Source organism: Balaenoptera musculus, chromosome 2 (genome assembly GCF_009873245.2).
Source record: "Balaenoptera musculus isolate JJ_BM4_2016_0621 chromosome 2, mBalMus1.pri.v3, whole genome shotgun sequence".
NCBI classification, from domain to species: domain Eukaryota; kingdom Metazoa; phylum Chordata; class Mammalia; order Artiodactyla; family Balaenopteridae; genus Balaenoptera; species Balaenoptera musculus.
In genome coordinates this window covers 38395850-38466121 of record NC_045786.1, presented here as the reverse complement: position 1 = coordinate 38466121, position 70272 = coordinate 38395850, and the positions used below count along the sequence as shown (strand labels likewise).

Genomic DNA, 70272 nt, shown 5'->3' with positions numbered 1-70272 from the left:
TGACCAAAAAGCTGAGTGCCAAGGCCTGGCCAAGTCAACACACAAAATTAACCATCACAGGGCAGTTCCGGCTTCTGGATGCATCCCATGCCGTTCTGCCTGCTCTTTCACAGTCTTGCCTTTCAGTGGATGGCATCCCCTTGGTCTCCTCTTTCTAGGCCAACCCCCAGCCTCTGCTATTTACACAGCTTGAGGACCAAAGTCCCTAAGGCCCTGATCACTCTGTCAGTCCCTTTTAAGTTAAGAAGCCATCTTTGGTCAGCTTCCCCCAAAGCAGACCCCAAGGCAAGGATCTGCAGGCTAATGAAGTGCTCCAGGAGAACTGGGAAGGGAGTGGCGGAAGCAGGACAGGGGAGGGGCAGAAGCCCAGCAAAGATGGGATTTCCAGCAAAGTCCCAGCCTCAGTGTATTTCTGCAGAAGGCCCTGGGATGTGAGTCACACCTCAGAGTTTGTCCTTGAGGGAGCTGGGCTTTCGTACTTCTGCACAAGATATCATCGGTTACAGGCTGCTCTGGGGCTGAAGTCGAGGCATAAACTCCCAGGCACTTCAGCCCTTCAGTATGCAGCTGATGAAGCTCCAGTCTTCTGAAGGAGCTTGCAGTGCTTGGCCTGGAACGTCAGATGCTATGAGAGGAATGGGAGGGGAGCTGGATGGGGACCCAACAGTGTCCACTACAGCGCCCACCTGAACACAGTGCCCCAGGGTGGTGTGACCACACAGCTCTGGGAGACTAGCACGAGGCTGGGCCTCCTTGAGGGCAGGAGCCGTTTCTTTACCACAGCACTTCCTGGTCTGTGTCTCCTTTTCAAGCAACATTTGGGAAATTAACAGAGGAAGGAACAAAAGTTATATCAATCAGGCATCTGCACAAGAACCAGAAACCACTCTGATATGTTAAGCGGAAAGGAATTTCAAAGAATTTAATGTAGAGAATTAGGCAATTATAAAACTGTTGGAAGGACTGGGGAAGCAGTTGGAGGCTAGACTTGTAGGAGTGACTCTCGGAATGCTGCAGAGCTGGCCTGCCAGAGGAGCTACACTTCCACCACTGTCTGGAAGGTAGGAAGTTAAGAGGTGGTCCATGGAACTGTTGACTTTAAGAACACCCTGCTGCGGTTGTGATCCAGGAATCAAATAGTCACCACCCTTAACTATGAAAACGCCTATAGATTCTCAAGAAGCTGAAGACTGTACACTGGAACATCTTGCTGGAAGTCCCACATCTCCACTGCATTGCTCAGAGGCGACCAGAATATGGCCCTGGCCTCACTTCCGCCTTGAAAATTGCTTCTATCCAGAAAACGAGATGCCAGGGAGTCTGGATAAAGTCGTTTTAGCTTTCCAGTTTGTGCAGTACCACCTGACAGTTCATGACCTTTGTTAGCGCCCTTGCCACCAAACCGTTGGTTTATGAGAAGTTTGTGGTCCACAAGGAAGATCCATTTTTTTTCTCCAAAACCTGCTCTAGAGTATACCGTGTGAGGATGTTTATATGCAATAATTCAAAGACTTTTGTTGCTGTCTCTGGAAGAGAGATGTCAGAATTTGCCATGGGAGTAATGAAAATAAGCAGAAATATGCAAAGTATTTCGGCAGCTTCTTGTCTCTAGGAGGGTGCAGCTTCTAGAGACGTTGCCCGTGTCTTCTGAGTTAGGAGCTGAGAATGTGGAGGTGAATAAGACATGATCCCTGGACTTCCCTGGTGGTGCAGTGGTTAAGAATCCACCTGCCAAGGCAGGGGAGACGGGTTTGAGCCCTAGTCCGGGAAGATCCCACATGCCGCGGAGCAACTAAGCCCGTGCGCCACAACTACCAAGCCTGCGCTCTAGAGCTCGCGAGCCACAACTACTGAGCCCACGTGCCACAACTACTGAAGCCCGCCTGCCTAGAGGCCGTGCTCTGCAACAAGAGAAGCCATCGCAATGAGAAGCCCACGCACTGCAATGAAGAGTAGCCCCCGCTCACCACAACTAGAGAAAGCCCGCGCGCAGCAACGAAGACCCAACGCAGCCAAAAATAAATAAATAAAAAATAAACATATTATTCTGAGCTGGCTGTGGAGTGGACTGCAGACTGTGTCACAATTGCCACACAGTGACGTCCTGCAGCTGGCTCAACAGAAGCACTTATATTATGCCAATTGTGAATCACGCCCGGTCCTCAGGAGGCCTGCTTCTGTGAGATGTGCCCACGGCCAGGTGCTGCCCACATGGGAAGGCACACGAGGTAGGAGGGCCAGGCTTGACAGGAGGGGTTTGGGTCAGGGAGCTGGCAGGGGCAGAGAACAGAATCCTCCTCCAAGCAGGCCAATGGAAAGGGGTTTATTGCAAGACTCTCCTGGGAGGGGAGGGGCAGAAGCCCTCTGAGAAAGTCTCAGGCACTCTCTCCCTGGAGCCCCAGGGCCTTTTCTCTGCTGACCTCTTTACCCATCTGCTCCATTCTCCTCTCAGCTTCTCCGCTCCCTCATCACCTGGGCTGACACAGCACCGACTCCGTCAGGCTCATGCAGACCTTCTCAGCCTGGTCTCACTTCAGTGCTCAGGAGAGACTCAGGTTGGGCCAGGGATTAGTCCCGGTGAGCCAGTGGCCATGCCTGACAAAATCAATGGATCGTCAAGGGGAGGAGAGAATGCAGGAGGTGCAAACATGGCCACTTAGGCCCATCTGGTCTTTTATCTGAAGGAAGATATGTCTGGGTAAGGTTTTATGGAGGAGGTGACATTTGCCTAGAATCTAAAAGATACTCCAGAGGGACTTCCCTGGTGGTCCAGTGGCTAAGACTCCATGCTCCCAATGCAGGGGGCCTGGGTTTGATCCCTAGTCTGGGAACTAGATCCCACATGCTGCAACTAAGAGTTTGCATGCCACAACTAAGACCTGGCGCAGCCAAATAAATAAATAAATATAAAATACACTAAGTGTATAAAAAACAGAATTACAAAAAAATTTTTTTAAATAAAAGATACTACAGATTCAATGCAATCCCTATCAAATTACCAATGGCATTTTTTACGGAACTAGAACAAAAAATCTTAAAATTTGTATGGAGACACAAAAGACCCCGAATAGCCAAAGCAGTCTTGAGGGAAAAAAACGGAGCTGGAGGAATCAGATTCCCTGACTTCAGACTATACTACAAAGCTACAGTAATCAAGACAATATGGTACTGGCACAAAAACAGAAACATAGATCAATGGAACAAGATAGAAAGCCCAGAGATAAACCCATGCACATATGGTCAACTAATCTATGACAAAGGAGGCAAGCATATACAATGGAGAAAAGACAGTCTCTTCAATAAGTGGTGCTGGGAAAACTGGACAGCTACATTTAAAAGAATGAAGTTAGAACACTCCCTAACACCATACACAAAAATAAACTCAAAATGGATTAGAGACCTAAATGTAAGACCAGGCACTATAAAACTCTTAGAGGAAAACATAGGAAGAACACTCTTTGACATAAATCACAGCAAGATCTTTTTTGATCCACCTCCTAGAGTAATGGAAAAAAAACCAAAAATAAACAAATGGGACCTAATGAAACTTCAAAGCTTTTGCACAGCAAAGGAAACCATAAACAAGATGAAAAGACAACCCTCAGAATGGGAGAAAATATTTGTAAACGAATCAACGGACAAAGGATTAATCTCCAAAATATATAAACAGCTCATGCAGCTCAATATTAAAAAAACAAACAACCCAATCCAAAAATGGGTTGTGTCTCCATACAAATTTTAAGAATTTTTGTTCTAGTTCCGTAAAAAATGCCATTGGTAATTTGATAGGGATTGCATTGAATCTGTAGTATCTTTTATTTAAAAAAATTTTTTGTAATTCTGTAGAAGCACCTAAATAGAAGATGGCCAAGAAGCACATGAAAAGCTGCTCAACATCACTAATTATTAGAGAAATGCAAATCAAAACTACAATGAGGTATCACCTCACACCAGTTAGAATGGGCATCATCAGAAAATCTACAAACAACAAATGCTGGAGAGGGTGTGGAGAAAAGGGAACCCTCTTGCACTGTTGGTGGGAATGTAAATTGATACAACCACTATGGAGAACAGTATGAAGGTTCCTTAAAAAACTAAAAATAGAATTACCATATGACCCAGCAATTCCAGTACTGGGCATATACCCAGAGAAAACCATAATTCAAAAAGACACATGCACCCCAATGTTCACTGCAGCACTATTTACAATAGCCAGGTCATGGAAGCAACCTAAATGCCCATGGACAGACGAATGGATAAAGAAGATGCAGTACATATATACAATGGAATATTACTCAGCCATAAAAAGGAACGAATTTGGGTCATTTGTTGAGACGTGGATGGATCTAGAGACTGTCATACAGAGTGAAGTAAGTCAGAAAGAGAAAAACAAATATCGTATATTAACGCATATATGTGGAACCTAGAAAAATGGTACAGATGAACCGGTTTGCAGGGCAGAAATTGAGACAGATGTAGAGAACAAACATATGAACACCAAGGGGGGAAGTGGCAGGGGGTGGTAGTGGTGGTGGTGTGATGAATTGGGCAATTGGGATTGACATGTATACACTGATGTGTATAAAATTGATGACTAATAAGAACCTGCTGTATAAAAAAATAAATAAAATTAAATTTAAAAATTTTAAAAAATCAGAAGGAAATACACCCAAAAAATTAAATAAATAAATAAATAAATAAAAGATACTTGAGAGAGGAGTATTACAGGCAGAAAAATGGTAGGTGCACACAGAGGCAGGGAGTGAGTGGTGCTAGAGTCTGGGCCTTGGGAAAATGAAGACATCTGGGGTGGTGGGAGTGTCGGGGACACAGAGAAGGGGACACAGAGAAGGGGACACAGGTCAGGTCACAGGGGGAGTTTGTATGCCTCTGAGAAACATAGGCTTTTATCCTGAAAATAGTAGAACCCCACTGAAGGATTTTAAGCAAGGAGGAGATATGATCAGACTGGCATTTTAGAAGAGTCCTCGTCCAGAAGCGTGGATGACACATTGGAGGGGGCTGAGTTCTGAAGTGGAGCCCCAGACAGAAGACCTCTGAAATCATTCAGGTGAAAGAGGAGAGTTGGAAGTAGGGTGGCACACATCCAAAGCTGAATCCTGGCTCCAGCAATTTTTAGCTGTGTGACTTTCAGCAAGTTACCTACCCTCTCTGAGTTTTGTCCCCAGAGGCATATAGTAGGAGGTCAGCACAGACTTGTTGAATGAATGCCAAGAACCTATCAAAATGTATGACCAGAGAGAAAGCAGAACACCATGCTGGGGCGGGCAGAGATGCTCCTACCACTGGAGGTGTGAGGGGAATCTCAAGACTCTCCAAACCCCAGGGTTTGCCCACAGATCCCACCATTTCCTTTGCCCATCTCTCATTCCCCTCTGAAACAAGAGGTCCTTAGGCCTAATGAGAAGTTTTTTGTTTTTGTTTTGTTTTGTTTTTTAAGTTTTCTGAGGTCCTACAGGTATAAAAGGGACTCTGCCTGAAAGGGAAGCTGCAGAGGTGGGAAGGGCGAGGCTGGGAAGTGACTGACACTGCCATGGAGACAAGGGGCACAGCTTGCCTGGTTACAAGAACCCTGGGGAAGGTCCTGAGCCTGCCCTGTCCACCTCAGTCTCCATGGGACCTTCCTAAAGAAGGCCAAGGTAGCAGAGGCCCTAGTCCTAGGTAGGAGAGGAGGTGAACTTTAGGCTTGCTGACTGGCTGCCTCACTGGTGTCCCCATTACCTAAGTGCCTGTTTCCTGACAGGTGAGAGGACCCCATACACATGAGCAGCTGATCTGCATTGAGAGGCCTAGAGGAGCTAGCAGTGAAAATAGATGCCCGGTTCTCTTTAGGCTACTGCATCTTTGTCCCCTCTACCGAGACCCCAAACCATCAGGCAGGCGCCCTGCGGGTCCGGAGGCTTCTCTGCTCGGGCGGCAGTGCACCCGTACCTTCCGGAAATGCCCGCCAGAGGGCGCTGTTGGACAGCGCGCGGAGCCGCGCTCCCGAGGGCGGCGAGGTCAGAACAGTTAACAGAAGGACCCCGGACGCATGGAAAGGACGAAAGGAGGAGGACTTAGGGTAGGAGGCTGGACTATCCTCAGTAAGTCCTGTGTCCTGTAAGAGTCCTGTCGTTGTACGGCCAGGTCTTAGGGGTGCGCGGGCTTCAGCCTCCCCAGCTTCAGGTCTGGAACCCACGGGTAAGGGGGATGGCCGGGCAGCATTGTGCAAGCTTCAGCAGAGACGCCAGGGGGCGCTAGTCTGGCCTCCTCCTCTATCCATCTAGGCAACAATTCGTTCCTGGAAGTCTCCGCTCTCTGTTCCCCGGCGGTCCCAGCCCAGAGGTCCGAGTCGTGGGGCTTCGGGGACGGCGATCGTGCAGAGGAGGTCGTCCTCCCTCCCTTCCTCCCTCCCTCCTTCCTCAGCCTGCATGGCTCACCACCCAGCGCTCTTCCTCTGCGCCCTGCGCCCTTATACACTGTCTTTCTCTGGCGAGGGGCCCGGCCTTCCTACCCCGCCCCGCCCATGGGCTCATCTACCACTTTCCCCTCGAGTTTTGCTCCTGGGAAGGGCGTGCCGATCCTCGAACTGGACAGGGCAGGTCGAAGCAGAGGTTTGAGTGACCTCTGGGGCTGGGCGTCGATATTCACCCGGGACTCAGTGACCCCATAATCCCGCAGTAGGGGAGCAGGATGGGGGCGGTGCGAAGAGAACCTTCGGGAGCCGGGGAAAGATATGCTAACAGCAACTGACCCTTTCCTGGGCACTCGTTCTGGGACCTCGAGGTTTTTCCGTGGGTTCAAGCTGAATGCTCGGTCTCTCCTAGGCTCTTCGGGGCTTAGAGAGAGAACACCTCCTTACAGGACCCGAGGGACACTCGCTAGAGCGCTCGGCAGGGCATAGGCGTCGGAACCCGATCCCCAGGCTCGCACCACCAAGCTGAGTTCCCGGAGGGGTTCACACGCTCTCCGTCTCCTCGGGTCCTGAGGCAGGAGAGGTGAGGTCGCTGGGGAGCCAGCCCTGGCACCCTGGGAGCCTGGAAGTCATGACTAAGACCAGAGCATCTCTTGTCCTTTTCCCAGTGAGCTGGGAGAAGAGTTGTCACGCTGAGGAGACCAGCCTTTGAGGGCAACATGGTGCTCTCACGCTGGGCGCAGGACGGGGATGGCGCGCCCTTCTGTGCTTCTCCCCGAAAACTGGACCGCCTTTTTTCACGCCCTTAACTCAGGAAAGGCTTGATCTGACTGGAAGCTGGGGGTCTGGGCCCCGAGGAAAGAGAGGAAGGGGAAATTCAGGCTGCAGGAGTGCAGCGGGGAGGGTGGGGAAGTCGAGGAGGTGCGCTACTGGCTGTTTCCCCTTCCCCCATTCCTGAGGCCGCGGCTACTGCCCCCTCAAAAGCTGCACAGCCGGCAAACAACAGGGTTTGGGCAAGCCCCCGGGTGAGAGCGTGCAGGCGTGAGAGAGTGGGCGAGAATTATACTAGGCCTGCACCTGTGCTCATTCCCTCCAGACCCGGCGAGACCCAGATAACCCCGTGCGGACTCCGCCGCGGCCTCCGAAAAGGGCAGCTGAGAGCGGGAGTGGAGAGGACGGGAGGGGGCCGCCAGGGCCCGGGTTTGGCGGGCGCGTCAATGGGCGGCAGGGGTCAGAGCAGCGGCCTAATGGATTCAGGCCTGCTCGGCTGAGGCACACCCGCCCGCCCGCCCTGAGCTCTCAATAGCGGACAATGGAGTCCCGGGGTGACCTGAACAAAGAATTTGGAAGTAGTTAAACTGCAGAACACGTTCTGGGCCTGGGTGCCTCCTTTCAAAAAGAGCACAGGGAGAAGAAAAGAAAGCACTGGGGGGTGGAGGGGGTGAGAAAATGCCCAGGGGAAAAGTTGGTAGGTCGCCCTAGTTGCCGCCAGCCACCAGACACCAGGAATTCAATGGGAAATGGGGGGAGGGGGGGGAGAGTGGCCCAAGTCGGCCGGACCGCAGGGAGAGGCTGAGAAAGTTCTCCCAGAGATGGCTAGGGTTCCCGAGCAGGGCCGAGTCTTTGCTCAGGGTAGGAATCCTGACCCCAGGCTTCCACTCTGGGCCAGGCTCAGGAGCTGGGCTGCCCAGGGAGACTAGGAGAAGCTTCTCTTGGGCTTTGGATGCTAGAATGGAGGCCAAAGGGGGGGAGGGGGGAGGAGGAGGGAGTGACTGGGCCTTGCCCTTGTTATCAGGTGGAGATTCTAAACGCACTCTCTCTCTCTCTCTCTTCTGGGTCCCTGTGTCTAGCCCTCCACCTCACTGGGTCTCTCCGAAACTCCTCTAGCAGGATCTCTCTGGACAGGTCTCCCTCTCTGATCCTTTCCTCAGAGCTTGATTTTGTTTTTCTCTCTCCATCCATTTCAGGAAGGCTAGGTGCCCTCCCCACCTCGGCTCACCCTACCCCACACAACCAGCAATCGAGATTCTTCCAGTGAGAATATTCTCTCTCTCTTTTTCTTTTAAAGTCAGGCCTCTGGGTGTAGAAATTGAGGCCAATTATTATTTTTATCTCATATTTTTCTGATCTTTCTCAATTTTTCCACAATGAACTGTCACAAAGCAGAAGAAGGGGAAGTCAATTAGAAAAGCAGTCAGTTTCACTGTTGTCAAAGTAATTTAGAAGAGGAGAAACAGGAGAGGTTATAGAGACCAAAAGAGTAAATAAAATGACAGAAAAAAAAATGATCAAGAAATGCGTTGGGGTGGTGGGGTGGCGAAATAAATCATCTTTCCCTCTTCTAGCCCTTTCCTCAAGTTGTTTAGGAAAGATAGAAGTAGGAAAGAAGAAAGGCGCTGTGGCGGCCACAGCTTTTAGGAGGCAATGCCTCTAGAATCGGAAAGAGCGCGCCCCAGCCAGGCGGCTCCCTCCTATGGGAGGCGCTCAGTTTGCAAGGGGTTAACAGCCTTGCTCGTGAACTTGGCCTGTCTGTCTGGCTCGTGATGGATGGTGAAACCCGCTGACAAGTTCAGCCGGAGGGACCTCCCCTGCTGTGGCGGCGGGAGAAACACACAAGCAGAGGGGACCCGGGACGAGCGGCCAGGGCGCGCGGGGGAAGACGGTGGTTAGGCGACAAGGCAGGGCGACTGACAAGGCGCGCTGCTCTTCCTGCCCTCTCGGCTCCCGCCTCTCCTTGACCGCTCGCCTCCTTCCCTGAAGCTTTCCGGCATCACCGTGGAGCACCAAAGTTTCCCGGGGTTCCGCGCTGGGTGTCCCAGAACCCCCTGCCGGCCCCTGTGAGCAAGGCTGGGCGAAGGGAGCGGGGCGTCGGGAGCTAGCCTCTCAGGAGGCCGAGTTCAGCATTTGGACAGCGGCTCCGGGGCGCCGTCGGCCAAGAGCGTGGAGTTTGCAGGTGCACAGCCCAGGACAGGGCGGGGAGAGGGGAGGCGGAGGCACTGGGCTTTGAAGAGGCAGGACCCAGACTGGAGGGCACCCTCCGCTCCGCACGCGACACGTTCCCCCGACCTAAAATATCCCTTCTGAGCACACACTGGGGCTCCGGGACCGGCCAATCCGGCGTGGATACCCTCAGCCTAACCAACGCTTGCGTAGGGGAAAAGGTCAAACGTCCCCTTTCAGCCCAGAGAGTAGACGCCCCCATCCTCCCAGCTCTCCATTCTCCCCAAAGCATTCTCCCCGGATCCCTTAGCTTAGAGCTGCCAGCGAGGCTTCCAACCCGCTGCTCCCAGGTTGTTGTTAGCTCTGGAAGAGTCTGGCGGCGCAAGGGGAATGGAGGGCTCGAATGGCGCCGCGACTCCCCGGGAAAACCTGGGAGGCAAGTGGGGCGGGGGAAGGAAGCGCCGGGGCGCGGGGATGGGAGCCCCTAGCAGCTTGCCTCCGCCCCCTCCATTCCGCACTGGTCGGGGTGAGGGGAGGGGGGGCGGGGGGGCCGCGCTGACGTCACTGCGGGCCGTGCCCGCCCGAGAAGGCGGCGCTGAGAGCTGCTCAGAGCCCGGAGAAGCCGCGTACCGCCAGGAGCCCCCGAACCACCGCTGCTTTGCTCGCCTCCCGCGGCTCTCGGCCGTGCGTCCGCCGGGGCAGGGGTGCCTGGAGAGCGGCCGGAGCCGGGCCTGAGCCCGGGAGCGCGCCAGATCAGGGGCCGCGGAGCCGCTGTCCCCGCAGCCGCCCCACCCCCGCCGCTGCCTCGCTGGCCCCCGGCCCCCTTCCCGGTCCGTAAGTGCCGCTGTCTGCTGTGTCTCAGTGAGGCTGGGGAGAGGGGGCTAGGGCGCCAGGGCGGTAGTCTCGCCTAGGGCAGCATCAGGGAGCTGGTATGGACTGGGAGAGGGGGCTGGGGCATCCCTGCTCAGCCCCCATGGGCAGCACGGGCGGCTCTGGGCTTCCCGTTGCCGCCGGGCAGGGTGCGGGGTGCGCTCTGACTGCGGGTGGAAGGTGGGATCAGCTTCTGGATCCTGACCCATCATCCCCAACAAATCATCAAGGCCAAGGTCAAGGGTCGTGGGGCAGTGGGAAGCGCCCTGCGGTAAGGACTTTGGGTGTGCAGAGAGGGGAGGGCGCAGGGCCGATGGAAGTTGTGGGATGGCAGACAGGTTTAGCAGAAAGGAGGGAATGTTTCCGAAGTGAGGTTTCCTGGAGTCCTCCGATCTCCCCCTTCCTCCCCTCTGCCCCTAACTCTCCTCTTCCTTCGTATCCCCTCCCCCACGAAAACAACCCTGAAAGTGGCTTCCTGAAAAAATATTTTAAGAAATCATGCAACACACAGTACCCACTCTAGACAAGATTTATGGCACGCTTTCCCCTTCTGTATTGGGAAGTTGTTGGAAAATCCTTTCTGCTCTACTCCCCTCTCCATGCCCCAGAACAGGCCTCTTGGATCTGAGGGTGTCTCTTCTGCCTCCTCCATCCCAGGCTCCAGTGAGCTTGGAAAGAATGAGGGTGGCAGTGGAGGTTGAGGCTTTGGTGAGAGGCTTCTCTGGGAGAAGTCTGAGGTGGGGGGTGTCCAGGCTGGCCCACAGCAAGGCAGGGAGGTAACAGAAGCTGGGAGTGGCTCCAGGTCAGATCGTGGTGGCTGTGCATGCACCCAGAAATACACAGTCTGATTCTTTGTGGCTGAGGAGAAATAGAGATGCTGGGGCTGAAAGGGAGCCCCTTTTTGAGCCCCTCATACCCTGAAAAAGGTGGTTTCTCCAGCTATATATAGAGAGAGAATGGAGTTTGACGGTCTGGCTTTCAATCAAGGAAAAGAGGCCAGAAGGTAGGATAGGTGGGCACGGAGGTAGGGGTATCATGCAAAGCTCCACCGCAGGAGCCTCTATCAGCAATGCTAGCTGCTGGGGACCCCAGGGGAGGAGTGCTGCTCTGCCCATGCCTTTTCAGGACAGGTGCTTCCCAGTTCCTGCCCAGCCTGGGTCTCCCCAGAGCCCACACCCTGGATGCCTAAGTCTTAGCTTCTGAGGAAAGGGAGCCATAGAGGGCACCACAGCCCAGCTGACCAGGTGTACATGAAGGTGGATGTGGAGGCCCCTGGGGCCCTGGGTGCAGGAAGCTGGGTCCGTCTGAGTTAGTCCAGTGCTGGACTTTCAGACTCCAGACAATAGGAAGATCAGCTTAATCAAAGCTTGAGCCTGATGAAGGAGCAAGGGAGGGAGGGAGCAGTGCGGAAACGGCACTGTGGACTTGGCCTAGGTTGTGACCTGAGATACTGTCTCCTAATTAAGGCCCAGAGGGGCCCAGGAAAGGAAGGCTAGATCCAGGCTGAATGTCAGGTCCCATGGCTGATGGAGCTTGGGGAGCTCCATCGGTCTCAGGTTCTCAGTCTCTGGATAAAGGCAAGTCTGGTAGCAGGATAATGGGTCCCTGCACAGGGCTGTTGGCTAGGGACAGAACTGACTACTCTCGTTCCATTTAACCCGTTAACTCACTGTGTCCTAAAATGGAGGGGGGAGTGCACCTTCCTGCGGGTAGTTAGGGCCCTCGCACTGAGTTGTGTAACCACCAAGAGGAAACAGGAACTTGGGCCAAAGCCATCTCGGAGCCCAAGCAGCTGAGGTTGCCAATGGGTATGAGAGCGCTTGTGGACACGTGTGCCTGCACGGGCAAGGTATCTGCCACCTGCCTTAGGCCGGCTGCTAGATGGGTGTTTGGGCCAAGTGTGGGAGGAGGGATTTTTCAGGTTGTGTGAATCTGAAGGGGTACAGGGCACATGTGTGACTGCAGCAAGAATGGGCATTTCTGTAGATACAGGAGTGGGGGGCCCAGGAGCCCCTCTGTCCTTTGGTGGAGATTCAAGGATGAAAAATGAAGTCTCTGGCCCTCGGTGGAGGTGCCTAGGAGGGAAGCCTCCTCATGAGGAGCCACCTGCCAACGGGACTCTCTTTAGCTGTCATTCTTTTCCTCTGGTAGCTGCTGGCACCCCTGGAGCTTGGTTTGGGACTATGGGGAGGAAGCCAAGGGTGATCGGGGCAAAGGGAGTGGTGGCAAGAGAGGTCCAGTGGGAGGCTCTCAGCACCATGGCCAGGGCTCAGCCACCACCGCTGGCGCTTTAGTCTCAACGCCCAGCACTCAGTCAGACCCAGTGCCTGCTTTCCCATCACCTTAGGGCCTGTGCTGGGCCCACGGGCCAAGGCCAGGGGATTGGCGTGGGACAAAGCGCACAGATCCCAGACCCAGTCCAATGTGCAGACAAGAGAGTGGTCGGGGCCAGGGCTGATCAGGTTCTCCCCACTCGGGCTTGGAATCAGCCTGCTCGACAGCCTGACACCTCAGCTGGCGGTGCCAGGCCCACACAATGCACCTCCACTTGGCATCAACCTGGATCATTTCCTGGGCCCCTGTCTAATCTGTGCACGGAGGCCGGCCACCAGACCAAGGAGACTACGGTCAGCCCTGCCCCACCAGAGCAGCCTCCTCCCCGATGCCTATGCCCTCAAGGTCGGATTTTTCTGTGGCCTCCTTCCTGGGAGTAGTGCTATAACGGCCAGGTGCTGGAGGGGGAGAGGGAGGGGGAGAGGGAGGGGGAGAGGGAGGGGGAGGGGTCGCTCATCTGGGACAGTCCCACTCAAGCAGGGCATGGGACCTTTGCTGGCTGGCCTCACCTGCTCCCTGCCAAGGGACTCAGTTTCCCATAAAGGGTAGCAGAAATGTGGCCCTGATAACAGTGGCCTCTCACGTCTGAACTCAATCCAAATCAGGCTTTTAATTCTTCCTCCCAGAGCCCCCACCCGCCCTCAGCTTGCCAGTCGGGCCTCCGGCGCCGTTGTGTTACCGTGAGCCTCGCTGAGGAGCCATTTTGTGCAGCATCCTGCTTAAATCACACTCCGAGGGGCTTCTTCCTCGCTTTCTCTTCCCCCACGCTCCCTCTCTCCCCTTCCTCTCTCGCAGGTGAGCAGTGCTTCTCCGCCTCTTCCAGCCTCCGCAGCCCCACCCTTCCCACCCGGGGTGGCCCAGAAGGACTAGGGCTCTGGAGGCCACCCACACACACACCAAGAAGGGGAGACAGTGCAGGTTCCTGGAGCTGCAGGAGGAGGGGAAGTAAGGGGCGCCTCCCAATTATGGTAATCCTTTGGAATTAACTGTCTCGGGCCCAAATTCGGGTGGTTCCTTCCCCAGGGCTGCTGTCAGCCTCTCTCTGTTCCTCCCCCGTTGTGGCTCTCTCTAGTTCTTGTTCGCCTTCTGGAAAAAGGGATGTGTGTGCAAAATGGGATTTGGAGGGAGATGTGTAAATGCTAGGTCTGGTCTGGCATAAGCTGACTAGGGTGGGAGTGGGATGCAGGCTGCCTTGGATTTAGGGTCAGGATGAAAATAGAACAAACCTGAGACAAGCGGTGGGGCTACAGGCACTTGACAAAACTGAGACCTTGGCAAAATGGAGATGTGTCATTTTCAGGAGAGAATAGGAGAGAAAAGCGTATTTAGAAAAATAATGAAATCCTTTCCAAGCCACCCTCTTTTGCCCACTTGTTTGGAACACATCCTGCGGAGATTTGCCTGGCTGTGAGTGGCTCAGTGCCCCAGGGCCCACTAAAATGGATCCTCAAAGGTACCTCTGCCCAACCTCTCAGGTGCTCTGTGCAGCAGAGTCTCTGATCGGAAAAAACTGGTGTGTTGACTGCTGGAAGTCGAGAATCCACCTGCCTGTCCCGCTGCCAAATCTCTCCCTAGCTCTTTGACTAATTTTTTTTTTCCTGGGGGCATCTGGGAGCAAAGATATCACATTTTTCATATTTAATCTTTTGCCTCCCAGGGGCGGCTGGCGTGAGAAGGTGAATCTCAGCACCTAAGGCTGGAGGGTAGCCACACATCAAGGAGGAAAGGGGTGATGGTTGGGGTGAGCAAGAAGGGGCGCCCATGGACCACTCACCTCTGGGAGGCTGCAATGGGGCGTCCAGCTCTGTGTCAGGCTTACTTGGGAGTGATTCTGGTAGGTCCTGGGTGGCAGCCCCTTCCCCTTGTTGAGCTACTTGCAATGAGTAGGCCAGGTGTGTGCTAAGAGCCCTAGAAGGAGGGACGAGGCAAGGGTTTGTGCTTTCATTTTCCGGTGGAACACGAATTTAACCAGCATCTCAGTTAGGGTCTAGGACATCTCCAAGGGGCCGGCCACAGTCGGCTGTACCCTCCTAGACTTGCAGAGAGAGGAGGGACCCAGCAGCCTGGTACTGAGCGCCAGGGCCTGGACCGAGTGTAGCATGGCTCGGGAGCTTCTGCGTGCCAGGCACGCACTAATGGGTGGGAAACCGACCCACGCGCACCAGGACATTTAATTCCTCCTTCCCTCCTCACTCAGTCTCGGCGCGTGGGTTGGGTCGACTGCAAAGTGCTGGGCGTGAGAGAGGGAAAGGGAAGTTAAAGGTTAAACAGCTCCTACTCTTCGGCTCTCGGCCTCCCAAGTGCGCATTTGGCCGCTCTAGAGAGACCTTCACCACGCCCCACCAGCGCGTCCCCAAACCTTGTCACCGTAGCTCCCTAACTCTGATGGTCCGCGGTGGCTGCCAGGCTCCTAGGGTCTTGGGGGAAGGCAAAGGAGTTGGGGGAAAGGCCAGACGGTGCGCACCCTGGCGCGCAGCCCTAATGCTTTCGAGATCAGCGGGGGCACTGTCCTCCCAGAGGGGAAGCTGTGAATGCCGAGGCCATTGTAAGGCTGGGTGGTGCGGAGCGCGGGAAGGGGGCTGGGATTTGAATGAGAGCCTGTGATTGGCCGAGCCCTGGACTGACGTCACTTCCCCGCGGGGCGATTAGCCTGAGAGAGGAGGGCTGGCAGTCCAGTGCGCTGGGGGCGGCCGGGGCGCCCTAGGCTGCAGAAGCGCACCGCGCGGGTGTCCTCAGTGAGCCCCAGGACGCCGTCGGAGCTGGCAGCCGGCGCCGGTGTCCGGACGCACAGAACGGGTAGCCGGGGAGGAACGCGCTAGGAGGGCGGAGGGAGGGGTGGAGGGAACTGGGCGGGGGCTGCCGGCCTTGGTTGTGGAAGTCAGTGTATCTGTGTGTCTGTCGGTCCCGTTTGGCTCTCCGCGTGCGCCCGGGGCTCCGAGAGCGGCGCCCGCTCCGGTTTCCGCGCCCGGTGGGCAGCGGCACGTGGGGCCAACGGCGCGGCAGAGGCGGTGGCGAAGGGAGGCCCGTTTCTCTCTTTGGTTATCTAGCTGTATGAGTGCCACAGAGCCGTCATAAAGCTAGATAACCGAAAGTAGAAATGACTCTCACAACTTCTGCGTGCGAGCGCCCGTCCCGCCGGCCGCCCCGGCCCACACGAGCCTGAGGAACCCAGAGGAGCCCAGTGCCGGCCCAGCGGACTCCAGCCCGGCGGAGCGGCCGCGCCCGGACCAGGTACCTGACCTCGTTTCTCTCTCCGGGGACACTTTCCGAACCCTGGAGGAACTTGCCAGCTTTCCCCTATTCCTCTTTCCCCGCCCCCACCCATCCCCCGGCGCCGAAGTAGGAACCCCAAAGTGGAGCGGCCCGGGGGAAGGGAGGGGGATGGGGTTGCAGAGGGGTCGCTGGCGGGGAAGGCGCCAGCCTTCGCCTTCACCCCATAAATCAGGCTGGAACAATCCTCTCCCGGAGCTGCGGACGGGGATTTTGGGATGCAAATGTGGTCGGAGTGAGACAGCGGCCGGTAGGGGGTGGGAGTGGGGGTAAGTGAAAGGGTGGGCAGGGGTCTGCCCTGCCGCTAACAATGCGCCCTTTATCGAATTATTCGACGAGTCAGCCCCTGAGCGTCATTAGCATACGGCTTGGGGGTTGCCGGAGCCTCGCCCCTCGGTGAGGTCAAGTTCTTGATAATTTGATCACTTTTCACGGGCTCTGGCAGCTGCCTTTGTGTGCAGTTGGGGGGTCTGTGTGCAGCGTGAAGCGGAGCAGAACTGGCGAGGAGTGCGCTCAATGGCTAGGGGCCGGGGCGGGAGGCCTCCCTCCCCGACGGGCCGGCCCTGCCCTGCATACAAACCGAGCGCCAGCGAGCGAGCGGGCGGGCGGAAGGGACCGAGCTCAACCCCGCCAACCTCTGCACCAGCCCTGGCTCGGCCATTCCCGCCCGCGCCTCCCCAACTTCCCGGAGTGGTTAGGGTGCAGGCAGGCTCCCGGCGCCTTCCCACTACTCTCCCGCACCCCGCCTCTCTGCTTGCAACATAAGATGTATTACAATATCTAGCAAATAAAAAAGCAATTGGGGGAAATCTGCATTCCGTTCCCATGGCAACCCAATGCAGCACACCCGGCCACTCAAGCTCCCAGCCCCTCTTAGCTGGGCGTCGGGCTGTGGGACGCGCCCCTGCTCACTGCATGGGCATCAGGATCCCACAGAGCACACAGCGTTGGGGTCCCTCTTGAGGTCCTTATCTGCCTCCAGGTCACTTTCCTCCCTGACACCTTGACTCGTCCTGAAGCTCAGGGCTCCCTGGAAGCTTGGGGAACCTCCTGGGCTCCCAGGGATGAGTGGCTGTAGACCCAGCCCTGGACCCTGCCATGCCTCAGGGAAGAAAGGAGCCAATGTGGGTTCAGACCCCCTGATGGTTTGGGGGGCTTTCTAGGAATGTAGGTGTGTGAGTGCTATGACAGGCAGGCTGGAATGAACTTGAGCCACCATTTAGACACGAACCTCCATCCCATTTCCCTTTTATACAGGAGGAAACAAATCAGGAGGCCTAAAGTGATTCCTCCGGGCTCTCACAGCTCAGAAGTGCAGAGCTGGGCCCAGGTCTTATTCCCATCTCTGCCCACTTCATTCTCCAGAGTCCCTCCCTCACTGTTTTATATGGCCCATCATTCCCATCCTCTTACCCAGAACCTGCCCACTCCCCTTTTAATAATAGAAATCTTTTCCCATTTTTCATTCCTCCGAGCCTTTTTTTTTTTTTTGCCTTTGCTTAACAAAAATTTTTTTGAAAATAGGTTTTATGTGTAAGAAGCAAAAATTCAAATAGTACAAAAGGGACATACATCCATCGGCCCTGGGGAGAGGAACTGTGAGGCTGAGGTGGATGGTAGAGGGAGACTTTTCACTGTATCACCTTTTGAATTTTGAACCACTTGAATGTGTTAGCTATTGAAAATAAAATTAAAATAAGAAGAAAACAAAAGTCCAGGCAGGGAAATTCAGTTGTCCTCCCTCTGTCCCCAGTTATCCCTAGAGATAATCACCAGGTAGAGGGTTTTCATGCATCCTGTGTGACACCCCCTCCCCCATTTTTAAAGGCCAGTCTCCCTTTTCCTGGCAAGAGGCGGGCAAAGGTGGCTATCTTGTTTCAGGCTCCTGGAGGCCATGGGTAGCATCCCCTGGGCTGCCCCTCCCTTCTCAGCACACCTGGGAGCCTGTGCACTGATCGTGACCCCATTTCGGAAAAAACCAGAGCAGCTCTTCCTGCCTCCTCACCCTGTGCTCCCTGCCTTCTTTCCCAGCCAGCTGGCCCTGGGTCCTGGGCTTCCATCTTCCCTTCCCACCATCTCTATCCTTTGCTATTTTGCAAGAACTAGTCCTTCTAGTAACCTGGTGGCTTTGCACCCTCACAGCTGTGTCTATATAATTCAAATGTTTTTTTTTTATTAACAAAAAAATTTTTAACACCAGGGTCCCAACCCATTTCGTCAGTCCTGAAATCTGGGTTGGGGGAGGAGGAGTCTGAGCAGAGGAGCATGCGGTTTTCTTTCCGCTTTTTACGAAAATTCGTTGATGCAAACCTCCGGGTCAGGGAAAGGATCGCAGTAGGGCTTCGGGGGACAGAGAGCGCCTGAACCCTAACCTCCCGGACCCCACCCCACACCCACCAGAAGTGGCCCTCGGAGAGAGGCCAACCAGCCGGATTTGGGCCTCCGGGTATGAATGCCCACCCCTAACATAGCCATGTTCGAATCCCCTCTGGACACTTGAAGCCTGAGGACTCAAAATCGGTGCCTCACCCCATCAAATCTCATCTGGCTTGCCCAGGCCTGGGGGAGGTATGTGGCTCTTCTTCTCATGCTCCAGGGAGGCCTTCCTCCAAGTCTCCTCTGGCCACTAGGCTCCCCATGTTTTGGGCTACATTTTTGCCGCACGTTTCGCTACCCCCACCCCCACTCAAAAGGCTTTAGGGAGCCTGAGAACGCAATTGAAGCTGCAGCTTGGAAGCCGGGATTGGCTGGGATCTCAAAGATGCTCTTCACCTAACCCCTTTCATTTAACATCTAGAAATAGCGAGCTTAGTAAGGCCCGGTGGCTCGCCAAAGGTCGTAGACCAAGCCACTGCTGGGGCAAGAATCAGGGCAGCCACCGTGGTGTGTGAAGCATCAAGGGCTTCCTTCTCACTCGTCCACGAACTCCCAACCGTGAACGACCGTAGGACAACGAGGCGGGCCTCTGCTCGGCGAATGAAAAGCTGGCATCACTGGGCGCCGCCGAAAATCAGGCTGCGGCGCGGCCAGAGGCCTGATCTAGGCCGGTCAGGGAGCTCTCCACGGCCGCCGGCCGACCTCCCGGGAAATGGGACCAGAGCGCGGAGGGAGCGAGGCCAGAAGGCCTCCCAGGGCCCAGCCGCGACGCTGAAAAGCATGAAGGGTCGGAATTAGGCGCTCATTTAGCGAGCGTTACTAATCCGAAGTTACAGCGCTAATTCCCTGATCCGGCCGCTCCCACACGCAGCGCTGGGATTAGAGGCGCGGTCGCCGCCTCGCCCCGCCCTCACACCCCCAAATGCGCCCGCCCCGCGCCCTCGGGTCTGCGGGCTCAGGGCTAATCCGCCGCGCTCGCCCGGCCCGACCGTGCCGCGCGCGGGGCGGGTCCAGCCAGCTGGGGTGTGCAGTCCTGTACGCCTAGGTCGGGGAAAAGCAGGGAGGGGTCGGCCCTGAGCCCCGGGGCAGCCCCAGTGGGACTTATGCGCCCTCCAGGACCCAGGCGACGCGGCGCGGTCAAGAAAACCGCCCGGATTTTTCCAACCCGTGTATGCGCACCCACAGCAGAGGCCCCGTGGAGGCCGCGGCGCCATTTTAATAGTCTTCATTTCCCCCTTGGCATCTCTTTCTCACGTGTGTGTCGGGGTGTCTCGGTCCCCCATCCCGCCTAGACTTTAGACCCCCTCCATCAGCCTGGATAGAGTGACCAATCAGCTCTGGCCTAGGGTGGGATGTGCGTCACCATGGTGACGGCCAGGGCGCCCTGGCAGTGCCGCCCATCACAGAGGGCGAATCTTCACTCCGCTTGGACAGGAAGGTGGTGACTGGTGGGGGGGCTGAAGGAAGGCTGTGGCAGCTCATCCCCACTCCAACCCTATTCTCCCTGGTGTCAGTTCAACTTGGGTCAGGCAGGGGGAGAATGGATGATGTGGGCACGGCCTTGGTAGAGACCTGAGCTTGTGCTGGGAGTTGCGTTCAGGAATCTTCCCATTCCCCCAGGTGGTGTTCCCCTCTTCTTTCTCATCTTGGTCCAAAGCTCCATCTTGGTCAATCTCTCACCCTCTTCTTTGTCTCTTTTCCTAAGAGAGTGGTGCTCAGGGGCTCTCAGAGGTCCCCCCATATTGCCTTGCTCTTAAGGGCTCTGATTTTGGGCAAGTCACTTCCCCTGAGCCTTAGTTTTATCATCCACAAGACGGGCTGGTGTGCATGCTCCTGATGGAAAGCACTGAGTGCACAGTGGGTGCTCTATCAATGTCAGAGCTCCTTCTCCCTTAGCAGGGAGGGCAAGATAATTGGGGACGGAACTCAGAACATAGGGATTTCCTTTCTGTCTGGCGAAGCCAAGTTTGGGTGTCTCATGGCTTCCTAGAGCCAGCTTTTCATTGCTCCCCCAGACAGCTGGGAATCGGAGAGGAAGGGAGGGTTTTTCAAAATAGAGTCAGGGAGGGGGCTGTGGCTGGAACAAAACCTTGGTCAGTGGCTCTGAGAATGGGCCGCTGCAGCTCCTATAGTGCTGGCTCGTTCCTTCCAGGCCGGTCCGGCTTAAGCACCACTTTAAGTGGTCCCGGCATTCACTGGCCAGCCCCCTCACCGCAATTGAGCCGCAGGGGTTTGAAAAGAGGGCCAGGGCCTCAATGACAGGACCTTGGGCCAGGCTAATTGGTTTTGGTTCAAGGGGATACTGGAGTTGTGAAAAGCTCCAAACTGCCTTTCCCACGCCAGAGCCAGGCCACAGTTTTAAGGAGACGGGTTGGAGGAGCTTGGGGGCCAGGCGAGAAAGCTGGGAGCCAGGTGTCTCCGGCTGATGATCTTGCTCTAACTAATGGCCAAGACATTCCTCTGTTTGGAGGGTGGGAAGTTGTTATAAGGCATTTCATGGGTGCAGGCAGGTTCTACTTGCCCTCTCTCACACACATGGCTATGCCAAGAAAGGGGTCTTTGAGCCTTTGGCACACCTTAGTTGGCAAGCAGCCTCGCTTCTTCCCACTGGAATCATCCAGTAAGAGAAACGAGCAATTGCCGAGTTTTAGTTCTTGCCTGCAGAACTGGACCAAATCTAGCCTGTAGACTCTGGGAGAATCCTGCACTCTATCCTGAGGCAGGCGGTGCAGTTGGTCTCATGATAACCCACTTCTGTCTCTTGAAATGTCCCTAAACCACCCTGGGTATGAGCAAACAAGGCAGAGATGGGAAACAGGGAACCTTGAGGTCCTTTTTTTTTTTTTTTACTATTATTTTTAAATAAAGGGTCAACTATTTCTTTACATTCAAAATTAAGCATTAATTATATTATGACAAGTCTATCATTATTGTAGATAATAATGTAAATGCTTTGGAGCTTATGTCTTGAGGTGTACCAGATATCTATGTGTTTGGACCAAATGATTGTGCATTCATATGTATAGTATACCCATTCTTATATATATGTGGTCTATATACCGAATCGTACACTTATGTGACGATCAGTTATGTTAAGGATGGTGGCAGGGTTAAGGAAGAGCTATAAAAAGATCACTCCCATTTAAAATGTTGCATTGATTGAGACCTGTTTTTCATGGTTCACTGTGTGTTGGAGGGAGCATTCTGAAGTAATCACCAGTGAAAGAAACCCCCTACCCTTCTTATTATCTTCCACATTTTGCACCATGTTTGCCCACTTGAGGCATATGATAAGTAGGAGAAAGGTACTTCGAAGAGATATAGAACTCTGTGTATCACATTTTCCATTTTTATTTCAATTTTTAATTGCCCAGGGCCTAATTTCTTTGGGACTCTGCTGATCTGCACATTTGAGATTCATGTGTAAATATGCATGTGGCATGGGTGCACGCCTGGGCTTCCTTATCACAGAGTGTGCTCTCTCGGTGTTTAAATACACACAATCCACACCACACACGATTATGGGCTTGCATATCTGCCTCTTCTCTAGAATCGGGTTAATTTTCCCTTCGTTAATCCTCAAACCCATTAAGTTCCCCCCCACCCCCCGCCCCCACAAAAAACTGCACACCCTACCACAGACCAGTGGTCTCGCCCCACTTCTCCAGCAGGCAGCTCTCCAGGCAGGGTGCTGGAGTGAAGGTTCCTATTAGGCAGACTTCATTAATGTTACCAAATATACCCCAGCACATTTACTCGTCTACTATGAAGTATTATCATAAATGATTAAAATTAAACTGCACTTGTCAAAATAAATGAACAAGGTACAGTTAGTGATGTCTTTGCCTTGATTTGCTTATTCACTAATTTGAAGAAAAGAAGGAAGAGAAAGGGAGAGAAGGGAGGAAAGAAAGGACAGACTGCCGTGGGAAGGGGAGAGGAGATGTTGAGAGAAAGCAGAGGGAGAGAAAGAGAGAGGAAACCCCCTCAGTCATCTGCCCTTGGGTTTCCAGTCATTAGGGCACTCTGGGAGGCTGGAATGCAGTCTCTAACATCAGCTCATAATGAATATTGAGGTGTGGATGTGGAAGGAGGGATTTCTTTGTTTACTGAGGAATGGCCATGGGAATGGGGGAGAGGATTGCCTTTGGGGATTAAGGAGTGGGCTTTGTTTTTATGAAGGGCCTTACTTCTTTTCTGAAGTTTTCTGCAGCTAATTGATTCAATTCAGACATTCCTCCTCCCTACCAGGCCAGGCAAGGCCGCGTGTCTGTGAGATGTGCCCAGCCCCATTTCCCCATCTGCTCTGGCCCCTTTCTCTACTGTGACCCTTGAAAAGGGTGTGAACCTTCACATCAAGGAGATCACAGGCTATGGAGAAATCAGTCAGCGGCTGAGACCTTTGCATGCATGTGTGTGATACACTGCCACATACTTATACACCTACATGTATGTTATTAGAAGTATAATTTACATATAGGAACAGATCATAGGTGTACAATGCATTTACATCCATGTAACCAACACTCAAGATAGCATTTCCCTCACTCCAGAAACTTCCCTCCTGCCTCTTCCCAGTCAATCCCTCCCCAACCCCCTTCAGATATCTCTTACCATGGATCTGTTTGACCTATCTAGAGTGTCAAATACATAGAATGTATGCCAGGACTTCTTAGGAGATTTCGTGTTTGTGGTCACATCGGACTCGCGTTAAATACTTTCTCCTCAGATGGGCCCAGAAGTCAGACCTGTAATTAGATTTTTTTGGTGGGGCAGCTGGTTTGAGGTGGTCTTCCTTCAGGACAGCCCTGGTCTCACCCGAGGTCTGTTAATGATCAGGGGACAGGTGAAGCTCACACATTGCAACTTGCCTCCCATCAGTGGCATCCAGCAGCTGATGGAGAGCTATTAATGGAAGGTGCCAGCTTTGTGCTAATTAGAACTTCCTTTCAGCTTCCATCTGCACAGGCACTGGAGCCCCTCACCGGTCAGCCTCACCTCCCCCCACATCAGCTTGCAACCTAGTTTTTGCTCCCCCCATGAATTAGGAGGTGCTATGAGTGGAGCTGTTCTCCTCTGTCTCTGGCCAAATCCAGGTCCTTTGTGTGTTGCGGGAATGTGCGGGGAGTGGCATTTCTTGAGCCTTCTCTGTCTTGTTAGGGTGGAGATGGACTGCAAATTGGAAAGGGGGTTGGGTACCACGGCCACTCCCCCAGGTTAGGCTGGTCTCACACTCTTCGACTTGGGTTTATTTTGAAAAGGACCTTTCTCCTCTGCCCTCTGGAGAGTGTGGCTTCAGATCCTTGTTCCCTCCATTACCCAAATTCCTGGTGTCTCTCAAGTCTGGTTGTACCCACCCCATCTCAACCTTCAGCTGCCATCATTGCTGTGTCAGGCAGCCTGGGGGTGGCGGCTGTCTCCCTGATCTTCTTTTTCTTCTGAAAAAGCCCAAACTTTTTTTTTTTCATTTTACTTTTTCTTTCTTTCACCTCCGGTCCAATGGACATAATTTTTTAAGTGGAGGTTGTTTTTTATAGAGATTCCGTTAAAAAAGAAAAGAAACATTAACGTCACATTAACGTCATTTAAAGAAAAAGCATCTCTCAGCTTGGACGTTGGGGGAGTTACAGCTTCCTGTGTGATTATCAATTGGGATAAAATCTCTTGCGGGAACCAGAGACAGGGGCATTTCCTAGTAATGCTCCTCTTTTTAGCTCCTGAATCCCCCCAGGTCTCCATTGGGGTTGTGCGTAAAAATATCATGCCCTTCCTGACCCTTCATCTCATTTTCTCCTGCCTGAATTATCTTGATCATAATACAGGTCACCCACTTCTTTGACTGTGTAGACTGGGATTTTAAAAATCAGGAGTGGATTATTAGCCAGCATGAGGCTTTACCAGGTTCCCTCAAGGTTCTGGACCCAGGCTAAAGAGGGTGGAAATGCCTCCGGGGTGCCCAGAGGGCTGCAGAAATTCCCCATCACAGGTCATGGGGAGAGCAGGAGGACGGGCTCTCCTCTGTGGCCTTTTCTGCCCCTAAGGGTGACAATCCTGAGTGGAGGCACTAGAATGGAGAACTCAGGACCATCCTGGACTGGGTTAATAATCCAGCAGTCCAAATTTCAGAAGGGCAGCAGCTGGGGGTGGGGTGGGGAAGGGATGCCCACACCTGTGAGGCAGGATTTAGGGGCATGCTTTCAACATTACAACTCAGTGTATCCTTCACAAATCATATCACCTCTCTGGGCTTCTGTTTCCCCATCTGTGAAATGGGAATAATAGTACCCACACCTCCAGGGGTCATGTGAGAATTAAGTAAAATATACAAATAAAGTCCTGGCATACAGTAGGTGCTGAGTAAATGACAGCTTTCTTCAGGGTCAGACAGGGGGTGCACATGAATGTCTGGATCTGAAATTCAAACCTCCACTTGCTGGAGACAGAATGAAAACACCAATGGATGTCCAAGAATCCCTTGGAAGAACTGACCAGTGCCTGCCATGCCCACTGGGCCCCTGAATTGAGAGGCAAAACAGAACTCCAAGGAGCACCCAGTTGTGGAAGGGGGGGCAGCGCTGGAATGGGTATAAAGGTCCAAGCTTGGCTGGCTGGGGAGAAGGACACACAAATGTCTATAGCCTTGAAGGGAACAGATTAGGAATTGACTTTCGAGGCCAAGAGGGCGTCACCAGCAGGTCCTTGTTAGTTCAGCGGTTGGGGATTTCTAACAGCTGGCGCCTGGGATCCCAGCTCCGGCAGGTTCTGGGTCTCAGGACTCATGAACATTGCTGTCGGGGCTCAGGGTGGGGGGGTAGTCAGGATCGTTCCGGGGCGCTGGCTGGCAGGCTTGCGCGGTGTGCTGGGCCCTAGGTGCACCCAGATGCCCCATCTCACGGTTCTCCATTTCTGGAGCTCCAGCTCCCAGCGAGCAGGGTTTCGCTCCGGAGGGCGGGCCTCCAGCGGCATACTTGCGGGTGGCTAAATGCCTGGCCCGCTGGCCGGTAAGGAGCGCCGGGCCAGAATCCCCCTTAGCCAGTACCCCACCGGGCTTCCCTCCTGCGTCCTAGGCGGGCGAGACTGAGGCGCAGAGAGCTGGGCTGTGGTCATGACGTGGAGGACGCATGTGTCCCCACCCCACCTTCGAGTGGACGCGGGCGCGCTTCTGGGCGGGCATGGGGGGTGCCTGATGTCTCCGCTCTGTTTTACAGCTACTCCCCTGCAAGCGCTTCCCTCTTCGACGCCGTTCCGCCTGCGCTCGGCGCCCTCTTCGCGAGCACGAACTACCTGCGGGCACCGGCTCTCTCGTAGGAGGGCGCACCGGAGGCAAGGTGAGTGGCCAGAGCCAGGGAATGGGAGGAGGAGCTGCCTGCCTGCACCCCAACTCTGCCCTGGGTGTCTCCAAGAGTGGGCTCGCCGACCTGCAGCCCGGAGGTTGGGCGATTCCAAGATCAGGACGGTGGAGCGGCTGTGTTTTAACCTGGGTCACCAGAAAGGCCCTAACCCTCCTCCCTAAGCCCAGATGCAATGTCAAACACACACGCGCAACGCCCCGTGAAATGGCATTAACAATACACTTAACTGGCTTGTGGTGCTTTGTGATACAATTCGGCAGAGCTGGCGCAGAGCGCGATGTATAGCACACAGTAGGCCCCAAGTAAATGGCGGCTGTGACGGTTCTGGCCTCCGACGCGGCTTCTTGGACACCCGGGCTCCCCCCGTCGGCTTTCCGCGGGAATCGGAGGCGCGCAGTAGCCAGCGCCTTGCCCCTCCGCCTGGGGATGCGCGGCCGGCCCCGGAAGGGCTGGGGCCTGTGCCCGCGCCCCCAGTCTCTGGGCTAAAGAAAAGGGAGTCACCGGCACAGACTCGAGTGCCGCAGTGGGGCACGAGCCCAAGCAAAGCAAGAATCCTTTTTAAGCATTCACACCTCGTGTACACCCAGGCACTGCCTGGGCCAACGCCCTTCGTAACCAGGAGCGCCCCCAGGCCCCGCGGCGAGGGGAGGGGGGAGAGGGCGCAAACAGGACGCCCGGGGCTGGCCGAGGTCGGCGTGAAAGACGGCAGGAGGCCCGCGGCCGTGACCCTTGGTCTGCGCTGAGACTCGAGTGGGGCGCGTTGCGGGACCGGGAGGCCATTTTGAGAGCTCGAGGAGCGGCGGCAAGATGGCTGCGTGGGCACGAGGTAGGTCGCGGCGCCGCGGCCCTGCCAACCCCCTCCTCGCGCTCGCCTTGCCGCGGGCCCACAGAAGCGGAACGCGCGTCGAGCGCGCCCGGCCCCGCAGTGTCTCGGCCGCCGTCCGCCCCGGGCAGGCCCTCCGGGTATTAATTACCCCCGGGGGGGGGGTGCCCTGCAAGAGAACGGCCGCCGTCTTCCTTCCCATCTCCCTACCGGACCCTCCGTCGCGGCTGCCCGCGCGCCCCCCAGGCCGCCAAGTGCGCTCCGGGCCGGAGACGAGGAGCCCCGCGGTGCGCGTCGCGGCGGCGGAAAAAGAGACTTCCGGCCCGAGCCCTCCTCACTTACCTGCTTCAGGCAGGGGCGGAGACGGCCTTCCTCTCGGCCCGAGCGGGTGCAGCCGGGCTTGAGCGGGCTGGGCTGGAAAATGTCGTTATTTTGGAGCCCGGAACCGCGGGCGCTTCGCACTCTTTCCTTATTTCCGGGGAATGTCAGGCGCATGGTTAATGCCCGCTTTTTCTTGAAACCGCGAGGCCCGAGTGGCGAGCAGACCGAAGCCACCCTTCCCGGGACTGTGTGTGCTCCGGAGCGCAGTGATAGCGGGGGCCGAGGAACAGAGAGCCCCGTCGATGGGGGCGGCGGTCTAGCGAGGGCCTCCGCGTCGCCGCTGTGGTTGGGGGCAGGCCTAGAGGCTCCGTTCGCATCCTCTGGGGCTGCTTCGGGTCCGTTGCTTCCTCCGCTGGCCCGGTGGAGCAACTTTGAGTTCGCCCCCTCCAGGCCTCCGCCCAAAGGTCAGAGCTGTGGCTCTTCTGTGCCCTCCGCCCCGCCCCGCCCCGCCCCCTCCACCAGGTTGAATAATTTAAGCCCAGTCGCTGTTGTTCTAACTGCCCCAGTTGACTCACCGCTACCCTAAAGCAGGTTCCACGCGTGTGCATTTGTACAGACCGACCAAGGAGCTCCAGTAACGTTAGTTGTGTTTGAGTCCTGCTTTGTGCCTGGCCCGCTGCTAAGCACTTCATGTGCATTAGGGCCTCAGCTTGATAAGTAGGGTGATGATTCCCTCTTTGTGATTTTGGCCGTAGCTAGGATGCGGCAGAGCCAGGGCCGGGATGTAGATTCAGGGCTGTCTGCCCCAAAGCCTGAGTTCTTACCCACAGGCTCAGCACTTGCATACATACAACAGACACGTGGACTCGTCTGTTGTGTCTCATCTCTCAAACAAGCACCAAGCCTGTCCTGAATCGAAGCCCCCATCCCCACATCACATATGAGGGCTCACATATGAGGACTCTCCTGTCACCTCATCCCCAACCTCCTGGCCTAAAGCTCTGGCCTGAAATAGATGTTCTGATTTAATACTGTGGTTGTTCTGAGCCTCCTGGCAGCCAAGACAAAGAAGAAAGTATGATGGTTTATAACCTTGTTCAAAAAAGGAAGCTCATCAGGATTTTTAGAGATATGAACATTTTTTTCCTCCATAAGATTTATAGAAAATTTAAAGCTTGGTGATTATGTAGGTCAACTGCTCATGTCACAGATGAGGAACCAGCCCAGAGAGATTAAGTAATTTTCCCCAAGGTCATGAAGTTAGCTGGCAGAGCAAGGAATGGGACCCAGGGCTCCTGATTCCCAGTCCAGTTTCCAACCTCTCAGGAGCGGGCTTTAGTGGGCTTCTCAACAATGGTTTAGTTGTTTTTAGTGACCCCTCAATTCTCCACTAGAAACTCCTCAGACCTGTGTGCTGTCTTCTTCCTTCCTTTGCCCCAGTTCCTCATGCTAGGCTGGGCTCACCATTGTGGGTGTCTGTAAATATCTGGTAAATGAGTGAGTGGATCTCTCTCTTAAAGACGAAAGCTCTGTGCTGCGGAGATAGGGGTGGTGGTGGAGAGATGTTCTGGTTTCAGTCCTCTGGAGGGACTTTGTTTTTTGAATGTTACATTCCTGAGCCCATGAATTCCCTAGACCTCTCTCTTCTGGCAAATGGTGTGAACTGGGTAGTGTATTTCCCCTTTTGGCAGTTGTCCGGCTCCTGACGGTCCTATCACATTGTTGGACCTAACGGGAAGAGGTTATTTTTCTCTTATTTTTATTTATTTGTTTTATTTTATTTTTTGTTTTGGCTGTGCTGCGCGGCATGGGGGATCTTAGTTCCCTGACCAGGGATCGAACCCATGCCCCCTGCAGTGGAAGCGTGGAGTCCTAACCACTGGACCACCAGGGAATTCCCTGGGTCATTTCTCTCTTGAAGGGACATGTTGTCAGTGAGACCTACAAGTCCCTTTATGTGAACTAAGGAGGGTTTCCCGATGGCCTCAGCACAGCTGCCATGAGGCCTGGTAGATCCATTCTTTTGTCCTCTTTGGGTAGAGAGCCCCCCTTTCTGTGCCTTCCCAGGTTTGGTTCCTGTGGCTTAAGTACAAGTCATAGAATGTGGCTCATCAGATCCCCAGAACTTATACAGATTAGCAGATTTTCATGCCTCCCAAAAGGTAACCTTTGAACCCCTGGCATGATAACTGTCAGTGCTGAATAAATTTGGTGAGCCTGCCATAGACCAGATTCTCTGGAAATTTGTACTGGAAACTTGTCACCCCTGGTGTGTGGGGAGGAGGTCTGCTTCTTGGTGAGCAGCCCCTATTGACAGAAATGCTCCAACAGATCCTAGCCAAATCCTGACCATCATCTTTGGGAAGGCTCTGCCCAGGCAAAACAGGGTGGAGAGCTGCGGCCAGTTTATAGCTAAAGCCCCAGCTCTGAAAGGAAAACAGGGTTCAGCTCCCCAGATTAGTTACTGTCTACAAGGATTAAAGGCCCCAAATAATGGCTGGCCTCTCCCCTCCTCCGTGCCAAGGGAAGACATGTAAATACAGCCGCACGCCAGCTTAGGCAGTAGATGTGTATAAATCGAATTTAGCAAATCAGATCATGGTTTAAATGCACTATTTAAAGCAGTCCTGCAGTGAAGCCTTTTACAAAGGGAATAATCATTTTGTGATGCTAATCATCAGCCTCCAATCTATCTCCTTTGTAAGTTCAGATGTTGGTGCACTGGGTGTTCTGAAATTGGGGCGCTCTTGTGTAGGGCCCGGGTGATGGCTGTCTGCCTTCTTTTTCTGACCTCTCATTTTAAATGGGTGCATGTCCTTGTTCTCACTGGGGGCCTCAGGATGCTTGTCACTTAGTCTGATAGTTCTCATCCATCCCACTCATCTTTTTATAATCGGATAGAGCCCACCATTCAGCTGCTCCTGGCTCCTTTTCTGAGATTTTCACCCTTCCTGGGGGGGAGATATAAGCCCTGCTGTTCTCAGGGTATTAGAACCAACTCCCTCTCTGAACTGAACCTTCTTTTGTTTCCCTGAGCTTCTGGTACCCCTGGTGCTGATCATAAAGAAGATCTTAGAGTTGACGGGACACACACCAGCCTCTGAATTTAGTAGGTGAATTAAATGCAGGCACCCACTTGCTGAATAGGCACTGTCCAAAATATTCTCCCCATTCACAGCGAAATAACTGAGGCCTAGATGTTAAAGTGACTTTTCCCACAAGTTAAAATCGGGACTCAAAGGAGAACCTGTCTCCTAATTGCTATAAAAGTGTTTTATACACTGAGCCATAGTGCCTTTCTTTGCAGAGAAAATATAATCAGAGACCATCTGGGTGGGAGAGGAAGAGAATGAAGGGAAAGAGATGGATCAGAGTGGAATAAAGGAAGTGGGCAGGAAGCTGGGGGCCGCAAGGAGCCTGACCTTGCTTAGCTCACAGGCCCTGATATAGTGTCTTTGTCAATGCTGCCACTATTGGCGCGTTCCTCGGTAATTATGACTGTGTGTTGGCATGGCGACTCGGAGTAAGAAGACTAGAAGCACTGGGTAAATGCACGACTTGTTCTTGCCTTCTAAAGCAGAGAGGAGCTTTTGTGGGTAGTTCCTCCAGGGAGACGTGGTAGAAAAATCACCAGACCCAGTGCTGGAGTGTGGGTATTTACAGCCTGCAGGAGCCAGGTGGCCCTGCTCAGGGGTGGCACACACAGAGGTCTTCATGGAGACTGGCCTCCCGTGCAGAGATCTCCCAGAACCTCCCTTCTGTTCCTTTCTGTTGGTCTTTGTTCCGGAGCTTGTGCTGTCAAGTATATCAGTTTCTACTCCTCTCCAGGTTGTCTATTTCAAGTAGGTTTAAGTTGCAGTCCCCCTGAATTTGATTTATCGTAAAATGATCTATTTCATAGGCCACGAGTATTTATCAGGAGGCTGAAAGGAAAGGCTGATGGGCCCAGCTGTAGGGATGGAGTTTGGGGCCTCCCTTTCTACACTGGAGCCCTCTCCTTAGATACTTGGGTCACATCCTCATCCAATAATGGGGGACGTTGCTGGAGTCAAGAGTTGCGCTGTCCAGTATGCTAACCACCGTTGGTCTCATGAGCTGTAGTCAGTGCAACATGCCGAAATGATAATACTGGGTTAAAATATATTATTAAAATTAGTTTTACCTCTTCTTACTTTTTGGTGTGGCTTCTAGAAAATTTTAAAGTGATACATGTCACTCATATTTTCATTGAGCTAGACTAGAGAATCGAGACCTCTTCCAGCCCCAATGTTTAGTAACTAATCCTGATCTACCCCTGGCAGGTCTCTGGCGACAGAGAGTTCTGTGCATGGAAAAGACAGGCCTCTGGCCAGGCCTCTGGTACAGCCTCTTAAATGGGGGTTAAGGACTGGGGGTTACCCCTCAGTCCTTTGAGGCAGAAGGCCTGAATCCACAGGCAACATCATGTTTTTCAGCTTTTAGGGTGGGAGGAAGAAAGCCAGTGGGTAACCCCCAGAAGAGTCTTTGCTTGGAGGTTTAGTAGTGCCCTGTGGAGTTTGTATGGGCACAGATGTAGATGACAGGAGGGTTGTCCCAGGGGTGGAACACGCCCCCCCCCAGTTCCTGACCTCGAAGTGATTTCATAGTCTCCCAGATGTGTGGAAACCACAGGGCATGAGAAGGCAGCCATGCATCCCAGGTTCGTGCCAAACCACTTAAAGCAGGTTTCCTTTGGCCCGAGGGCTCCTCATTGACCCTCTCCTGGCTGCCCCCCCTCCCCTGAGTCTCTGCTGCTCTCTGTGAGCTGCAGCTTCTGGGATGCGCCTTGGCTCAGAGCCAGCGTCTTCTTGGAGAAGCCTCCTGCCCTGGCTCCTTGCCAAGCCTCGGGTCTTCAGAGAGATTTTCTGGGGAGGCGCTGGGCTCATCCTGCTGTCAGAGGGCAGAGAGGCCTTCTCACCTCGGAGGACTCCTGGCTGTGGGTCCAGCCTTGCTCGCAATCACCTCCCCGTCTCAGAACTTCAGTTTCCTACCCTAGACTGGGTTAAGGGCCTCTGAGCTCCAGTAACCCTTGAGGTTATGAAAAGAAGGCTCCTCACATGAGCCGGGGAGGTGAGGAATAGGCAGCCAGGAAATCATAATGAGTCATGATAATGGTGACAGGAACCATTTATTGAGCACTTATGTGTGCCAAGTTCTGCGATAACGCTTTGCATACTTTACCTCCTTTAAGGCCTGTCTCTTGGGGAGCAGAGACAGTAATAAAAGTAATCTAGGGTCTGCCCTTCTTTTCTAAGCCAGATGCCATTGGGGTGATTGCATGGCGTATGTTTCAGAAGCTACAGCCCTTGGGTAGGTAGCGTCTGAGTTCTCTGTGAGTCCTCATCTCCTAAGGAGTCAGCCTGGGCTTTGGGAAGCAGCAGGAGCTCATTTGGGTTGCTAGAGGATGGCTCTCTAGTGTCTCCTGCTTCGGACTGGCAATATACTTGGATGATCCAGGTAGGAAGGCTGAATGCTAGGCCCCTGGGAGCCTCGGTGAGATGCTCAGAGGCGTGAGAAGCATCCCACCCACTCCTGGCTTTCTCCTAATTGTCAGCGTGGTCCATAGCCTGGCTGTGCTTCAGTCTGTAAAGTCAGGGCTTGACTCAAGCCCACCAGTCTGCCCATGGTGCCAAGGGATTGCACCTGCCTGGGACGAGGTTGAACCTCTGCCTTCTGCAATGTTACATCCCCTGAGGTAGCATTCTGTCTTCCGGAGAAGGCAAAGGTTTCCACGTCCTCTGTCTAATCTCATCTGGTCCTTAAACAGAGAACGTTAGACCTTCTTCCTGATTCGCCCAGTTTGGTGGCACAGGACAGGAGAGGTGGTGCATGCCTCTGAGGGCGTGTCATTTCCTTGGGGGGCGCTGGGAGGCTGGGAGTAGAAAGAGGGAGGCCTCCAGTTTACAGCCACCCCTCCCTTTGAGCCTGCAGCTTCCTTTAAGCCATGTTTAGTTGTTTCTAGTCCTCTCTTCTCTCTTCTGCTGTCGGATCTTAGGCTTCAAGATCATGGTGGAAATCAACTATACTTCAGGTAAAAAAAGAAAAGATCATGGCGGTGTGAGGAAGTGCGTGTGGCTCAGTGAGTGTCAGGGTCTGTGTGACCTAGTTCAGACCCCTGGGGCACACTATCTCACCTCTCTCTCTGAGCCCGTTTTCTCATCTGCAGACATGGGGATAGTAATACTTACCTTGTGGCACTCAAGAAGTGTCAGTTTGCATCCCCCACCTGCCGCCTTGGAGTGGGTATGTGTGTGTTGGGGGGAGGCGGGGGCTGAGCACGAGTGAGCCAGCACGGCTCTGCCGCGGGGGACCATCTCACTGGTGGGCCACACGTCTGTAAAGAGTGAAGACGCAGGGGAGGCGGCGATCGGGCTCAGCTCTCTATCAGTCACTCTGCAATAAGTCATGGCGTTTACTGACTGCATCGGCTCCCAGCTCCGAGGTCCAGAGAGAGCCCCAGAAGAAGCCCTGACCTGTTCCCTGACCCCTTGGAGCAGAAACCAGCCTAAGAAGGCACACATTTGAGGTGCACAAAGCTTGACTCAGGCCATGGGAGTTAAGAGAGCAGGCATTCGTGTGGGGTGGAGTCGTCAGAGCAGCCTCATTGTACCCCCAAAGGTCTAGGCTGAGGAGGGGGGAGGACTCCCTGAACAGAGGTTCAAAGGTGGGCATGAGTCCTACAGGACTGAGTTAGAGATTTGGGTATGAAGAGCAGGTCAGATGGTGGCGGCCAAGAACAGTGACGACGGAGGGCAGGCTAGGGGAACTGGTCTCGTTACCATGTGCAAGGTGGGTGCGGGTTGCTGCCAGGCCAGCCTGAGTCGAGTAGACACATCACATCCACCGTGGGCCTCTCACCGCTGTTGGCTCTTGGCCTGGATGTCAGTACCTCCAGGGCTGTGCCGTGGAACCATCCCAGTTTGTAAGGGAACCGTGGAGCTCAGAAATTGGAAGTCTTCCCATACCAGGTTGTAGTTTTTCTACTGCATTCATTTATTCATTCAGCTTTCATTGAGCACTATGTGTCAGGCTCTGGGCAATGCCTTGGGGATACAGAGAAGAAAACCACCGTCCCTTGCCCAGCACTTTAAAGCTTGTATAATACAGAATTTCATCTATCTCTTTAGAACAGGAAAGCTAGGCCCTGGGCGGGGGGTGTTGGATTAGCAGACACTGTGGGTATGACATTTCTCACCCATTTGCGGCTTCCTGGCTTTCCTGCCTGTCACCATACCCCAAGAGCCTGGTAGAGCTGGGTCAGAGGCCATTTCATGCTTTGCCCTTGGTGACCTTAAGCTGCCATTTAGCCCGGACTAGAACTTTTTTTTTTAATTTTAATTATTTATTTATTTATTTTTGGCTGCATTGGGGCTTCCTTGCTGCCCGCGGGCTTTCTCTAGTTGCAGCGAGCGGGGGCTACTCTTCATTGCGGTGTGCGGGCTTCTCATTGCGGTGGCTTCTCATTGCGGAGCACAGGCTCTAGGTGCACAGGCTTCAGTAGTTGTGGCTCGCGACTCTAGAGCGCAGGCTTAGTAGTTGTGGCACCCGGACTTAGTTGCTCCGCGGCATGTGGGATCTTCCCCGACCAGGGCTCGAACCCGTGTCCCCTGCATTGGCAGGTGGATTCTTAACCACTGCGCCACCAGGGAAGCCTGGGCTAGAACTTTAGTTTTCCAGATTCCATTGGTTCTTCATAGAACTGTGACCTCTCAATTGCCTTTTCTTCATTTAAGAAACAACTTTGGTCCTAGGAATCAGCATAGCAGTAATCTATTAAGATTTGCATTTGAGTGGTAAGGAATGTCTTAAATGCAATCAAATGATAAATTACCTCTGGATGAATTCATATACAGAAGGTTTCTCCTCAGAAGAAATCCAACACTGTTTGGGGCCTCAAGGCCAGAATTCTCTCCTGGTTCTGCTCAGACTGGTTGGGAGGTGAGGCTGCATGTAAGTTAGCAACGGTGGGCGCTCAGATGCCTTCTCTCAACACATCTGGCGTTTGAAAGAGTCATGCATTTAGCCACTAGGTTGGAGCCCACCCTGTAAATGCATCCGCCAGCTCTAAAGCCCAGACTACAGGATCTCATTCTCTCACTTGCCTCCCAGCAGGGGAAAGGCCAAACAGGTTTCATCTTATTGTTGTTATTACTGTTTTGGTGATTTTCTTGTTGAGGTCAATGCGTGTATGTGTTTAGAAAGATAAAACGCTAGGAGTTACATGGCATTTGTGGTCAAAGTACTTGTCAGAGATGTAGGAGGGACCATGCCACTTCCCGCTGCATGGAAGGTGGTTCCAGATCTTTGAATGGAGTCCCAGGTCAGTTGGAGACTCTAGGGGAAGTATCCTCCCCTCATCTTCTGTATGGACAGGCCAAATGTTGCTGGTGGGCAAGATGAGCATATGTGAGACAGGCTTTCCTCTGTGGACAGGTAAGAGGCAGGTAGTGGGATGTGGAGCAGTGCTGGACTCTGCTTCTGAAACCTTCCATCTTTCCTTTCCTGAGAAACTCCAGAGAGGTTGGTGAGAGTGATTTCTCGGGAAGATGCAGTATGTTCTGCCTTCTGTGAGGGACGGGACAGTGGATGTCCAGCTGCTGACAAGGAGTGGGCCTTCCCCACACTGGGTGGCCTCTCGCCCTTCTAGCTTCCTGTGCATGGCTCTCTTAGAGGCAGTTTGAATGAGTCTCATATGCACAGAGACTGGCCTTGGGTTTAAATTTGGTAGCCAGTTGACAGCACACGCTTTAGTCTCAAAGCCACATGGTTGATGTTTCCTCCAGGACAAAGTACACGCAAAGACCCCCGTGCTAGCCCCTGACGCCTCTCCAGAGAAGAAGCCAGGAGCACAGCTGTCCCATTTCCCGTTCTGTTCTAGTCTCACGTTCCTTCTGTCCTCTCCAGGACGTGCTCCAAAGTCAGAAGACAGGGAAAGGAGAAGCAGGAGCCCTGGTGGAAGAGTCTGAAGGTGGGTCCTGGCCAGATACAAGCCACAGGCTGTGTGTGTGTGTGTGTGTGTGTGTGTGTTCACAGGTCATTCCAGCGGCTACTTTGACCTGTCTACACAATGAGCTCTCCAGTTTGGAGAGGAAATTTAAAAAGGGAAAGTACACCTGATAGTTCTTGGAGCCGGTTGCCTATTAGGTTGGCTCATATGAAATTTCTTTTTTATAGATCAAAAACAGTCAAATATTGGTGATTTTGTATGGTTCAACCTAATACATTTCCACTGCTCTGGGCCAGTGGAGAGGGAGCCATTCATTCTCCTTTAGTCTCAGAAGCACATTTTAAAGAGTCTCTGAGATTTTTACCATTTGTATTCCTCTTCATCCTGCATGCCCTTCTCAAAATTATTTTAACTGCAGGAAGAAATCACCCCAACCTGTGGATTCTACTGTAAGAGAAAACTACCCCAGCAACGTTCCACTTTGCCCCAGCTTCAAGACATGTCTCAAAATGCAGGACAATCGAGATGACTTTCAAACACCTTTTCTTTCTGTATTAAAAAAATCCTTCAGAGCAGCTCAGATAACCCTGACTAAGGGCTAAGACCAGTTCCAAACCTTTCTGTCTCAGGAGGCATTTGCTTCCATCTGGATGCCTGGAATGGTGTTGTACTTCACCTCCCGCATAGCTGATAGCTGTCCTGGGAGAGAGCGGGGGAGGAGGTTGTTGGGGAGCTGGCTTGCAGCCTCTCCATAACCTTTCAGCCACCCTGGTGCTGGGCGACCAGCGGTGTGGGCTTTTGACTGAATGCACTCGCAGTCCTGCATTCATTATGCCATTGTCAGCGTGTGTGTCTGGGGCTGCCTCTGGGTGTGTGTGTTTCTTTTTGTGTCTGCGTGTCAGTGTCAGGCTGTGCGTGTCTGTTTACGTCGGCCTGTCTAGGCGGGCTCAGTGCGACAAGGAGCTGGGGGCTGTTGGTAGGAGGGAGGGCATTTCAAAGCCCCAGATCTCCCCCTCAGGAATCTCAGGGGATTTATATACTGTATATATATTTACATGTGTGTTATAGATAGATAGATAGATAGATAGATAGATAGATAGATAGATAGATAGATAGATAGATATAGATGTCTATCTATCTATCTATATAGGGTTTTTGTGTGTGTGCTGCTCATTGTGTAGGGCTACACGCGAGTGTCTGACCAGGTGTGGTGTAAGCAGCCAAGGGCCGGGTGAGCCCCATCTGCCAAGAGCTTACAGACTTGCCTTCCCACCTGCCCACCCGCTGTCCGTGGGGAGCCTGTCCCTTCGAAGCTCACGGTCTCCTCTCTAATTTATTAGCTGGGAAGGAGGAGAAAATGAAACGTTGCCTGAAGACAATGGCCGAGACAGCAGGTCCCACCCTGCACAGCCGCCAGCACCTCTCCCCTCAGCCCTGTCTCCTCCTCTGCAGTCAGGATCTGTACATTACATTGCTCAGTCAGCAGTAAGAGGAGAAAGAACCCCCAAACCAAGCTATAAAAAACACATTGGCCGTGGACATGCAGGGGTAGCTATAGGCTGTTGAAGGTGGGAGAGGGCAATAAGGCGAAGATTTGAGCCAGACTTTGTATCTGCTGGCCCAGTGGATACAAGGCCCCTCATCCACTCTGGGGTCCCCCACCTCTGAGTCCCGGGACTTCTCCCCGCTGCCAGACAGTCAGGGGAGGGGAGAGGGGCCCAAGGCAGCTGCAGGGGCTGTGTTAGTAAACACTTTCCTGGGTTCCCATTTTCTTCATCACCCCACCCTTCTCCACTCCTGATGCCCCATTACACACACTCCCCCCGCCCCCCAGCATCCCTTTTTCTGTGGCCTGCACAATGAGCTCATTGTCCTGGGTGTGATTTGAATAAGGGATCGGCAGGCCTGTTCCCAGCATTGTCCGAGGGGCTGGGAAAAACCCCAGCGCAGGCAGGAGGACCAGACCAGACAGAGACAGATGCCTAAATTAGCAACAAAGCTTTGTGCACGTCCCCCGGACAAGGGCTCGCCTTGTTTGCGTGGACTCGAGGGTGTGGAGCTGGCCGGCTGCTCGCATGTCTCCCCATGTTAATTAGTTTTGCATGCATGTCTGAGAAGGTGCCAGGGGAGAGTGTTTGCCTTTCCCCGGGAGGGGGACCTGTTTGTGGCTGTGGAGCTGAGCTGGGCTGGGCCTACCTGGGGAGCCAGGCTCTGAGCCTGGGTGGGAATCTTGGCTCCCCCATCCTGCTCTTCTGTCTCTCTGTCTTTTTAGGGGGACTTGGCTTTGCTCCCCATGCCTTCTCTACTGCTACCCCACCACGTCTGAAAGTTGGTTAGCTCTGACTACAGGGAACTCACTGGCTTCCACCCAGACCCGGGCCAGTGCCTGTCCATCTGGCAGTCTGTCTCCCACGACACAGGGCCCTCCGGGACCAGGCAGCAGAAGCGGCCAGTCTGGGCTCTCCTCCGTCCCCAAGCCAGATGGCCAGTCTGCTTATCGAATTACGGCCTCCCCTGGCCCCAGACCCCCGCCGCCCACAGTTGGGCCAGGATCTTGTTTGGGATATGACAGAGAAGCCCTCTTTTAGGCCCTCCAAGGGGCCTGGCCCTGAGCAGGAAAGGGGTCTGGTAGACAGGGCATGAGCATGTCCTTGTCTCTGGCTTGCTGTCTGACCTCAGGGAGACCAGTTCATCGAACACCTGAGTCTCAGTGTTCTCACTGGCAAAACAATCGAGTGGCACTTCAGGAATCTCCTGGTTCCTTCCAACTCAGAAAGTCTGTGATGGTTGTGGTCATTTTAAACCTGTGTTGGTTTAGCACTCACTGATTGAGCATAATGACGGGAATGGGACCAGTGAATTCTGGCCAGGGGTGGAGCAGGGGTTAGAGGAAGGATTTTATCGCTGTTGGCACTGGAGTGTGGGCTTCTGTTTTCGGAGCTGGTAGAGGATTAGGAGCTGGCAGAGCCCCTCTTCCCAGGTCCTCACAGAACCCAGCCCCAGCGGCCCAAGCCCTCCTCCTCCTGCCCCTACCCTGCAGTGGTGGGAGGCAGGCCCTGGCTCGGCAGAAGGGAGCTTGGCAGTGGCGGCAAATGGGAAGCTGGAGTGAGGGCGGCTGTTGGCCAAGGCCCTGGGTGTGTCCCGGTCGCCCCCTGCAGGCCCTGGCATGGGGGACAGGGCTGGGAAGGGGCTGGATGCCTGCCGAACTGGGCCCCCGGATAGCTTGCTGGTTCATGCCTTCAGAGTTTCCAGCTCTGTACAGCCCCTCACAGTAATGCGGGAAGGTCAGGGAGCAGGGGTGTGGAGCACGGCCCCTCCTGTTCAGGTACAGGAGTCTTAGGATCCAGCGACCAGGGGGTCTGGCTTCATGGCCCTTCCCTAGCCTTTCCCCAACTCTGCCCCACTGGCCCTGCCCTCTCATCACAGCTTCTTAGTAATTGAAAGTCTAAGCCTGGGACACTCACAGTCCAAAAAGCCCTGTGCCAAAACCTCCAGTTCCTTCCCGTTGGGTCTTTATGGACCTATTCATCTCATTTCTTACAGACCTGGTGAGTCTATGCAGACAGAAGGGAACTTCTCTTCCTGTGTTTGTGTTTTACATATTTGGGATGGCTTTGGTTCAGGAAGTGCTGGGGTTTTAGGGAAGAGCTTTGAACGCCCAAATTCCTTCTCTTGTCCCTTCTTTGCCAGCCTCCCCCATCCCTGGTGCTCCCTCCTGCTCTCTCTTATGTTGTGTGTGATGCGTCTTGCTCTGGAGTCCGGCAGCTGATTAGAGGGCCCCACAGAGAGCCTCTGGGATTACCCTCAGCAGGCGCTCAGTCCTGGCGGGGGAGGCCCTGGGCTCCAGCCAGTCCCCACCCCCAGTGCACTCACTCACTTCCTACCCCTCTCCCTGTCTCCTAGGCTGCTCCATCTGGGGATCTGGAGGGGAAGTCAGAAGCTAAATGAGGAAGAGTATAGAGGTTAGAACTCATGGTGGGAACAGAGAGTAGGGTCCACGGTAGGGGTGGGGGAGAGAAGCAAGGCAGGCGGGGCCTTGGGAGAGCTGCCCACTGCCCTCTCTGCCCCTCCCCACTCCTCCCTCCTGGATTTTAGCTGCCTCAGCTGTAGCCCTGAGCTCCTTAATCTGGTGATCAGTGTGGTGCTCCGGGGAGGGCTGGCAGAGGCTTTAGGAGGTGACAGGGGATCTTGGGAGTCGCACTCTGCTAACCAAGCATCACACAAAGCCAGGGAATCACATTCCAAGCATGGCTCTCCATTCCAAGGCTGGACCAGCATGGGTGGTACCCAGTGGAGGGCTGGGGCACGGGCCCTGCGTGCAGCTGGAGTGACCTTGTTCTTTGTTCCTCAGGAGGAAAGCTCCCAAGATTTAGGCTCTCTAGCCCTATCTGCATGATGAAGGTTTTATTGTTTGGTAGCTGTCCCCATCCTTACCCCAGCCCTCAAATCCTCTGGCTTCCTATCCCAGTTAGGAGAAGCCATGTATACATTGCAGGTATTCCTTCCCCTGGTTAGCCAGGAAAATGCTGTCAGGGCTGGTCAGGGGGTAGGGAATTTGTTCTAGAACTAATCAAATGTGCTGGGCAGTATGCCTCCCCTGCTTACACTGAGCCCTGAGAGAACCCTGGGGAGGTAAGAAAATGAGGTGGGGATGCTAGGCACAAGCCCAGGTGCTTCAGAGCCTTCCAGCCCACCGGGATGGGGATGTCCCAGACCTGGGACCTTGGCTGGAGAGGAGGGACAAGGCAGAGGCCCAGATCGGAGTTCTGCTTCTGACATCACCATACAACAGACCTCTGAATATCTCTGAGAGCCTTTTAACCCTCATCTGTAAAATGGGAACAATAATCCCTACCTCCCTATGGAGTTGCTAAACACTAAATAGGGTTCATTTTCCTTCTCCTTTTCCCTTAGGTATGGGGCAGGTATGAAGGAGTTGAGCTTCTCGAGGTTGGTTGATACAGCTGTGATTTGGAGGATGAGGACAGCAGTGACATGCAGAATATTTAACCATGGGCACCGGCCAGTCAAATGGCAGCTGGCCCAAATCAGCAGCCCAGGGAGGAGGGTACAGCTGGGCTGAAAGGAGTTCATTTGTCTTTGTGTCTTTCTGTTCCATCACGTGTCTGTTCATCAGCGAGCGCACAGACTTCCCTCGAGGGCAGTTCCTGACGAGGTTGCAGGATGCAGGATCCCTGATCTCCTTTGCATTTTGAGCAGGTCAGGTCTGCCTGGCATGGGGCACCCTGCTCCACCTGGCAGAGGACCCAGCAACAAAGGGCAGTGAGCCGAAGTCCTTCCTAGCTCCAGGCCCTGCCCTGGCTACAGCTCTGCCATCAGGCTCTGTGGGGACAAGCTTCGCCTGGAGGCTTTCACCCTCCTTACACCCACACAGGCTGCTCCTCCTCCCTGGCCCTTCTTCTCAAAAGCACTGGGGGTGAGGATTAGGGACCTGTCCATGTTCTGATCCATCTCCTCATGCCTCTGTTTCCTCATCAGCCAGGGGAGGTTCGTGGTCCCTACCGTCTGGCTGTGGAGGATTGGGAGTGTGGTGGTGGCGTTGGTGTGGAGCCCCATTCTGTCATCAAGGAAGGCTTCTGGTCCCATGGCAGCGCCTGCCCCAGCCCCAGGCTTCCCGAAGCCACCGCTTGACACATGGTGTGCTCTGCCAACAGTAGCTTCTTTTACCTGGTCCTTCTGTGTGCCTCGCTGGGTGAAATCCCTGCCTTTGAGGGCTCAGAATAGCCCAGTAGAGTGACAAATTGCATAGGAAGATACAGCCCTACCTAGCTGGAAGTCAGAGACTTGGACTTCCTTCTGGTCTTGAGTGAACCCCCTCCCTTTCTGGACCTGGAAAAGGAGCATTGGCTAGGATGGCATCTAAGGTCCCTTTTAGCTGTGACATTTCGTAATCTGGAAGTTTTTCCTGCTTTTTCTCTTCTGCTACCTACCAGTAACCCTCACCCCCAGCCCTCTGGCTCACAGGAAACCCAACCAGCATGGTCTCCTTCAAGTTGCCCTGGGATGCAGGGAGGCATTTCTGCACCCAGAGGCTACAGAAATGAAAACCCAGCTCACTGCTGGCAAGTGACGTGAGGCTGGGACGTGACCTGTCCTGGGGCGAGACTTTGGCCAGAGAGCACAAGTCTTAGCTGAGTTTGTTCCCGGCTTCTGATCTGGAGCCTCCTCTTCTGTTTCCATGTGCTCTGGCTAGTCTTTGTCCTGTGGCTCGGTTTGCCACCAGGTGACCCTCATGATGGGTTTGCATTGTTCGCCTTGGGACTTGCCCTCTCCTACTTCCCTTGGCCAGGCTCTTCGGACTCAGAAGATCCAGGCCCCGAGAAGCAATCCGTAGGGGAAATGCTACTTCTCAGTGCCTAGCCCCTCTCCCCAGGACCCCCAGCCAGGTGGCTCTGCCACCAGTACAGCTGACACAAGTGCAGGCCACAGAATCAGGTGGACATGGGCTCAGGTCCTTGTTTAACCAGAGCTAGCCCTTAACCTCTCCGAGCCTCTGTTTTCCCATTTCTAAAATGAGGATCACCACACCTTTCTCATGAAGTTGCAGCGAGGCCTAGCAATGATATAGGTAAAGTTCCTTGAAAATGTAAGGTCGGTCTATCTTACCTTCTCATCCAAGCTGAGCCTTCAAAGGCCACAGACGTAAACCATTGTCTTTCCTGACCTCTCGCCTTTGAGTTTCAGCCTGCTCTGCTGAGGAGGTTTGGAGACAACCTCAAGCAAGCTCCTCCCCCCTAGCCCCAGGGAGCAGAAATACCTACTTTCAGCCCTAATAATACCTGAATGAGATTTATAGGACATCTTCCTCCCCAGAGTGCAAAACTCCCTTTCACATATTATTTCTCTTATCTTTAGATTGTCCTGTGAAGTGTGATGGGACAGCCTCTTTTCGCCTTCTCTGAAAATGGAGACAGGAGGAACTGTGGGTCTTGCCAAGGTCACAGGATTGGAATACAGAGCCATGCCGCTCCAGGACACTCAAGGTCATCAGAAGGGGAAGAGCCAAGCAGAAAGGGAAGACGCAGTAGACACTGACCTGAGGCTGCAGCAGTCAGGGGCCAGGATGGAGGAGGAGGACTGGGGCAGAGGGCATGGTGCAGGCTCCGCTCCCATTCCTGCTCCTGTGGGACTTGGCAGGGGACCTGGGGAAACATGCCCCAACCCATCCTGTGGAGGTCTTTGCCTTTGACCTGTTGGCCGCCATTTTGGGCCTTGTCACATCGTGTGCCTGTTCCGTCCAAGCTGCTCTAACCTGGCCTCCAGCAAACAGAAGCTCTTCGCCATCCACATTTCCACCCCGGAGGACCGAGGGCTGCTCGCTGGGAGGTTGCCAAAGCAAGGGGCTCCAGCCTTCTAGGAGTTAACGACTCCCTCTCCCCAGCTGTCCTCCCCTTGGTGCTCCTCTTTCTACCTCCTCCTACTCGCAGCAGGCAGGGCCTGGACCTGGGAGCCATGCCGCTGTGCTGTTGCCAGGGGAGCCGGGAGCCAGATCTGAGCTATGCAGGGAAAAGGCCTGGCCTGTCAAACTGTCTGAGATGAACCGCCGCCGTCCCCATGCAGCTGGGCTCAGACGTGTCTCAGCTCTTGTTCTGTGCCTGAGAATGGCGAAGCCCAGTGAGGTTCAAGGGCAAACTCACTATTCATTAGTCAGGGGTTCTTGACGTCCGTCTCTCCCAGGGATGGGTCCCCCGCTCCGCCTCCCTTTTTCTCTCCCTCCTGTAATACATTCCTGGGTGCCTTTGGTGAGGACTGCACACCCTCCTCCTCCTCCTCCTGCCCAACTCTTCTCCAAAAGCCCCTGAATAAACTCCCCCCAAGGAGACCAGGCAGGGCAGAGACAATGGCCGCAGGAAACCATTCAGGCGGGACTCCAGCCATGCTGGCCCGCCCTCCACTCCCAGTGCCCCTGTGGGCCCCACTCCCCTCTGACTCAGGGCACCCCTGGACTACTAGCCCACATAGGTCTGGATAGGGCAGAGCCACTGGGCACTGCCCTCAGGACAACAGGTCAGTCCAGTGCTACTCAGTGGGCTCCTTGGATGCCTCCATGGCCTGTATCTCACATAGCTGGCTATCTTGGTGCCTTTCTCTACCATCATGTGTCTATTCTAAGACACTCTCAAACACTGTTGGTTGGAAAGTGTGAAGTGTAAAGGACACATATACTTGGTTATAAACAAATTGCACTGCTAGAAATTTACTATATGGTTAACATGCAAAAGTTCCCAAAGAAGAATGTACAAGAATGTTCATCAGAGCATTTCTTTTTTAAGAATGTAAAGAAATTGAAATGAACCTATGGTCCATTCATACTGTGAAATACCATGCAGCTACAAAGATTAATGTGGTAGGTCTCTATATATTAGCTGATATGGAAGGCTGGCCAGTGTATATTGTTGGGTGAATAGAATAAATCGCAGAACAGGCAATAGAATATGATCTTATTTGTGTGTATTTAAAAGTCGTAAGTATGCTTATATATGAAGAGATTCTGGAAGTATGTATTAAAAGTCTACCTCTGGGGAGTGGGAAGGGATGAATGCACTCTTCCATTTTCTTTCCACTTTTATTGAGAAATGTAAAGAGGCTATTTAATATAGTAGGCTTAACTTCTATTAACCAACTTGGAGTAGGAGCTCCAAGAGAATGGTGGTGAGGTTGTAAGAAAAAACATCCCAGAAACTATGCCATTGGCCATTTTCAGGCCAAACAATCACATGTCATCGTCATGGCTGTTATTGTTGTTAATTAAAAGCCTACCAAGTGCCAGGCTTAGTACTTTGGGGTCTGGCTTAGGTGGGTATCATTATTCCAGTTTCCCCATGCTGAAGAGTAGTTGACTGGCTTGTCCAAGTTCCTCAGCAGGGATTGGGTTGTTAGGGGGGATCCCAGTTCCACTGAGAGTAGACACGTTGCCCCTTCGCCTTCAGGAGCTGCCTGTTTTGGGGGGTGCCTTGGAAGCCCCAGTCATGTGGCCCCCCGACACCCACCTGGTCATGCGGTGGAGGGGGGGCATTGCCCCCTTCTGCCACTGCCCAATAGAGGTCTCATTGTGTTGGGGGCCATTGGGCTTGGGCCAGCAGGAGGAGTGGGCAGGGCTGTCAAAGGCCTTATTTGCATAAGCAGCATGTGTCCTGAGAGAGATATCACCACACGGAATGTAGAGCGCTTTGCCATCCCTGTTTACTTCACCCCAGAAAAAGTAAATGGCCCAGCAAGTGTCTCTGAGGAACAATACGAGGCTCTAGGAGTGGGAGGCATGGGTCTGGCTACACAGGAGGCAGGCCAGGACCTTGCCACTGCCACCGGTGGAGCTCTCCATTGGGCCCCTGATGGGCCTGGGTGGAGTGGGGGGGAAAGATGCCATGGATCTGGATCAAGCAGCCACCCAGAGGGCCCTGGGAAATCCATGGGGTAGCAGGGTGGTCCCTGGGGCCTGAGCGGCACCTACAGTTAACCCAAATCAGCTGTGGAGCCTGCAGAGAGAGCAGGAAAGAAGAATTTAAAATGGACCACATGCAGAGGGGTGCAGTGACTCCTCATAACTTTATAGGCTGTCGATATTATTGTTACACCCATTTTACAGATGAGGACACTGAGGCCCAGAAAAGTTAAGTTATAGGTCCCAAGTCACACAGCCAGTCAGTGCCAGGACTGAGATTCAAAACCACGTCTCTTGGACCTCAAGTCTGTTACTCCAAACCCCAAAGAGATCCTGTTTGGCTTGGCCACTTAGAGGAGGTCCCCAAAGCTGCAACCCCTCCTTGCCTACCCCCATACATAGAGATATTAACCCCTCCTCTGCAAGGTCACCTCCTCAAATGGCTCCTTGCCTGGGGTCCTCCCCCAATTTTACCTAATGCCATCTATCTCCTGCAGTATGCCTGGCCCTGGCCTGGGCAGTGGAGTGGTGGGGAGGAAGATTGTAAGACTTTGGTTAGTATAGCCTCTCCTCGGAGTTGTCCAGGGTCAGTAGGGTGGTCCAGATGGACTTCCTGGGGGTGGTGGCCTGGAGGCAAAGATATAGCCCAGCTGGTCAAAACAAGCGTGAGTGAGCATTGGAGAGTGGGGGCTGGGGACTGGGGAAGGCCCAGGGCTTCCACCTGGTGGGAAGTGGGAAGTGGGAGTGGGTGGGGTCAGAAGGTCTAAATGCTGCAGCTTCCCAGTCCCCTGGCTGCAGGTCACCTACAGTTCTGCAGATTCTGCTTCTCCCCTGACCTAAAGGGGCCTTACAGGAAGATGAGGGCACTCCTGGGCTTGCCCCAGTGCTTCCCAGAGGCTGGCCTGATGAGGACCTCAGGGAAAGCCGAAGCTGCAGAAGCAGAAGTGGGAGAGCAGAGATCTCACTCAGGCAGCTGGAATCATTGGGACTTTTCCAAGGCCAGTGGGTCCCCCTGGATGGTCCTGCGGGAGGACTAGGGCAGGTTCTGAGAGAGAGGCCTCTTCCCATCCTGTAAACCTCACCTCCCTGTTCCCAGCCCACAACAAATAAAGTTTCTTTGTAAAGCCTTCCATGTCTCTGGTCAGTTTTCTGGGGGGAGGACATGGGTGAGGAAAGTAAGATTTATCCACTAGCAAAGACAATTCATGGTGTGTCAGGTGCGGTGGATCCCTGGTATGGATGGGAAGAGTGGAACAAGAAGCCTCCTAAGGCCTTGGAAATTCTGTCTCTCTGACCTGGGCTAGGGTCCTTTGGGATGAAGGCCATTGGCTGGTCCAAGGCCTACCTCTAGCCTTGAGGATGGCAATCTTAGGTGTACTGCCCTCAGAAGAGGGGCTCTGTAGGTTCTGGATTTTGAGGCAGCTCCCAAGCTCCTCCTAAACCTCCATCAGCGTCTTCTCATTTAATCCTCGCAATGACACACACCGTGCCCCCACCATAAGACTTAATCCCATTTTACAGACTAGGAAACAGAGGTTTCAGAGAGGCTAAGAAATATGCAAAGACACGCAGCTGGGAAGCAATGGAGCTGAGCTCCAGATCTCATTTCTGTAACCAGAATGGGATGCGGGGGTTCGTGAATCTGAAAGCCCTTGACAAGGTTCTCCATGTATGTGCAAAATCACAGCATTCCTTTTCACAAGGCCCTTGGACTTTCTTGTGCCAAGCACTGTTCTAAGTGCTTGTTCCTGTCCTCAATCATGGTTGAATCCTCAGGCATCCCTATGCAAAACTGGGCATTACCTTAATTCCTATTTAACCAACGGGGAGAGTGAGGCAGAGGTAGCTGGTGGGTGCGGGTGTGGGTGCAGTCAGGATGCCGGCACAGCCACACCTGTCCAGATGCCAGGCACTCACCCACTGCCCACGCTACCTCCCTAAATGCCTGGTGCCCCACCAGCCTCGCCCTGGCGCACAACGCCGGTGAAACATCTCTCATCCACGCACCACAGCGACTGGGGCTGCGTACGGCCCCTGGCGGCGCGGCGGGGTCTGCATCGCCGTCCGGCAGGCGGCGCTGCCTGGGGCGCCCGGCTCCCCCCCGCGGGCCGCGCTCCGCCGGGCAGCAGGCTCGGGCCCCAGGGCCCCGGGAGGAGCCAGGACCCCGGGCGGGAGGGAGAAGACTGAGGGGCGCGCGGCACAAAGAGCTTTTTATTTAAATTTGTTTAGAGTTTCGCGAATTTGCATGAAAAATGTGTGAGAAAAGCCAGCTCCGGTGACCTCATCCGCACCTGCCATTAACGTTCAATTAGCTGCTGAATAGCGGCCGCCGACGCGACGTGCAGAGAATCCGGCCGGCCCCGCGCAGCTACGGCTGCGGGCCGGGTCCAGGATGGGGTGGGAGTGGAGGGCGGGGGCGCCGGGCCTCGGCCTACTCCTGCGGGCGGGAGACCCACGGCCTGGTTCGCGCCCCTCCTCTCTGAGGGGACGCGGGGACCCCACAACCCTTGAGTCCGAGGCCGTTTGGGGCGCACCTGGGCCCAAGGGCACCTGGAGATGCCAGGCTCCCTCCCGGCGCCGAGGAGGGCGGGCTCGCCACCTCCCCAGAACGAGAGGTGGACGGATGAGCCCCCGTCCGAGCTCAGATGGGTTCCCTCGCCACCTTCCGGACAAAGTGTCAAGTACAAGTTCAAGTTCAGGGCCGGGCCCGGGGGGGCGCCAAGCCTTCCCCGGTCGCCTTTGTTCTTCAAGATAATCGCTCCCAAGTCCCCTCCGGGCGGGACCCGGCAGACGCCCCCGCCCCGCCCCACCGTGCCCCGCAGGAGACGCCTCCTCCCGCCCGCGCGGCGCCTGTCCCCTGGTCCCGGCGCCCCCGCTCGGGGCCAACGAAGGGTCTGGGGGCTCGGGGAGGGGGGAGGCGCGATCCGAGTCCGTGGGAGCCTCCCCAGCCCCGCAGTCCCAGCAGCAAACCGAGCTTGGTCGGACGGATGCTCGCGCTGAGGTAAGAAGCCTTGGCGGGGTTCGCCTGCATCCCTTGTGCCCCGCCCCCGCCCCGGACTCTGCGACCCACAGGAACAGGGCAGGGCAGCCCCGCCGGGCCTCCGGGGGGGGGCGCTGCCCCTCCAGGGCTCTGAGGGGTACCAGACCTGGGGCGGGGGGCACAGAGGGCAAGGGTGCCCTGTGTCTGCCCGGTGAAGTCGCCGGCCTTTCCCAAGGGCGTCTAGCTTATCCATCTCTCATCGGGTTAGCCTCTTCGTCTCCACTTCCGCGCCGCTAGTTCTGGCTCTGGCTCTTCCTTGCTTTCTCTCAGATTCTGCTGGAGGGGCCCCCCAGTTAGAATCTAGCTCCCCAGGCCCTGAAGCTCCGTCTGGAAAGCTGGAGGGGTGTGTGTGTGTGTGTAGCTCAGCTCTAGAGAGAATCAGCTGTGGACATTCCCTCCCCCAACTCCAGCACCTAAATTAAGGTCCTGGGCCAAATGGTGGCAGCTGGGGTGGGGTGGAGTGGGCTGTGATTTAGTGGCAGTGCAGGGGCCATAAGGTATCCTCCTTATTGCAGGTAGAACCTCTTGCTGTTCCTGCTGTGCCTGGTTCCTGGATTCTGTGTTGGGACAGGTATTAGCTTGTACCTCACCCCACCAGCACACTGCCAGGCTGAAAGGGTACAGAAGGCTTCTTCTGAGTGGCCCAAACCTTGTCCCCCATTCCTGCCTTTCACTGTCAGATAGATGCTCACTCTGAGGTTGTTTACGTACTTGTGCTTTACACACAGTTCTAACGTCCATGATATTTGGTTTCTAAATTCACAGCATCTTAGAAGTAGCAAAATAAAAAGGGGGAGATGGGCTTTTTCCTGAAGCCACACTGCTCCCCTTCTGTGTTCCTTCCCTTCTTCTTCTGTGTACTCCCCAGAGTTCTTACTTCTGGAATTTTAGTCATGATGAAATTTCTGCCTCTGAGTACACTCCTTCCCATCTTCACTTGGCCAAACTTCAGCAAGTGTTTCCTCTTCCAGGAGATCTGCCCAGATTTCCCCCACATCTCTCCCTCTCTTAACATCTTCAGCTGCACTGCCAAGTGCTTAGTACATGATAAATGAAATAGTTTCTGGATGGATTAATAAAAAAATCAAATACACATAAATTTAGAAAGCATTGAGGATTGAGGGTCATTTTTTGTTTTTTGTTTTCTTTTTAATAAACATTGGTTCAAACTGAGATATCTCCCAGGGACTCCTTCCCTCTGTTCTATTACATACAAGGTCTCATTCACAAGCAAAAATTAGCAGGAAAAGGCTAGGTCCATGCACTCTGTTAAAAAGAAAGGAGAAAAATTCTACGCCAATTGCTTTAAAATTTAAAAAAGAAGAAATACCAGAAGGGAGCCCCTCAGCCTCTGTAAGTCTTTCCCTCTCCATCTGACTGGGTCCTCTGAGGACCTGGAGGGGCTGAGGTTTCATGTGCTGCATCAAATCCCCAGCCTTCCTGCAAGGCCTCAGCGGGGCCACCAGGAAGTTGACTAAAAATGGAGACTGTGACCTACCTAGTGCATGTCTTTATGCTCCCGATGATTCATCACTGACATGCTGATGTCAGAGGAGCCTAGGAAGATGTTTACATCTTTTTAAAAAGGGAAAAGGAAACGTTTTTCCTGCAAAACCATCTGCAAAGTCTGCTCTAGACCCTTCCTCTTCCTCATGAGAACTTCTGACCTGAGTCTAATCTGATTCTCCCTGGGTTATTGTGACATCTTGGATAAACCTTTTTTTTTTTTTTTTTTGTCCCAGTAGCCAAGATTCCCAATTCATGGTTGGGCAGAATGAGGAACTTCAAGGCAGAAGTTTGCAAAGGGCAGTGTAAATACTACTCTGATATAGAGTGAGAAAATAATAATTTATAATTTATATATATGAACTCATTTAGTCCTCCCAACTAAAGGAGATGGGTCTTGTTATAAGCCCCCTTTTATATAAGAGGAAACTGAGGTGCTAAGTAAACTGTCTTCAGTGTCACAGCTAGAAAGCAGTCCAGGTGGGCTTAGAACTTAGGCAGGCTGTTTTAGATTCACTGTGCTTGACTACCAACATTTGAGCTTTATTTCTGAGCTAGTCACTGAAAATGCCTCCCAAATCACATTTCACTTGGATTCTCTTGCTTTCCCTATCACACAGAGACAGAAAGTAGGTCTTAGAGGGTGGGGATGAACAGCTCAAACTTTGGAATCTTGTGTTCAAACCCTGGCTCTCTCTCTTACAAACTATTGATATGTGACTTTTGCCAATTCTCCATTTCCTCATCTGTAAAATGGGCTTGTAAATCGATCTCAAGGGCTTGTTGTAAGGATAAAAATAAGATGTTGTGCTTAGTCCAGTGCCTGAGACGTTATAAATGTAGCCAAGAGTGAAAGCCATGATTATTTTAACAGCAGTCATCTTTAATGACAATGTTACTGTCACTTTGCATTTTCGAAAAACAACACTCCCGCCCCTCAGAAAACACTGTCAACAATTGGTCTCCACATGCTTTAACCAAGCATCTGAGGAGGTGCCCGGACTGTGGTAGGACAGCTGCTCCATTCTGTATGAGATAACTCAGACCCCCAGATGGTCACATGGATCCCTGATGTCTTTGAAGGTGATGAAGTAAACACAGACCCTTAAAATCTTGTCCCTCCTGGAGCCTAACCCCTTACAGGGATGTGTGTGTGTGTGTGTCAAGGGGTGTTGGAAGAAGGACCTTGTAGATAATTGAGAGAATTAAAGGCTAAGACACAAGACTACTAAGGAGAGAAATCTGAGATGAACAGTTCTGTTTTTTCTTTCTTAACTTTAAAATCTGGCCATTGCATCTCCATGAGGAAAATAAGACTAGACCCTGCTACAGAAGCTGATCTGATCAGTGGGACACTTTTTCCTCTTTTCATTGAGTTCATAGTTATTTATTGAGTGCTTGTTCTGCGCCAGGCATTGTTTTTAGGCACTAGGGATACAGAACAAAACAGAATAACCCCTGCCCTTGGGGAGCTGACATGTGTGTGTGTGTGTGTGGGGGGGGGAGAGAGAGAGAGAGAGAGAGAGAGAAAGAGAGGGAGAAAATGTCAATAGTTTTGTGCAGTACAGCCCTGATTGCCTCTGAGCAGGATCCCTCTTGGTGGGGATAGATCAACTGGGCCTCCCTCACTCACTCACCCTTTAAAGCCAAGGGCACATGTTTTCACACAGCTGTTTCTGCCTATGGGTGGAACTGAGGAGAGAGAAAGGGAGAGAGAGATGACTCAACTTCCATATCAAAAAATAAGTAAAGGACTGAGGCAGAGATTCCTCGGGAAAAGTGCTCATCAAGCAGGCAATACACAGGTGTTCTGCCTTCCTCCATCCCATCCCTGGGCTTCTGGGACCCAGGGAATGCTAAGATCCTGACAGTGGTGCAGGGACAGAAATGGTGACAATCAGTGGAGGAAACCAAGAGGACTGGGAAGGTGTGAGGCTGCATCCAGGGTCTGGGCAGATCATATTAACAGCTTGCCCCCGTGCCAGCATGCTTCTAAGTGCATTACATATATGAAGATTAGCTCAGTTACCCTTCACCAGGAGCCTATGAGATAGGTATCATTATTAATCTCTGTTTCAGAGATGAGGATATTGAGGCACAGAGAGACTAAGTAAAATGGCCCAAGGCCACATAGCTGGTAAATGGCAGATCTGCGTCAGATTTAAACCCAGGCAGCTTGGATCCACCAACTCCACTACCAAACTGTTTTTTTTTTTTTTTGGTAGGAATGTAAATTGGAATACATTTTTCCCACTTTAATTAACTAATTTATTTATTTTAAATTAACTTTTATTGGAGTATAGTTGCTTTACAATGTTGTGTTAGTTTCTACTGTACAGCAAAATGAACCAGCTATACATATACATATATCCCCTCTTTTTTGGATTTCCTCCCCCTTTAGGTCCACAGTGCATTAAGTAGAGTTCCCTGTGCTATACAGTATGTTCTCATTAGTTATCTATTTTACCAAATTGTTTATCAAAGGACCATGTTTCAGAAAGAAATGTTCATTCCCTTAGGGTGAAACCAAGTGTCCTCAGAAGTCTGCAGGAATTCCTTGTGCTGCCCTCTCTCACATTTCTTGGAGCCTCAGGTTAGAGATGTTAGGAGTCTTCTTTTTTTTTTTTTTAAATTTTATTTATTTATTTATTTTTGGCTGTGTTGGGTCTTCGTTTCTGTGCGAGGGCTTTCTCTAGTTGCGGCAAGTGGGGGCCACTCTTCATCGCGGTGCGCAGGCCTCTCACTATCGCGGCCTCTCTTGTTGCGGAGCACAGGCTCCAGACGCGCAGGCTCAGTAATTGTGGCTCACAGGCCCAGTTGCTCTGCGGCATGTGGGATCTTCCCAGACCAGGGCTCGAACCCGTGTCCCCTGCATTGGCAGGCAGATTCTCAACCACTGCGCCACCAGGGAAGCCCAGGAGTCTTCTTTTATAACCCTCCTCTCTTGGCAGATGAGGAAACTGAAGATGCGGAGGGACTTCCCCCGAGGTCATTGTCAAAGTGGACATCAGAACTGTAGTCTCTCAGTACAGCTCAGCCCACTCACTGCCTTGCTGGCGCTGCATGTCAAGGTCTTGGGGTGAAGAGCTGCTTCCCTTACTGCAGCCTGTTCAAGGTCAGAGAAACCTCAGTCCTTTCATCACAAGCCCAGAGAGAGGACAAGAGATGATCAGGAAGGGGTGGGCTTCCCTCACAGCAGGCTGCATCTGGAGTGCTGCCTTGTCCTACTCCACAGTGAGCCTTGCTGCTGTGAGGAGGAAGCTGGGGTACGGGGTGGGCCCTTGGAAGAGCCAACATACACCAAGGCCAGCGGGTAGAGGAGTCTGTCTTCTAGCCTGAAGCCTTCTGGTCAGAACTTGACATTCAGTAGCCTTCACTTTACATCAGTCACTGGGATGGTGATGAGGAGGATGCCAGGTTACTGAGATATTCCTAGCTTTTCCAGGAGGTAGAGATTCTATCAACAGCCAACCGAAATATAAGTCATTTGTGATATAATTGTCGGAGTGACAAAAATCCATAGGAGGTTCCTGCCCCCAACTTACTCCACAACTTGATAAAGCTCTTCGTGGGTGAAAGGGTTCCGGCGCTGGGGAGGTCTGAGGTTGGACTTAGGGGGCACCCTATCAGGCAACTCTGCCCAGGGCTCCAGCTTAGCACGCCTCACGGCCTAACTCACTAGAGTGCCTGAGGGGAGGCCCCCCATCAGTGGGGTTTTGCTAGGGTGAGAGGCCCCACGCCCACGTGAACACAGACTGCACTTGCCCAAATGGCTTCCTTAGAAAAATAAAACAAACTTTCAGCTGGGGGAAGCGGACCTGAGGAGGCCGGGGCCAACGATTACATCCGGGCTTATCTACTTTTCCGGGAAGCGTATTCATTACATTTTTATGATTTATTCTAAATCTGTAATGCTAAGAAAGTCAATCGTGGGCGTTAGTATTGCTGGCCCTCCTCCTGGTCACACCTGCATCTTTTGGGTGTGCCTTAAAGGTCTTGAGAATAGAAAATATAAAAACTGCTTTGCGATGCGTCACCTTTAGTTTCCACCACAGCCCCGACCCGTTGCAATCTTTCACTCCGGCTGAAATTTGGGGCCCCATGCCGAGGCCGGCAGCCATTTTGCGGCGGGGACAGAGGAGGCCGCGCCGCGCTGGGTCCGTCCCAGGCCCACGACGCGGTTCGCCTCCAGCGCCCTGCGGTCGCCGCTCCGCGCCTTTCGGGCGTAAGGCGTGGCGCGGCTCTGCCCGGCGCTCCTCAACTGACCCGTACCTTTTACTCCAGGCCGTCGTGCAACGAGGCTATTTGCATGGCCTTGGAAACGCTGCGACTCGCGGGAGGGGGCCGCATCTGGCGTCTCGGGCTCTCCGCGGCTAGCCGGCTGTCCCGCAATCCCCTCCTGTCTCCTTGGAGCAGGCAACGCAGGCTATAACCGGGGAGAACGCTTCGCCCTCGAACCCTAACTCAGGTCCTGGCAGAAGACGCGAGGGGAAGCTTGGCTTCTCTAGTGATCCCTTTTAACTAACCGCGGCCGCCTGCGCTGCTGGCTCTGGGTCCGTCCCTGCTGGGGGCTGGCTGGTGGCACCACGCTCCAGTCCCTGGCCAGTGGGCTGGCCTCCGCCCGCCTCCCTGCCTCGCCTCTGAGTTATCACTTCTGGTTTGCGCTCACACCCCGGATGTCGGATTTCCCTGGGAATCGGGATTATATTTGCAATTTATTCTAACTGCAAGGTTCCAAGAAAAATCTATAATGAACGTTAATATGTACAATCTCCTGGTCAATCTGCATCGAGCGAGAGAGCCGTCGCGTTCTTCGTGGTGGAAAATGAAAAAACTGTCTTGTGATGGGTCAGGTCAGTTTCCTGCCCGTTATTTATGGTCAAAAGAATTTTCTCCTCACGGGGAAGTCAACTTATTTGAAATAGATTTCTCCTCTCTGATTCTCCGGACTGGAGAGAAATTATCTGTTTTCGAAACAATTATTTTTTAGAAAGAGGCAACCGGACAAGCCCGAGGAAGCAGTCCGAGAGTGCCCACCCCACGAGCGCCTCAGACCCCTGGACATGGCGTATACGAAGCACCCTAGCTGCCTGGGGTAGGGTGGGGTAAGGGGGGTGCAGGAGGATGAGAGACACAGGTTGCCCCGCGGGCCCCTAAGGAAACACTCGGCCGCTCCACGTCCAAACACGCAGAGGACCGGGCTCTCGGTCCCCCAAGGCCCGCGCACCAGCTGCGCTCTCTCCCCGCGCGCCAAGGCCGCCGATCGTGGGCAAAAGCTGGAGGTTCTTAGGGATTCCAGAGCCACTCTGAGGGCGAGATCGGGTCTGTCCCACGACCTTGGCGCCAGGAAGCTGTGGAAAGAGACAGACCCCAATTTTCTCCCCCTGGAGTTGAAACAAAACCTGAAAGCCCGAGGTTACTCGCACGGCCAGAGGTGGCGCCTCGGCGGCGGGGGCGGCTAGAGCCGCGTGTCCGTGCTGTTCCCAGGCCTGGGTTCTGTTGCTTTCCTAGTTGTTGAGTTATTTAGCTGGTTAGCTAATAGCCAGTTTACAGGCAGCATTTTCGCAAATGTCCAGCCTGGTCTCACGCTGAGTCCCCGCGTCCGCCAGACCGAGAGTTGCCCGGCTGGGATCCGGGAGGAGGGACGAAGGGGGAATTCTTGGTAATTAGAGGGGAGGTTTTCCCGGGACGCCCCTCGGTGAAGTGTCCTTGGCCTCGGATGAGGAACAAAGGACTAAGGTGCCTGCGCGCTGCGCGCCCTCGGGGCCCGGCGCGGCCCTCATTCACGCCCCTCCCCACGTCTCTGCGGCCGTGGGCTTTGTGCGCTCGGGCCGCGCGCAGCGCTGCACCTGCCCGGCTTTAAGTACCTTGGCTAAGCAGCGCGGGCGGCTGTTCTAATCGCCATCTCCAAAGTACCTGCTCATGAATAAACACCAGCCCCATTTATCAGGTACTTAGAGCTCATTGTGAAGGGGAAATTGGCCCTTTTCTGAAAGTGTCTGTCCTCAACCCATCTGCACAGTCGTGGCTGCAGAACTTCCCCCACCCTTTAGTCACACACACACACACACACACACACACACACTCGCAACACGAGGCTCCTCCAGGCTAAGATAAACTTGCTTTTCTTCCGGTAAGTGCGTGATTGAACTGCAACAATGGATGGAAAGGAGGAGGCCGCTAGGTCAATAACCCAAGTCTCTCCCATTGATAGGAAAAGTCAGCCCGCGAACGCACGGTCTTCGGAAAGGCTAGTCCTGTGTTCTGGCTACAGGGGCCTATGGACACACTTGCACAAAGCCTCCTGAGTCCCTAAACGTTGGGCAAAATATTGGAAACAGTGGCCCAAGGTATCCGTGGTGCCTGTCAACCTTGGCTGGGTGGGCCCCAGCTGCACCCTCCTTCCCAGCCTTTCCTATCATCAGCTCCCCTCTCTCTCCAGGAGGACCCCACACCTGGGTCTGTTAAGGCGTGAGCACGAAAGACAGGATGTAAGGATCTGCACAACCTCAATTTGCAAACCTCCCGGCCAGTACAAGGAAAAGTGGCTTTTTCTGGACCGGCTGGGCTGAATGGTAGCTTCCGGCAGAGGCAACTAAGGTTTCTGCCTGCGCAAAGGTTGGCCGGCTAGGCCCGCACAACCGTGGCAGCCCCACGGAGGGTATATAAACAGGGTAAACAGGCATAAAAATGTAGATGCCCACAAAGTCGCACCAGTGAGTTTATAAAAAGCGTTTCATCCTGGCGGATCGCTTGTTAGCCACTCATCCATTCCTTCCAGCATGTGTACACGGGAGCGTGTTCCCAGGGCTCTGTTCCCTGGGTGGAATTCGCCAGGAAACACGATCGATTTTCTGGACCTGCGTGCGGCCACAGGCAGCTCTGAAAATGAAAGTGTTTGCTAAGTGTGTAGATTTCGCCAATCGAACGTTTTAAAACGGCTTTGTCTTCATTCGGCTCTCTCGATTTCATTCTGTTTTACAAATAAAAGCCCGTAGCCACTGCCGACAGCGCGGCTTTGCCTCCCAGCCCCTGCATGGCTCCTGGCGATGATCACACAGGGTTCAGGAATCCGGGATGTTTAGAAAATCGCTGCTTATTGGGGTTTCCTAGCCCGTCCCCTTTACACTGAACGCAGGCAGCCTCTGAAAATCCAGGCTCCAGTCTCTTGCCAAAGACTGGGTAGGACCCCTGGGGTCTTGCTGTCCTGCTGCTGGGTGTGACTGGCTCGGTTCAGGGGAGGCCTGCGGTGGGGACTGGGTTCTCCTCGAAAGGCGGCGGAGAACGCCGGGTCTGAGCACGAGAACCAGAGACTGCAGCGGTGCGAGCTGCGGGGAATCTGGCTCGCGCTTCTCCGCAGAAAGAAGCCAGTGGCCCCGAGTCCCTAGCCCCTCCTGGTGCTGGGCCCGCGGAGATCCTTCCCGAGCCCTGGCAGCGCCATCACGCCGAAGAAAACAAGCTCGGCCCCGCTGGAATTCACCCAAATACAGCCGCTCATTTTTGGAATATTCTAGAAAAAAAAAAAGATCCCGCGTCTCTTTATGGTTAAAGGGAGGTAATTGATGGGGTGAGTCATTTGTATGAGGGCAGACAAGGGAACGATGAAGGTGACTTCGGGAGATATGCTTTAAACAAGGAGTGGCTCGAAATTTCCTTGTCTCCAGTTTCTGGCTACACATTGGACTCTGGTGGCTCCTGTGTTGGGAGAACCCAGGCATTTCTGTATCTCGGCTTGCGGGACGCCTCCAGCCCACTCAGGCCCCTTTTGTGGCCGCGGAGTCTGGCGGGCGCCTTCCTCGCCCTGAGAACCAGGGCACCAGGCCGCGGGCCGCGGGGAGCCTCCGGGAGAGCCAGGTGGAAGGGGTTCCCTCTCGCCCCACAGGGCATCAAACAAACCCCTTCTCCTCCTGAGAGAGACTACCGCACCTCACGTTCTAGAGGCTGAATGTCGCCTCCTGAAGTTTTATTTTATTTGGAGAAAATTCTGGAATTCGAATTCGTTGTTCCCGTAGGTTTGCGTTGAATAAACTACACGGCGTGCTATATGGCGTGGCTGTGTGCGCTTCCGCAGGAATCTATGGACTTCCGGGCGGCTGACTGTGGCGAAGGGCTTCGGGGACCGGGAGGAGAGGACGCCTGGGCGCCCTTCCCAAATATTGGGACTGATCACCAAGGCGCGGCTGAAGCATGGTTGGGGCAATAAGGGCTTCAGTCCTCTCGGTCGGCGCCCCCATTTTCAGCCTTCTCAGCCACGCCCTTGGTTCAATACCAGCTGTCCCCTGGGCTCCGACCCGGCTTCCCCAAGAGACCAGGGAGGAGCGGAATCGAACCGGATCAGGGCCCGGCGGGTCTCGAGCTGGTTCGCTTACCAGCAGGCGCAGCCAGGCCCGAGGCCTGGGCAGCCGTTGGGGAAACGCTGGGGTCCCTAGAGAGGCCCTCCAGGTTAGACTCTGGCCTCGGCGAAGGTGGTGAGCCAGGTCCTCTCCAAACACCGTGGTTTGTCCTCAAACAGCCTCTCCAACTCCCCGCCCCCGTCGCCCCCCCTCCCCCCCGCCGCCGCATTTCATTTTGGCTCTTCCGGACGAGTGGCCCCGTGGGAGTTCCTCTGTCCCTACTATAGGAGTGCGTGGGGCCACCTGGCCTGGAGCTGGGAAGCCTGGAGAAGGCTTGTGGGGTTCGGCCTAGATAAATCCCCAGAGCAGAGCTCTGGCGAACCATACTTGGGGAGGGAGCCGTGCAAATGCGTAGGGCCGAGAATAGAGTGCTGAGGTCGCCCGAAGCCTGTTATTGGACCTCACAACTAGGCTTAGCAGACCCTTGCGTTCTAATTTCACCTCGGAGGTACGTGTGGCCCCTGAAAATTTCACGCTGCAGATATCGTGGACCCCTTGGAGGGGATGGGGAGGGATCTGCGGTCCCTGTACCGTCTGGTTTTCTGAAACCCCTTGGTTCATTGAAGCAATCCTGCCCCTATCTTAAACCCGCGCCTCTTTGGTCCCCCAGCCCCCTGCTCTACCCCATTGATGCCCGGCCACCACGTAGCGCGTCTGGGTGCCCAAGCCTGGAGGATCTCGTTTGCACTCCCTGCCCCCACTGCAGCCAGGGGTCATGCCCCTATTGTCATCCACTAGGCTTGGTGCCGCCCTCCAGGGAGGAGGGGCGACAGCGGCCCCGGCTGACCCCCGGAGGTGGGGGGCGAGGGTAGTCTTCTGAGGGTTCGGGGTCTCCGCCTTCTCTTCGTGGGGTGGATGGGAGGGAAATTCTTTCCCTTTCTGGGGCTTCTTCCTGGCTTCTTTGGCTGCCCAGAGCCCTCCCTTGCCCACAGCTCAGATGGAAACGCTGAGGCCGACTGGTTCAGGTTGGCCAGCAGCCCGCGGCGGGCCCTGGGTGTGCCCGCCCACCCTGGCCCCTGGCCCCTCCGCTCGCTCGTACCCGCGGACTCATTGCGAGGCGCTGGAAGGAGAGGGGTGTTCCTAGAGACCGCGAGAGGAAAGGGGCGGCGAGGCCTTGCGGTTGCCACACTCCCACTGCGGAGTTTACTTTCGCAGTCTCCGTTCCAGTCTGGCCAGCGCTTCCCTGGCTTATCTCAGCTGAGCGGAGTACTGGGGGGAGTAGGTTTCAGGGCGCTGACTGTTCGGGTCAGGCCTGATGGTCACGTGCCTTCGTACGGCCTCCTCTGGGCGCGCCTGTTCCAGATCCGCCGGCAGAGGGCGTCCTTGGCCGGGGAGGAACGCGTTTGGATGCCTCTCCTGGGTTCCGGGCGCCACACTGTGGGGCTCTGTGGTTCAGATCCACACCTGACTCCCCCGCGTCCCAAACCGGCAAAGTCGCACGGACGGAGCCACAGACAGGCGCGGCTGAAGGTAGGAAGGTAGGTAGGTAGGTGGGTGGGCGGGGCGGCAGCGCCACCTGCAGCGGGACTTGCGCGGACGCAGGCCACTGGACTCGCAGGCCTCCCTCTAGTCTGTACCCTGCGAAACCGAGAAAATCGTTATTATGTGCATTGTGGAGTGTGTGTGTTTGCACACATAAATGCAGAAGCAGGGAAGGGGAAGGAGGAGTAACCCCTAACACCTGGCCAATTTCTAGGCTAGGGGTTTTCTAGAACATTTAGTCCAAGCACCTCCTTTTAATAGTAGGAAACTGAGGCAGGCCCAGGTAGGGAACAGACCAACCCAAGGTCCTGCAGCAGTTAGATAGGGTGACACAGGTGGCGCAGTCCCTTGGCTGTGTTCTAGGCCTCAGTTTCTTCTGCTGTAAGCATTGAAATTATACTAAGTCTGTGGTTTGAGGGGCATATCTGGAGAGATATGTTCATGTCTAAGAAGCAGCATGTGGCCACCAAGGAAGAATGCGTGTCCATGCATGGGTGCCTGTGAAAGTATGTTGGGGCCTGTGTGTATTCACCCATGAAGGGGTACATGTGTCTGCAAATTGTGTGGAGTTGTATTTGTGCCTACAGAAGTGTGTGTGTGAAGGGGTGTGTTTGGAGAAGTGAAGGGGTATTTGTGTCTGTGCATGGCATGTGGATGTGGAAAGGGATGATTGTGAATAATTGCACCCTCAAAAGGAGGGAGTGTGAGTGTGTGTGCACACTCATGCACATGCACACTGGCACTCCCCCCCCCACACACACACACCATGCTCTGATCCACTGCCAGGCCCTGAGCCTGCCCCACAGGAAAAAGGAGTGAGGAGTGAGAAGGCCGAGGGGCCCAGGTTCCAGGGTGTGGCCCTGCCCCAGTGCCCAGCACCTCTAAGGGGCTGCAATTAGGCAACGCTTCTCCTGGGCTTGGGAGGAGGAGGAGGATTATGGCAAATTCATTTCTATTTTCCAGCCCACTAAGCCTGTAGTGTGTCCCTGGTGTTAGCATGAGAATGGGCCCGGGCTCTGTGAACCCCTCCCGACCTACTGACCCCTCCCCCCCAAGTGAATAGCAGGACTCGAAGCCTCCCCAGCCTCTCCAACCAGCTCCAGCAAAGCCACAACTCCTAATCAGGGTAATTTAATATATTTTAAGCCCCCGGCGGCTTTATTTTCCCTCCTTTTCGAGTTTGTTTTAGGCATTCACAGCTCTCACCCCGTCATTAGACAGCCTTATTTGACGGATGGAAGGAGCTGCTATGAGACCACAGCCCTTTGTGTCCCCCACATAAGCTAGGCTTCCCTGTAATTAGAATGGTATTCCCAGCCATTGAGGCCTTTCATGAGACGGAACAAAAACCGCCCCAGATGAATATCCCCCAACTCTCAGCCTCCTGGCCTGGAAAGAAGCTGCAAGTTAAAGGGACTCCTTGGGGAAGGCAGTCTGGGAGCAAGGACAGCCTAGGTTCTGCCAGGGTGAGGAATTTAGAGGCCATGGGGAGTGGGCATCAGACAAAGGCTCGGCGAGTTTGCCCATAAACACGTCACCCTTACATACTCCCCTACATGCTCAGCCAGCCTGGGGACCTACCTGGGCTCAGCCTCTGTAGTCAGAGCACCCACATATGTCCATGGGATTGGGAACTATGCATGCTGGGGTGTGCAGGAAAAACACACACACAGAGTCATCCAGACTCTGACTCAGATTTGGCTTCGTATCTAAACACACAAACACACCTAGTCATTCACATATAGTCTTGGGATTACATTGTAGACACACATATGCACATGCATACATGCATACATACATGCTCAGCTACAAGATCACAACGTCACAGAACCAGGTTAGAAATGCTTGTAAATATACACACATACCACATGCACTGTCACCCAGACGTAGAACCGGTTTGTTTGTTTGTTTTTATAGATTTATTTATTTATTTTTATTTTTGGCTGCGTTGGGTCTTCGTTGCTGCGCACAGGCTTCTCATTGCAGTGGCTTCTCTTGCTGCGGAGCACGGGCTCTAGGCATGCGGGTTTCAGTAGTTGTGGCACGTGGGCTCAGTAGTTGTGGCATGTGGGCTCAGTAATTGTGGCTCATGGGCTCTAGAGCACAGGCTCAGTAGTTGTGGTGCATGGGTTTAGTTGCTCTGCAACATGTGGGATCTTCCCGGACCAGGGCTCGAACCCGTGTCTCCTGCATTGGCAGGTGGATTCTTAACCACTGCACCACCAGGGAAGTCCAGAACCAGTTTGTTTTTGTCTTTGTGCATACACACACACACAAACCACCCAGACTGGGGTTTGTTTGTGAACACACACATACTCATATATACATACGTATACACCCCTAGGGTTATCCAGACCCCATTTCTTCTGTGGCTCTAGGACATTCACCAGCTTGTGCACAGTGTGGTGATGCCACACCCCTCTCCCTCCCCAGGATATAGGCTTGCTCTGGTCATGTTCTTGGATCCATGCCTAGCCTGTGTTCAGATACAGAGGCTGTCATGCACACACATGCATGGACACATGCACATCTGATAACTCACACTAACATGTGAAAACTCAGGAAAATACTCTGGAACCGAAATGCCATTACAGTGTTTTAGCATTTCCTGGCCAGCCTCTCCCAGACACTCATGGCCAGACATGCAAGGGAGTTTCCAGAGTAAACCCCCAACCAACTACACACTGTGTGTGAATTCAAGCTCCAGATGGGCTGGATTCTCCGTTGGGGCTCAGGTGGGTCTCCTAACGCCCTTTGGGAAGAGAAATCTCCCTTTCCCACTTTTCCCCTTCCAACTGGGCTCCAAAGACAGACGGCTCTCTGGTACAATCTGTAGCTTTTCCTAGGTCTCAGGAAAGGCTCAGTGGGTGCTACTAGGTCTGGGAGGCTACAGAAGGAAGAACCCAACCAACCAACTGACTCACAGGGGAAGCCATCCCATGGAGAAGTAGTGAGTGCCCCATTTCTGGGAGGATTCAAATAGGGGCAAGATGATCACCAGTCAGGGATGCTTTGGGGGAATTTGTTTAGTTCAGCCCCTCCTGTGCTCCTGTGTCAGATTCTGTGCTCAGACCTTAGAATACAATGATGAGTAACATACAAACCTGTCTTCAAAAAAACTTAAGAGTCTTAAAAGGGACAACCACACACAATATACAGGCCTGGGGCAGGGTACAGTGATGACGCTGGGGCTGAGTGGAAAGTGATGAAATGAGTTTCTAGTTTCCAAATTGGAATATTGGAATCAGGGACTGGAGTGGCCCATTTAATGTCCTGTGCCTGAGGTACAGTTGTGGCACCTTGGAAGTCCCCGTGTTGTATAAATGATAGATTCGCTGGTATTCAAGGCCTCTTTCTACTCTAAGATTCTTGGACTCCCACCTGGGTCCATGGCTGTCTCACTGTGACACTCTTTCCAGGGTGAATGCTTGTTCCCTAACTCACTCTGCACACTGTAATTTTATCACAGCACTTATCACCTCGCACCAAAGCTGTGCCCAGGCCCATGGTGAGGGCAGGGCTGGGGCCCACTCCAAGTCCCCAGGAACAAAGGAGAGGCTCAGAAAGAGTGTGATGGATCCACTTTGAGGTGGTGAAGATTCCTGGGGTTCCTTCATGTTTCCTGGCTTCTTAGGCTTCTTTATTAAGCCTCATCTCTTCCCTTCTGGAAGGAAGGGAGGTGGGGATCTCAAACTGCTAGTGATTTGCATGTTTTTAATTTTTTTAACCTTACCTCTCCTTTGGAATGTGGGGAAACCATCTTATTCTGGTGCCACAAGGAAATGCATACCCAGGAAGTGACCAGGAAAACCCTTACATCTCTCTCTAGATGAAACATTCATCTGTTTCTCTTTCTAGGAGAAATTCCCCAGGGAAATTAGAGAACAAGAGATCCTTTGAAGCCAATTCCTCTTTCTTTCTTTCTCTTTTTAACCACAGTGTTCCAGGGTATAATGTAGTGGTTGGTGGCCTGGGCACTGGTAACAGCCCAGGTTCAAAGCCACTTACCAGCTATGTGTGACCTTGAACACAACTCTTGGAGCCTGAGTGTCTTCAATTATAAAGTGGAGATAATAACAGTGCCACCCTGCTAGGGTTGTTGTGAGGGTTTAATGAACTAAATTCATGTAGAAGAGCCCAACAATGTCTTGCATGCAGTACTTGCTCAGTTAGTGTTAGCCAAGGTGATTTTTTTTAAGGGTTTTAAAAATATTTTATTTATTTTAATTAATTTTTTTTGGCTGTGCTGGGTCTTCGTTGCTGTGCGCAGACTTTCTCTAGTTGTGGCGAGCGGGGACTACTCTTCGTTGTGGTGCGTGGGCTTCTCACTGCGGTGGCTTCTCTTGTTGTGGAGCACGGGCTCTAGGCGCGCGGGCTTCAGCAGTTGTGGCTCGTCGGCTCTAGAGCGCAGGCTCAGCAGTTGTGGCGCTCGGGCTTAGTTGCTCCGCCGCATGTGGGATCTTCCCGGACCAGGACTGGAACCGATGTCCCCTGCATTGGCAGGTGGATTCTTAACCACTGCACCACCAGGTAATTCCCAGCAAAAGTGATTAATATTAGAGTGCTCCGAACATATTTGTTGGTAGATGAGTGCATTTTTCATTTTGTTTGCATTTAGAATAAAGTTATAGGAACATAAGACCTTCCCGGAATCTTCTCGCGTGTAACTTTGGCGGGAGGAGGGGTTGGGGTCGGGGTTGGCAGACAGTGGTGGTTAGAGGGTCCCCTATAGCTTAAAAAAAAATAAGCTTTCCAGTTTTCGCAGCTGGTCCGGGCTCAGGTCGTTACCGAGGGTGCCAGCAGGGGGAGCCCGAGTCACCACAACGTGGCCGGCTCCTTCAAGCTGAGCTAGCGGAAATTACCCTCGACAGTGTACCCGTTGTGTGCGGTGCACCCCCCAGTGCCGCACCCGCAGGATAGCTGGAAAGTTGGGGGTTCGGGTGGAGCAGTGAGGTGCCCTGCCTGGAACGAACGCTGTCGTGGAGACCGACTTCTTGAGCGCGAGGGGCCCGGGTTTGGGTCCTGCACAGGCCTGGGCTAGGGAAGCCCAGTTGGTGGTGACCTGCGCTGGTGGAGGGCCGCGGTGCGCTCTGCTTCTCCGCTGCGCCCTCAGCACCCAGCTCGGAATAGGCACCCAGTACTTCTCGCTTAGAGTCGCTGGGAGACTTTGTGGCCTGGAGGTGTAGGCGCAAGGGCCTCCTTCACGGCAGTTTGGAAGTGAAAACCGTATCCTTCCCCCAGCCCTTCACGCCACCCCTGCGGAGACCCGGGAAGAGGTAAAACCTGAGCCCCTTTGGCACAAGGTGGGGGTGCCACGTGGGATCTGGCCTTGACCGTGATGTTCTTGATTCCACTTCCTGCCACGCTGTTTTCTCCGCCACTACCCTGCGGTGGCGGGTCCGGAGCTGAGAGAAGAGCTAATTTGGGAGTCCTGGTATATATATATGTATATGTATGTACGTAATAGCTGTTCACAGATATTTTAAAATATCAGAGCTGCCGACAATCCATCATCGTGGCTAATTAAAAACCAGTTTGAGTGTCGGCTTGAAAATGCAGGCATCAGAAAGACATTGAGAAACGGAATGACCTAAGATGCTTTTCTCCTCGCCCCACCGCAGGAGGGTTCCTCACCTCCAGCACCCCCCGCCCCGAGGGTGAGGATGAGGTCTGGCGGTGGGATCTGGAGAGTGGTGGGGGAGTGAGGGGACCCGCCTGGGATGAGTCTGCTCAGCTCCTTGCCCGCCCGAGGGGCCCAAAGAACCGGTCGGAGCCAGCGACTCTAGCGCAGCTGCGGGCAGCCTTGTTGGCCCTGCCAGTGCCTCGCCCACGCCTTTTGCCCCAGCAGACTTGCCTGGAGCCTGGCTCCTGCTCTCTCAGGCGCTCCGAGAGAACTTGGGTTGGAGTCGTGGAGCTACACGTTTCCATTTGTGTGACCCTGGTCGGGTCAGTTAACCCCTATGAACCATCTGGAGCCAAACTACTAGCCCCTTAGGGGGATGTGGGCTCCTTTGGGGAGACTGTAAATCCCCCACTCAGGACTGAGTGCTGGATACATTGCTGACTTTTTATCTTATTTCATCCTCATGCTCATCTGAGGAGTCTTATTCTCCTCATTTAAAGATGAAGGAGCAGCCATTTTTCCCAAGGCCCCTTTAGAAGTTCCTGAAATGGGGTGCTGACGCCCCTGGGAGGGAGGAGAGACACTTAAGGTAACTCTGGCTGAGGGTAGATGTCGCCTTCACCGGAGTCTTGGTCAGAGGAACCAAAGTGGGACCCTGGACAGGGCAGGTCACCTCCAGGGCCTCACTTTTCCCATCTGTACAATGAGTGTGAACATGTGTCTGCCCAGTCCTCAGTGGAGGTCACAGAGGTCTAGAGAGATACCAGGAAATGAACTAGTTGGGGTGGGGGAAGTCTCCCTTAATTCTGAGAATCTCCTCGGGCACTTCCCTTCCTGGAGGGCACCCACATTTTAATGAGTCATTGGGGCTGTAGTAAGAGGTTTACTTTTATCTCAGTGACTCCTGATAGCAGCCCCCTGGGAGGAACTACGTTCATCCCATTTCACAGTTGAAGAAACTGAGGCTGAGAGCAGTAAAATGAAAAGGGACTTGCCCAAGGTCACCTAGTGAGTGAGGAAAAAGAGAAGGAGCTGGGGTTTGAATGAGGTCTGGGTCTGGCCACCCTTTCACACCAAGAAACCTACTTCCGGCCACCTCCCCACTTCTGTATCCACCTCATTATCTCTTGGGGGCAGGGTGGTTCTGAGGTTGCGGCACCTGTGCCCTAGTCCTTTTGGAGCCTGGCAGGCCTAAAGACCAAGCCCCGGGCTTCCCTGGTGGCACAGTGGTTAAGAATCCGCCTGCCAATGCTGGAGACAAGGGTTCAAGCCCTGGTCCAGGAAGTTCCCACATGCCGCGGAGCAACAAAGCCCGTGCGCCACAACTACTGAGCCTGCGCTCTAGAGCCCGTGAGCCACAACTACGGAAGCCGGCGTGCCTAGAGCCCGTGCTCCGCAACAAGAAAAGCCAATGCAATGAGAAGCCCACGCACCGCAACGAAGAGTAGCCCCCACTTGCTGCAACTAGAGAAAGCACGCGCGCAGCAAGGAAGACCCAATGCAGCCAAAAATAAATAAATAAAATAAATAAATAAATAAATAAATAAATAAATAAATAAATAAAAGACCGAGCCCCCTCACAGTGTGAGAAGGCTCCCAGAGGACTCCTGGGCCTCCACTCTGGAGCGAAGGGAAGGAGAGAGGGCCAAATGGCCGGCCGGATGACTGTGTGGACTTGGGCAGTTGCAGAGGGTTCTGGAGAGCCAGACTGATGCAGGGTTTAGCAGTGGGGCCATTCCGGATGCCCAGGTTGGCTCCCGCTGTGGTTTGCCAGTATCCCTAAGGCCAGAGTCTGACTCTCCACTCCCTTTCCCTCAGGGAAGCTGAGAGGAAGCTCCTCTTCGGGGACCCAAAACCCAGAAGTCATTTCAGAGAGAGAAATCTCGTGGCCCCTCCTGGCTTCCCTGACCTAGCAAGACTGCATCTTTGAAAGCCTGAGTTGGCACAGCAAAGTCCCTTCAGTCTGCTGTTCCCAAGTGGTGCTCCCCAACTCCAAGAAAAGGAATCCTGCTAATCTCCAAACAAGAAAATCAAACCAGTTCAAACACATCAAGAGGAACTAGATCTGGTTAGGGCCCAGCGACGGTAAGGGCAGGAATGGAGTCCTGGCTCTCGCCATTCCATCCCGGAGAAACTCTGCTGTTGGAGGGAGAAAATCTGCGCTGTCGAACAGTTCAGACTGATTGTCCAACTCTCGGAGAAGTAGCGTAGTTCTCCAGAGCTTTGTCAACAGCGACTCCACGCACAGTGGTGCAGGAGACCAGGGGCAAGGGCTGTGTGGGAGGCACCCCAGATTAGGTTTCCAACAGCTCCTTCCCCCAATCCGCTGAAGACTCGGCTTCATTTTAAATTCTCCAAAGTCGGGGAAATGAACTCCGGGGTCTGTAGGGAAACTCTTTTTTTTTTTTTTTTAGGTCGCGCCCCGTGGCATATGGCACCTTAGTTCCCCGACCAGGGATCGAACCAGCGCTCCCTGCATTGGAAGCGCAGAGTCTTAACCACTGGACCGGAAGTCCCGGAAACTCTTTTAAAAGGTCTTGCTCTCAGGCAGCCCCATCCACTGGTGTTCCCAAAACCCTTGGGTAGCTGGCTCGTTGGCGCTTGCAGCGGCCTTGTGAGGCAGAGCAACGGCGTTATTAACTCCATTTTAGAGCGTGGCAAACGGAGGTTTCCAAAGGAAGGGTGTTCGCCTAAACCCAGTGCAGGGCCGCTTCCCCTGGCCGCCGGCTTCCAGCGAGGGCGCTGGGCGCGGGCTGAACGCCGAGGCTCCCAATTCTGAAAAGGGGCGGGAGCTGTCCACCCAGTGGTGCTGAAACGCGGACCGCCTCTGCTGGTGTTACCGACGGAGCGAGTTGATTCAGCCACACCCGGGGCCCGCCTTCCAGCCTCTGAGATGGGCTCCTCCGAAGGAACTGAGGTGGGGGTTTCTTCACGGAAGGAAAGTAATGCACATCATCATCATCCTGCCTCCAAACCTCAATAGCTACCTAACAGGTCTCACTACTTCCAGCCTTGCCCCCTCAATTCATTCCCCGCTCAGCACCCAGGGTAGTTTTTTCAAGAGAGAAATCTCATCATATTTAAAGTTTTCCAATGGTCTCCCATATAATTCAGAGTAAAACTTAAATGTTCTCGCCACAGCCAAGACACCCTCTCTCCCCTTCAATGGTCTAGCCCCTGCCTACTTCTCCCACCTTAAACACCTATCAGGATAGTAGTGATGGGTGAGAACTGGCTTATTTCTCATATATTTTGAAGGCAAAACTGCTATGATTTGCTGAGGGGTTGGAGGTAGGGTGTGAAAGAAATAGTGGAATCAAGGATGATTACAGGGGTTTGATTTGAGCTTCTGGAAGGATGAAGTTTCTATTTCCTGAACTGACAAGATAGAACTAAGAGCAGAATTTTGGGATTGAGGATATCAGCTTGGGAATTCCCTGGTGGTCCAGTGGTTAGGACTCTGCACTTTCACTGCCGAGGGCCTGGGTTCGATCCCTGGTCAGGGAACTAAGATCCCACAACCCACAAGTGGCGCGGTCAGAAAAAAGGATAGCTTGGCTCTGGACATGTTAAGTTTGAGAGGCCTATCAGAAAGCTGGGTGGGGGGGAGGTCCCATAGGCAACTGGACTTATAGGCCTGGCATTCAGGGGAGAGGTCCAGGTTGGAGTTTTAAACCTGGGAGTTGTTACATTATAGGTCTTATTTAAAACCATGAGGCAAGTGAGATTACTAGGGAGTAAGTGTAGAAAGAAAAAAAAATGTTCTAAGGGCTGAACACTGGGGTACTTTGATTTTGAGGGGAAGAAGCTGAGAATCAGTAAAGGAGGCCGAGAGAGAGAGTCTTTGAGTAGGAGGAGAACAAAGAAAGTGGTATCCTTGAGGGCAGGGGGAAAATGTCTTAAGAAGGAAGGAGAGATCAAAAGTGTCCAATATACTGACAGGCCAAGTAAGATGAGGACTGAGAACTGACCCTTGGATATATCCTCAAAGAGGTCCTCTTTGAGAAATGGGAGTCTGGGTTGGGTTGATTAGAGGGAAGACCAGGAGAGAGTAAGAGGAAATGGTAGCTGGCATTGACATAGCCAGGCAGGCTAAGAAAGAGGAAAATGGACTGGGAGCTGGCAGGGAGGCCAAAGGGAAGGAACCCCATGAGGTGGTAAAGCCCTGGGCTAAACATTTTCAGCCAGGTAAGTGCCCCATTGGCAGACCATGCCCTCAACCTTCCACATGCTTCTAAAATCAGCTCAGAACCTATCTGAGCCTTAATAAGACATTCAGGGCACACATGTTTAGCAGAGTTTTCATTTTCTCTTCTTTTTCATTTGAACTCAAGATCCCAGCTGATGAAACGGTTTGACATTCACCCTTGTGAGATCAGAGCTTTGCAGCCCCTTAACCTCATAGGGACCAGATTGCGATGGACACTGGAGCATCAGGACACATTCTTGCTTCCCACCAACCAGTGAATCCGGGTCTGAGTGGCCTTGGACCGCATACCCTTTGGCAGGCCCCATGCCCAGGCTTGAGGCTCTCCAGAGCCACCTCCCTTGCTCAGCTTCCCTTCAGGAGTGCAGCAGATATCTCTTTTTGCCTTATTTTTCAAGTTGGGAAAGATTCAATGCCCTCAAATATTGTCTGACTCTACTTGGCCTGTCATTTAGGCAGATGGTAGCAGATTTTTCTCTCAGGGACCCTGGGCTCAGTGAGAGTCCCCAGACCTTAGGATCACAGTGATCCCCAAGCAGCCTTGATGAGCAGCCCTGAGAAGCAGAGGTGGCCTCTCTCACTCAGTGCCCACTGTGGAACAATGGCTGTGAGTTCGCTGTCTAGTGGGGGAGCACGAAGCACCCAGTCTCAATTACCAAGGGTGGAGACAAGGACCAACCTTGTGCTCTCAGGTGCCGCGGCTGCAGAAGTGAAGCAGATGGATTCAAGTGGGTTCCCTTGGATGCTCCTCGACCTCTGTCACCTCTCTTTAGCTGCTCTGCGTCCCCTCCTGAAGTCATGGGAGAACTGCAGAGCCAGGCCAAGTGCAGCTCCCAGGCCCCACGGGTGTGTGTGTGTTTTCCTGGGGCTGCAAAGGTTGCTGCTGAGAGACTAGGCCTCTGGGTACCCCCTGCCCATCCTGTCCCTTCATGAACCACACCTCCTGGCATGA

The 70272-nt window shown here is 53.6% G+C and overlaps 1 long non-coding RNA gene and 1 other non-coding gene across 2 annotated transcripts; both read left to right on the top strand.

Annotated features, from left to right (window-relative positions):
- Positions 1-25380: 25380 nt before the first annotated feature.
- LOC118889539 lies at positions 25381-46157 on the top strand. Its single transcript, XR_005018561.1, has 3 exons — positions 25381-25533; positions 35624-35687; positions 42543-46157. It is a non-coding gene; the product is annotated as an uncharacterized LOC118889539 (long non-coding RNA).
- Positions 46158-68547: 22390 nt separating this feature from the next.
- TRNAE-UUC lies at positions 68548-68620 on the top strand. Its single transcript has one exon. It is a non-coding gene; the product is annotated as a tRNA-Glu (tRNA).
- The last annotated feature ends 1652 nt before the right edge of the window (positions 68621-70272 follow it).